This window comes from Musca domestica, unplaced genomic scaffold (assembly GCF_030504385.1).
Source record: "Musca domestica strain aabys unplaced genomic scaffold, Musca_domestica.polishedcontigs.V.1.1 60, whole genome shotgun sequence".
NCBI classification, from domain to species: Eukaryota; Metazoa; Arthropoda; class Insecta; order Diptera; family Muscidae; genus Musca; species Musca domestica.
In genome coordinates this window covers 237,574-309,662 of record NW_026712364.1, presented here as the reverse complement: position 1 = coordinate 309,662, position 72,089 = coordinate 237,574, and the positions used below count along the sequence as shown (strand labels likewise).

The 72,089-nt window shown below is 37.2% G+C and overlaps 5 protein-coding genes and 1 long non-coding RNA gene across 7 annotated transcripts; 4 read left to right on the top strand and 2 right to left on the bottom strand.

Annotated features, from left to right (window-relative positions):
- The first annotated feature begins 35,247 nt into the window (after window positions 1-35,247).
- LOC101900088 (protein LST8 homolog) lies at window positions 35,248-36,901 on the top strand. Of its 2 annotated transcripts, XM_011294442.3 has the most exons (3): window positions 35,248-35,346; window positions 35,434-35,558; window positions 35,643-36,901. In XM_011294442.3, the coding sequence occupies exons 2-3, from the start codon at window positions 35,442-35,444 to the stop codon at window positions 36,465-36,467; spliced, it is 942 nt and encodes a 313-aa protein (XP_011292744.1). In that variant the 5' UTR covers window positions 35,248-35,346; window positions 35,434-35,441; the 3' UTR covers window positions 36,468-36,901. The 2 variants fall into 2 exon arrangements, with proteins under 2 accessions (XP_011292744.1, XP_019892496.1); XM_020036937.2 differs by lacking the exon at window positions 35,248-35,346 and having other exon boundaries at window positions 35,353-35,558.
- Window positions 36,902-37,535: 634 nt separating this feature from the next.
- Window positions 37,536-41,842, bottom strand: LOC101899918 (ADP-ribosylation factor-binding protein GGA1). Its single transcript, XM_005184035.4, has 6 exons — window positions 41,626-41,842; window positions 41,388-41,551; window positions 40,352-41,012; window positions 39,703-40,291; window positions 38,101-38,605; window positions 37,536-38,041 (listed from the first exon to the last, which is right to left on the bottom strand). The coding sequence occupies exons 1-6, from the start codon at window positions 41,660-41,662 to the stop codon at window positions 37,832-37,834; spliced, it is 2,166 nt and encodes a 721-aa protein (XP_005184092.1). The 5' UTR covers window positions 41,663-41,842; the 3' UTR covers window positions 37,536-37,831.
- Window positions 41,843-44,370: 2,528 nt separating this feature from the next.
- On the top strand, window positions 44,371-47,651 carry LOC101899745 (E3 ubiquitin ligase Rnf157). The gene is made up of 3 exons (XM_005184034.4): window positions 44,371-45,394; window positions 45,452-46,790; window positions 46,858-47,651. Exons 1-3 carry the CDS (start codon window positions 44,591-44,593, stop codon window positions 47,028-47,030), a joined length of 2,316 nt encoding a protein of 771 aa, XP_005184091.1. The 5' UTR covers window positions 44,371-44,590; the 3' UTR covers window positions 47,031-47,651.
- Window positions 47,652-48,042: 391 nt separating this feature from the next.
- On the top strand, window positions 48,043-48,560 carry LOC131805763 (uncharacterized). The gene is made up of 2 exons (XR_009343817.1): window positions 48,043-48,404; window positions 48,486-48,560. It is a non-coding gene; the product is annotated as an uncharacterized LOC131805763 (long non-coding RNA).
- On the bottom strand, window positions 48,437-63,723 carry LOC101899584 (DDB1- and CUL4-associated factor 6). Its single transcript, XM_059129342.1, has 4 exons — window positions 63,584-63,723; window positions 51,671-53,010; window positions 51,020-51,618; window positions 48,437-48,934 (listed from the first exon to the last, which is right to left on the bottom strand). The coding sequence occupies exons 2-4, from the start codon at window positions 52,959-52,961 to the stop codon at window positions 48,680-48,682; spliced, it is 2,145 nt and encodes a 714-aa protein (XP_058985325.1). The 5' UTR covers window positions 52,962-53,010; window positions 63,584-63,723; the 3' UTR covers window positions 48,437-48,679.
- Window positions 63,724-66,774: 3,051 nt separating this feature from the next.
- Window positions 66,775-68,820, top strand: LOC101900605 (NAD-dependent protein deacetylase Sirt6). The gene is made up of 4 exons (XM_005184039.4): window positions 66,775-67,244; window positions 67,607-68,008; window positions 68,078-68,201; window positions 68,267-68,820. Exons 1-4 carry the CDS (start codon window positions 67,051-67,053, stop codon window positions 68,609-68,611), a joined length of 1,065 nt encoding a protein of 354 aa, XP_005184096.1. The 5' UTR covers window positions 66,775-67,050; the 3' UTR covers window positions 68,612-68,820.
- Window positions 68,821-72,089: the final 3,269 nt, after the last annotated feature.

The following is a 72,089-nucleotide window of genomic DNA, read 5'->3' as shown; positions in this document are numbered from 1 at the left end:
TTAATTTTATTGAATGAAAGCAAAAAATGTCGGAAATTGCATCAAATGTTAGAATAAGTTTAGATTTGTTCGAATCAGTCAGCTTTGGCACGAATTATGGCATTCAAACGGCCAATGAAACCGTCACACGTTGCCCGAATGTTGCTCTGCGATATTTTGGCCCATTCCCGGCGAAGCGCTTGCTTGAGGTGAACGACACTTTGGTATTTTTTAGTGCCAACCTTGCTTTCCAAAATACTCCAGACACAATGGTCCAACGGATTGGTATCCGGAGATTGAATGCGAGAAATGATGAATGAATGAAATGAGGAACCTCATTTTGTAACCATTCTTGAGTGACGCGTGCTGAGTGCGATGGTACTGAGTCCTGATGGAATGTCCAAGGTCTGCGTCCAAAATGATTGTGTACCCAAGGCTTTAATACACCCTCCATAATATTTTCGCGATAATATTCTGATGGCAAGGTCGATTAATACGAGCGGAGAGCGACCATGGGCTGTTATGGCGACCCACACTTGTTCTGCGGCGTTTTCGTTCGAGGCTGATCATAGCTGCTTTACCCCGAGCTCATTTTTCAATATTTGCCCAATGAAATATTGCGATATGTTCAGCTCACGTGACATTTTTCGGCCACTGCGAGGAGGGTTTCGATCGAGTCACTTCTTTACTTTTCGAACCATTTTGTGCTGATGTTGCTGTTTTCTTCCGTCTACTTCATTGATGTCGGGCTATGCTACCAGTATCGCGGTAACGAGCGATGGTACGAGCCACAAAAGATTTATTCACATTTAAATACTGGAGTGCTCTAACAATAGCCACTGGTGGTTTTCCAGCCAAATATAAAGGAATCTCACTATCACGTTTGAATCCCATCACCACCCATCATTTTTTCTGGAAACAATTTCTAACGAAAAGAAACCCATTTGTTTTGATTTATTAATGGTTTTTTTTTTTTTAATTTCCTATTAGGCGTGTCCTTTCTTAATTTGCATTCCGTTAAATCATTTCTAACTACAATTACTTACCGCTTCGCTGACAGCAACCTGTTCATGATCTATCCATTGTCCTTTATTGTGACAGCTCATCTTTTGTTGCAATATCTCTCGACATCACTGCATTCATTGTTGCCATTCCATTGTCACTGTCATTCAACGCCGATGATTAATTATCCACCCGCTCTCTCTCGTTCTCTCAAATTTCACAGTAAAATAATTATTCAAGTAATTAATTTAATTATTTGCGGTTATGCAATTAAAAGCTTTAATTTTTTTCTCTTTAAATGGGAATTTGTCATAACGAATAATGGCTGCATTGTTGCTGCTGTGATTTGAAAAATGGCGTCAATAATTCATTGCTCATTTTGTGGCGCGCTCACCTCCACCACAAAGACGAGTTAAAGAGAAGAGAGCGTCTGTGACCAAATCACATTTAAGCTGTTAAATGATCATCGTGTCATTATTCAACTTTTTTAAATGGATCTAAATCTAAATGCGACTAGAAAAAAAACGACAACAGCAATTGCGGATTATGGGTGGTTTTTATTGGTCACGGTTTTAAATTAGCAATCCGAGTACAAAAAAAAAACCGACAACGACTTTTAAACAATAAAACCCCCCATCAAATGGAGGATATGTGGCTTACTGGCGCTATCTTGTGCAATGAGGGCGGTTAGTGTTGTTGTCATTATTTCAATAATAAAAAAAAAAGAATTTTGTTTTTTTTATTTATTCTTTCAGGTGGATCACACCCACTTCTGGGGTAGGAATGAGTTTTAAAAGGTTTTTTTTTAAAGAATAGTAATAATGAATGATTCTCTGTCATATTTACACCATTTCCAATGTCATTGGAAAATAATAGGAGGAAAAATATTTGACAGATAAATAATCCAGGTTAAATCCAAAGATATTGGATTACCTTACGGTTCGATGTAAATACAAACTAGCACATGAGGTATTATAGCACGTTTACATCAAATATTTTGATTTACTGACTCTTGAAATCGAGCGGATTTATGAAATCTATTACTATGTAAACGTACCTTTGATTTTTGTGATAAACTGTAATAAATAAGTCTATACCAGCAAATAGCTCTAAAGGTAAGAATACATAAAACGCTTTTTCTGATTTGGTTTTATTTTATTTTTATTTTTAGACATATTCGTGGAAAAATGTGGCAAAAATCAAAATCCGGAATATGGGGAGGTACAGCTATATGGGGCTATACAAAAGCGTGGACCTATACATACAATATTTCGCCAACGGAGCTAAAACTCATTATGACCAACAAATTCCAATTTTTAGACAAATCCGCGATAAAATGTGACAAAACTCATGAAAATACCGAATATAGGAAGATACCGTTATATGGAGGCTATACCAAAGCGTGGACCTATACATAAAATGTTTCGGCGCACGAACTAGGATCCATTATGACCTACAAATACCAATTTTCAGACAAATCCGTGAAACCAGTAAAGAAAGTCTTAAAGTCGAGCGGGGGCCGACTTTATGATACCCTACACCACTTTGCTAATTTAGCAGAGCTCCGCAAAACAATTAAAAGTTTTTTTATGGGAGAATTCAATCATACACGCCATGATTATAATTATAATTTAAAGTTCAAAGGACTAAATATGCCTAAGCATTTGTATCTTTTAAATTCGGACTTGTATTGCCTATTTGGTGCACAATTAATTTGAAATCGGATAAAGATATATATGGGAGCTATATCCAAATCTGAACCGATCTCGATAAAATTTGGCAAAGATATTTCTGAGCTGTATTTGATATATTTCCCTGAATATCGTTGTTACGGAATGCATATTACGGTTGTGGGTAACAAATTTGACAAATCGGATGAAGTGTATATATAGAAGCTATAGCTATATTCGAACCAATCTCCACCAAATTTGACATATTAGCTTCTAGACTCAATTCGGTCGTAAGTGCCACATTCCATCCCATTTGGGCAAATATTAGACGTTTGTTGCACAATAAAAAGATAAATCGGACGAAGTTATATATTGGAGCTATATCCAAATCCGAACGGATCTCCATAAAATTTGGCAAAGATATTTCTGAGCTGTATTTGATATATTTCGCTGAATATCGTTGTTACGGAGTGCATATTACGGCTGTGGGTAACAAATATAACAAATCGGATGAACAGTATATATGGGAGCTATAGCTATATCTGAACAGATCTACACCAAATTTTACACACTATCTTCTAGACTCCATTCGGTCGTAAGTGCCAAATTTCATACCATTTGGACAAATAGTAGACGTTTGGTGCACAATCAAAGGTGAATCGGACAAAGTTATATGTGGGAGCTATATCCAAATCGGAACCGATCTCTATAAAATTTACCAAATGTATTTCTGAGCTGTATTTGATGTATTTCCCTGAATATCGTTGTTACGGAGTGCATATTACGGCTGTGGGTAACAAATATAACAAATCGGATGAAGTGTATATATGGAAGGTATAGCTATATCTGAACCGATCTTCACCAAATTTGACATACTAGCTTCTAGACTCGATTCGGTCGTAAGTGCCAAATTCCATCCCATTTGGGTAAATATTAGACGTTTAGTGCACAACGAATGTTTTCCCATCGGAAAAAAACCAAATTCGGCAGTTCACCACTTTCGACTAAGCGAAGCAAATCTTAAGCTCTTTTGAGTCTATTTTCTTCTTGTTGCGGTGTAAGTTCTTGCACTTTTTGGAATTTCAATGGCTTTACCCCGAGCTCATTTTTTAATATTTGCCGAATGGAATATTGCGATATGTTCAGCTCTGGGGCCATTTTTCGGCCACTGCGACGCGGTTTTCGATCAAGTCGTTTCTTTACTTTCGAACCATTTCTGCTGATGTTGCTGTTTTCTTCCGTCGACTTCCTTCCTTCCTTCCTTCCTTCCAGTATCACAGTAACGAGCGATGGTACGAAACACGAAAGATTTATTCACATTTAAATGCAAGAGTGCTCTAACGAGAGCCACATGTGGTTCTCCTGCCAAATATAAAGAAATCACACCATCACCCTTACATTCCATCACGAATAACTTTTTTTTTCGGGAATATTCTCACCAAAATGCTTTTGTACGCTTGTAAACAATATAATGAGCTGTCACTGGAATAATTTTAACAGTTGTAGGACGAGTGACTTAGAAATGACAGCAGTTTGAAGTTGTTTGCAGTTTTTCATCTCATCCTCTAGACACCATGGAGCAATAACAAGGTGTTCCTGCAAATATTAAAAACCAGATGAAATGTCAAAATTTGTTTACACTTTTTTGACTATTGTTTATCTTTTGTTTTGTGATTTCAATCATAATAATGGATTTTGACATTGTATTTGGTAGTCAGCTGCCTTGACAGGGGGATTTTATACTTGGACCATGATAGACACCATTTCAAATGTGTACTACATGAGTCATGGTAGAAGAATGCTGGTAGATGTGTCAACTTTTTTTTTAATATTGTTTCGAAATAAGTAATTTTTTATAAGTTTTTTTTATATGACACCAACCGCAAATCCTAATGATAAGCATTTTTCAAAATTTTTTACAAATTTTAATAATTTTTCGTTTAACATTTTGACAGTTCATTCTTCCAGCTGCTGTGGAGATGCGACTACCAGTATTCTTCTACCATGACATGAGTATAGAACATAAGTACTTTTTCGACAGGGTTTAATTTTTTTAAATATGTCTGTAAACTCACTAGAAATTACTAATGAATAACCGATTTGCTCAGTGTGAACATGGTGTTAATATTGATAACATCCCATGGTAGAAGAATATATGTAGACGCATCGATACAGCTGCTTGGACAATAAACTGTCAAACCAATTTTGGAATTGAAAATGTTGAATGAAAAATTATTTAAATTTACAAACATTGCTGAAAAACACGAATTATAATAACCTCCGAATGGCGTCGTATAAGAAAACATATAAAAATCTACTTATATTTAAAAAACATTTAAAATTTTTTGACATATCAATGCTCCCAAGCGTTGATGCATCTACCTGTATTCTTCTGCCATGATATCATCCATTGCTTTTATCCATGTCGTCCATATAATCTCTCTGGCTGACCTACCCATTTTCTCCACAAGTTCATCGTGTTGTTTTACAAAGTGGAAGTGAAAATTGTTCTGAAAATTGGAAATGATGAATGACAAACCTAATGGTATTCTGCTTTTGTCATGTCAACACAATACCGAAATGATGATTGTCATTTGGCAGTCAATCGATTTGTAGTGATGATAAATCTTTCGATAATTGTTTATAGTTTTTCTTTTTCAAATTTAAATTCGAAAATAAAAAAAAGAAATAAGCGTGAACATGTCATTGCATTGTTCGGTGTAACAACAACAGTTAATTAAATAACCATTAATGGAATGATGTGTTTTCAATTCAAATTACAATTCTTGATTGATCTTTTAATGAGAAAAATAGTAATTGTTATGATAAGTACGGGTGAGGAGTTTTAGCATGGCAGAAGAATACAGCTAGATGCATCAAAGCTTGTGAGCATTGATATGTCAAAAAAAAATTAAATGTTTTTCAAATAAAGGTGGATTTTTATATGCTTTCTTATACTACGTCATTCGGAGGCTATAATAATTCGCGTTTTTCAACAATTTTTACAAATTTAAATAAGTTTTCATTCAACATTTTCATTTCCAAAATTGGTTTGACAGTTCATTGTCCCAGCAGCTGTGTCGACGCGTCTACCTTTCTTCTTCTACCATGAGTTTTAATTTAGGCACTAAACATTTATTTATAAATGGTGATGCCAATGTAAGTCGTTGATGTAGGTTAGTGACCACGTAACGCAAAAGAAACACAACTCTGGGTTCGCTGTAGATTGCATAGGTACAACAATAAAAGGGTCAAAGATAAATAAAATATGAAAATTGATTGAAAAGAGGAAAATTCAGCGTTATTTTAACTCATAAAAAAGTCCGAAAAGATGAAATTTTTTTTTCGCAAAGTGTTGTTGTTAATTAAATTCCTTAAAGGCTGTGTTGAATTATCGTTGGCAAAATAACCTAAAAAAGCAAAAGTTAATTAAACAAAAAAAGGCAAAGACCATTGTGGAATTGAATTGTTTTATTTGAAGACTCGAAAAGTCTATTTTTTATTTATGCAGTTGACGTTCTCACAAATATGTACGTCTACTTGTATAGAAACCAGATTGAGAGACGGTGTGCCTATATTAATTTTGGTAAAGATTGCCCATAATTTCGGAGTGTTGACTCAGAGTGGTTTTTTGCCGTTACCAGCCAAAATCTGACCTCTAACATTTCTGCATATCCGTCCACTGAGATGCGAAACATACAAGGTGGCACAAATGTAAGCTTCCGATGTTTTTTGGATTATTATTAATATTTTTTTTTTTTGGTGTTTTAGTTTTTACATCAAGTCGAGAAAATTATGTCATGTAAATGGCCACCGCCGCAGTTTATTGTCATTTGAGCACTTCTTACGGCATTTTCCATCACTTTGGCCAAAACTTCCGGCGATAGGTCCTCACATTCTTGACGGATATTGTCTTTAAGAGCTGAAAGAGTCTGAAGCTTATTGACATAAACCGGCTACTTCAAAAAGCCCCATAAAAAGAAATCTGGAACGGTCAAACCAAGCGATTAGGGGCCCGTCCTGCTGATCCACATTTTTTCCAATCCCAATTCATCAAGTTGCGGCAAAAAAAAGTCGTTGATCATTGCTTTGTAGCGTTCCACATTCACAGTAACCGTTTAGCTCGCGACGTCTTTGAAGAAAAAAAGCCCAATGACTCGTCCAGCGAAAAATTTATAGCATTTTCGGATAGGATGATTATTTTTGCTTTTGAATTGATTACTTTTGAAAAAATTTAAAGGAAAAATTAAAGCTGAGTATAAAGAAAAGCATATAATTTTTATCATTACATAACATCATAGATGGTCTGTCAGAAATTCTGACGTATATGACATACTTTTCCGACGTATAATACATACGTCGAAAAAGTCGTAAACCTACACAAAGAATATTAGTTTTTGACAGAAACGTGGTGGTTGAATACAAAGGCATATAAAAAGATGGGACATTTCATTGTTCCATTGATTCAATAGATGGCATTGGTAGTAGAAAAAATATGATAAAATTTTGAAATATGACAAATTATGACACCATATCGTAACATAACATTGTGTTATAATGTAACATAGCGGACACTTTAATAGGATTTTCGGTAATTTTTATATACGTATTTGAGTCTATATCTATGATATCTGTTGTTTTTCTCCACAGCTTAACGTCATTTTTTTGCGATATCGGAATAACATATATTGTAAATTGCATGCAATGCATTTTTACCATGTCGTCCTCCATCTATTGCCTGATCCAGACAAAAAAGGGGCAATATGTATTTTGTTCAATCTTTACAGTTTTATGTCTTTGGAAGAAAACGACAGCCTTAGGTTTTAATCTCTCTGAAGTAACTTTGCCAGATTTGGAAGACTTACGCAAGGAAACTGTCTACTCTAAGATCAGCGAGGTTTCGATAATACGTTCTAAACGTTTTCAACTTGGGATGTATTATGTGGAATATTACAGTATTTTAGATGTTTATGACGTTTTTTACTTTTCAACGTTTTATACACGTATATGACATTTGCAACTTTTCGACAGTAGAAAACCTAAAAAACTGTCAAACAGACCATCTCTGCATAACATACAGGGCGAGATCAAAAAAAACTGCAACCAACTTCAGACTGCTGTCATTTCTAAGCCACTCCTCCGACAGCTGTTAAAATTATTCCAGTGACAGCTCATTATATTGCTTACAAGCGTACAAAAGCATTTTGGTAAGAATTTTCCAGAAAAAAAGTTATTCGTCATGGAATTCAAGCGTGATAGTGCGATTTCCTTATATTTGGCTGGAAAACCACAAGTGGCTATCGTTAGAGCACTCCAACATTTAAATGTGAATAAATTTATGGTGGCTCGTACCATCGCTCGTTACCGTAATACTGGTAGCGTGGCTCGACATCAAGGAAGTGGAAGGAAATGGTTCGAAAAGTAAAGAAGCGACTTGATCGAAACTCGCGTCGCAGTGGGCGAAAACTGGCACGTGAGCTGAACATATCGCAATATTCCATTCGGCAAATATTGAAAAATGAGCTCGGGATAAAGCAGCTATGAGCAACCTCAAACGAAAAAGTATAAACAAAGCACACACATTCTCTATCGATTTACATTTTCATCGATTTGGCAGGGCGAGAGAGTTTCTTACCACTACTAATGAAGATATTGTGAGCAAGGTTGGGGTAAAGCCATTGAAATTCCAAAAAGTGCAAAAACTTACACCGCAACAGAAAGAAAACAGACTCAAAAGATCTAAAAAGTTGCTTCACTTGGCCGAAATTGGTGAACTGCCGAATTTGTTTTTCTCTCTCTCCGATGAGAAAACATTCATTGTCCAGCAGTTCGTAAACAAACCAAATGATCGCGTTTACTTGCCAAAGAGATCAGCTGAAAATGTGCACCTTCGGTTGGCCAACAGAACTCAAGCGTCGGTCATGGTGATGGTGTGGGCCGCCATAACAGCCGATGATCGCTCTCCACTCGTATTAATCGACTCTGGCATTAGAATAAATGCCGAATATTATAGCGAAAATATTTTGGAGGGTGTATTAAGCCTTGGACACGAAAACATTTTGGCCGCAGACCTTGGACATTCCAACAAGACCTCAGCACCATCGCACTCAGCACGCGCCACCCAAGAATGGTTACAAAATGATGTTCCTCACTTCATTTTCAGCACACAATGGCCAACAAAATCTACGGATACCAATCCTTTGGACTATTGTGTCTGGAGTATTTTGAAAATCATGATTGGCACTAAAAAATACCAAAGTGTCGATCACCTCAAGCAAGCGCCTCGCCGGGAATGAGCCAAAACCCCGCAGAACAACATTCGGGCAGCGTGGGACGGTTTGAAGGCCATAATTCGTGCCAAAGGTGACCAATTCGAACAAATGTAAGCTTAATGTAAAATCTATTTCCGACATTTTTATACCCTCCACCATGGAGTATGGAGGGTATATTAAGGTTGTCATTCCGTTTGTAACACCTCGAAATATACATTTTAGTATATATATTTTTGATCAGCATAAAATTCTATGTCGATTTAACAATGTCCGCCCGTCTGTCCGTCTGTGGAAATGTGTATTATGTTTGCAGGACTTTTGGTATTGAAAATGGACCACGTCTTCGTATATCCCCCATATAACGGTACCTCCGAGATGCGGTATTTTGATGATTTTACCGGCATTATTCACCGGAATTATTTCAAAATTGGTATTTTAAGTTCGTAAGGGATACTACAGCCTAAAACAGAAAATGGGACATGTAAGTCCACGTCTTCGTATAGCCCAAATATAACGGTTCCCCCCGATATTCGGTATTTTGATGTTTTTAGCGACATTATTTACCGGAATTGTTTCAATTTTGGTATTTGAAGTTCGTAATGGATACTACATCCTAAGACCAAAAATGAGCCATGTAGGTTCACGTCTTTGTATAGCCCCATATAACGGTTACCCCCGATATTCGGCATTTTATTGATTTTAGCGGCATTATTCACCGGAATTGTTTCAAATTTGGCATTCGAAGTTCGTAATGGATACTATAGCCTATGACAGAAAATTGTCTGTGCTGGTCCACGTCTTCGTATATCCCCAATATAACGGAACCTCCCTATATTCGGTATTTTGATGATTTTAGCGTCATTATTCGCCGGAAATGCTTCAAATTACCTATTTAGAGTTCGTAATAGATACTACAGCCTGAGACAGAAAATTGTCTATGCAGGTCCATATTTTCGTATAGCCCCCATATAACGGTACCCCCCAATATTCGGTATTTTTATGTTTTTCGCGACATTATTTACCGGAATTGTTTCAAATGTGGTATTTGAAGTTCGCAATTGATACTACAGCCTATGCCAGAAAATAGTCTGTGCAGGTCCAGGTCTTTGTATAGGCTCCTTATATCAATACCTCCCTATATACGGCATTTTGACGATTTTAGGTACAATACCCACGGAAATTGTTTGAGATGTCGTGTTTGAAGTTCGTAATGATAAGTTCTCCGATATAACGGTACCTCCCTGCATACGATATTTTGATGATTTTAGCTACATTATTGGCCGTTTAATGCAAGTTTCGAATTTGAATATTGTAATGGCTTATGACAAACAATGCCAATGTAGATCCACGTCTTCGTATAGGCCCCAATATAAAGGCTACATTCGGTATTTTTAAGATTTTAACAGCATTTTTAAAGGATTTTATTCCCGAATTCGTTCCAAATGGTTGAGGGTATTCAAAGTTCGGCCCGGCCGAACTTACTGCTTTTAACTTGTTATTTTGCATTTTTTTCCTATAAGAGTAGAACGTTTAACGTACCCGATTCATCAATCTTTACCTATTGAATTGCAACACATAACCTCAACTTTCAAGCCAAACCCAAGGTCGTCTGCCCAAACGCATTGCCACCTTTTGAATACCCGTCCAACCTTTTACAATGTCATTGTTGAACTTTTTTTCTTCTGCCATATGCAAAAGACTATTTGGTATTTATTATTCTGAAAAGCATTTCCAAACCAGTCTATCTAGGTCCAAAGTTATAGTCCGAAGAACAACTTGGCCGAAGTCACGCATTCGAACAAATATTTGAGGAATTAAATTTCAATTCAAATGAAAGTGTCATGCACGTGACATACGTGCCGTACATTATAGCTCAGTTTTCGAGAGGGTGTGGTTGAAATGGGGAAAATCTTGTGGAATTGTAAAATGTGTTCGGCTGTGGCGTGGTCTATGTTTTGTTGGTTATGATGAAAAGCTTTGCTTGATTGCTTTCAATCGTTGCGATATGCGCAGCCGAGTTAATGTTACAAATTGGCCAGCAACATTTTTGCGAAGTGACTTAAAGGGATACTTAAAAGGACATAAAGATAATGTTCATTTGATACTGAGGTGGATTTGGATTTTTATTCAAAAGAATTGTAAATATATATCTTCATAGGCCTGGATAACCCTTGACCTAATTTCACTGCCTTCGGGAACAGTTCTTTAATTGACTTTTTTTTAAAAAGACAAAAAAAAAAACATAAACTTTTTACTCCTGCCAGTTGAAGTTGTCGATGATAGGAAAAGGAATCGGAAAGAATACTGCCAATAATTTAATGATTTATAAAAAGTGCTGCCAATGTTGGTTGATGATGTAAATTAGTGACCACGTAACGTAGTCAATGGCCACAGCATGGGTTTAACGTGTGGCGGTATTGGTAAACAATAAAAGAGACAAAAACAAGTAAAAAAGCTGTAAGTTTGGCCGGGCCGAACTTTGAATACCCTCCACCATTTGGAACGAATTTGGCAATTCTCAAAAACAATAAAATCCGTAAAAAATCTGCTAAAAATCTTAAAAATACGGAATGTAGCTTTTATATTAGGGTCTATACGACGACATGGACCTGCATAGGTAACTTTTGTCATAAGCCATTACAATATTCAAATGCGAAATTTAAAAAAATCGGTGAATAATGTCGCTAAAATCATAAAAATGCCGAATATCGGGAGGTACCGTAAATGGGGGCTATACGAAGACGTGGACCTGCACAGACAATTTTCTGTTTTAGGCTGTAATATCCATTGCAAACTTCAAATACTAAATTTAAAATAGTTCCGGTAAATAACGCCGCTAAAATCATGAAAATACCGAAAATCAGGATGTACCGTTATATGGGAGCTATACGAAGACGTGGACCTGCACAGACAATTTTCTGTCATAGGCTGTAATATCCATTACGAAGTTCAAATACCAAATTTGAAACATTTCCAGTTAATAATGTCGCTAAAATCATCAAAATGGTGAATATCGGGAGGTATCGTTATATGAGGTGAAATAGGTGGAGCGTGTCCTGTGAACTTGTGCCACATGCTGGGCAGATGTTCTGCAAATCGCTGTCAATCTGGGCCTAATAGGTATTGAGGTGGCTGCACCATCCGGATCTTAACTGAGCCAAGACTACTCGTGTTTGTCGGGGCAGCTCTCGCTCTTCAGCTGCAATGGGGGGATGGTCTCCTAGTACAGCATTCATTCTATATTCTCCCATGACTTCTGAGGACACGTCAGATGGAATACAATTCAGTCCCGCTTGATAGGTCTGTTGATCGAGAGGCTCTCTCTCTTATATCTCTGTACCTCTCTCTCTCTAAATCATGAAAGTCTTTCCTTACGTGCCTGAGCGGAGGTTACCTATCCACCAGATGGTGATTCGAATGGCTCTGTATGTAAGGGCGGAAATACATAAAGCGCATATTTGGCTGCCTAAAGTCATCAGTTGGCTTCTTCGTAAATGAACAAAGGAGTTTTAGGTTGACTTAGATCGATTTTGGTCCTAGGCTCCTTTGTTCATTTCCGAAGAAGCCAGCCAGATAAGCGCTTTATGTATTCCCAGCTTAACACCCCAGCAGGTTTTGCATTGACAGCATTTTATTAAGCTGTCGTATTGATGTAATGAGAAGGCACCCTGTTGCAGGACTGAATATTTTTCTACTGCGTAGCACTAAGGCTAAAGCTCCTTTATTCCACTACGAGGAAGCCAGCCTGTGTTCTTACCTTAACACATAAAACGCTTATGTGACTGGCTTAAGTCATCGGCTGGCTTCTTCAGAAAAGGACAAAGGAGCGTAGGGCCAAAATCGAACTAAGTCAACCTAAATCTCCTTTATTCTTCTACGAAGAAGCCAACTGATGACTTTAGCCAGTCAAATATGCGCTTTATGTATTTCCACCCTAAGTTTTACTCAATGACCAACCGTTTCGTATTGATGATCTTTCGTATCGATTCCTAAGCTCAACTTATTTCAGCACCCTTTTGTTATCAACGATTGAAACGATATTAATAATAATTGGATACAACAACAACAAAAACAACAACGACAACAACTATAATGTCAATGACGTTGTCATAGAAATGTGGCGTAACAAAAGACAAAAAGGTGGGTGCTAAAATGATCGAAAGGTATGGCAATGTCTCTCAAGCTGTCTGTCGGAAAGAAAACTGCGACAAACAAGCTTACGCACACACACACCCACCCACCCAGCCATCATAAACGGCCATAAAAATAGGCAAATAAATAATCGCAATGCAAATATTTTAACAGCAACTGTTTTGTTGTTGCCTTCGCAAGCTGTTTGGGTGCATTTTACATATTTGCACTTTCAGCTGTGACTGTGGCTGTGTTGAAGGGGGATTTGCCTTTCCGAACATTCGCAGAAAGAAAAGTCGTGCGCATTTATTTGCAAATAGACATTTCCTTGTCTGGCAGAGGTACAGTGGGAGGAATGTTAGAGGTACTAGGGGGAAGGGAAAATCCAAAATCTTACAATGCAAATGTCCTTCCAATCAAAGGAGATCGTGTAAACGAGCTATGGAGGCCAAATGGCCTTGCTGGATACCATTTGGATAGTAAATAAGTGTGGTGTGCGCATCTGAAGGTCTTAAAAGCTGGGAATACATAAAGCGCTTATATGGCTGGCTTAAGTCATCGGCTGGCTTCTTTGTTGAGGAACAAAGGAGTTTTAGGTTGACTTAGTTCGATTTTGGCCCTTGGCTCCTTTGTTAATTTCCGAGGAAGCCAGCCAAATAAGCGCTTTATGTATTCCCACCCTTAATGCTTGAAAGCAATTGAATGATTTTGCCTAATTCGTTATGGTGAGGTTCCACACTAGCTCAGGAGGGAGCGGTTATCCAGGTGGTTCTCAACGCTGCCACCATTAATCATAGGGAATGCACACTTAAGGAATTCGAACTGAAATAAACACAAATAAAAACAAGTTAAAAATCAATAAGTTCGGCCAAGCCGAACTTTGAATAACCTCGACCAATTGGAACGAATTTGGAAATTTTCCAAAAATAAAATCCGTTTAAAATTCTGTTAAAATCTTTAAAAAATCTTTGGGGTCTATACGACGTGGGCCTATGTAGGCATTGTTTGTCATAAGCCATTACAATATTCAAATTTGAAACTTGAAAAAAAAACGGTGAATAATGTCGCTAAAATCATCAAAATACCGTATATAAGGAGGTACCGTTATATCGGAGCTGTGCGAAGACCTGGACCAGCATAGACAAATTTCTGTCACAGGCTGTAGCATCCATTATGAACTTCAAACACGACATCTCAAACAATTTCAGTGAGTACTGTACCTAAAATCGTCAAAATGCCGAATATAGGGAGGTACTGATATATGGGTCCCATACGAAGACCTGGACCTGCATGGACAATTTTCTGTCACTGACTGTAGATCCCATTGCGAACTCTAAATACGTAATTTGAAATTACTCCGGTGAATAAAGACGCTAAAATCATCAAAATACCGATTATTGGGAGGTACTGATATATGGGGACTATACGAAGACATGGACCTACATGGCTCATTTCTGTCTTAGGCTGTAGTATCCAATAAGAACTTCAAATACCAAATTTGAAACAATTCCGGTAAATAATGTCGCTTAAATCATCAAAATACCGAATATCGGGAGGTGCCGTTATATGGGGGCTATACGAAGACGTGGACCTGCATAGATAATTTTCTATCACAGACTGTAGATCCTATTACAAACTCTAAATACGTAACTTGAAACCACTCCGGTGAATAAAGACGCTAAAATCATCAAAATACCGAATATTAAAAGGTACTGATATATAGGGCCTATACGAAGAACTGGACTTGCATAGACAATTTTCTGTCTTAAGCTGTTGTAACCATTACGAACTTCAAATGCCAAATTTGAAGGAATTCCGGTGAAAAATGTCGCTAAAATCATCAAAATACCGAATATTGGGAGGTACTGATATATGGAGCCTATACGAAGTCCTTGACCTGCATAGACGATTTTCTGCAAAAAAATTCGGAAATGGCATCAAATTTTACAATAAGTTTAGATTTGTTCGAATTATGGCCTTCAAACGGCCAATGAAACCGTCACACGTTGCCCGAATGTTGATCTGCGGTATTTTGGCCAATTCCCGGCGAAGCGCTTGCTTGAGATGATCGACACTTTTAGTGGCAACCTTGTTTTCAAAAATACTCCATACACAATAGTCCAACGGATTGGTATCCGTAGATTTTGGTGGCCATTTTGCGCTGGAAATGAAGCAAGGAACCTGATTTTGTAACCATTCTTGGGTGGTGCGTGATGAGTGCGATTGTGCTGAGTCCTGTCGGAATGTACAAGGTCTGCAAGGCTTTAATACACCCTCGAGAATATTCTTGCGATAATATTCGGCATTTATTTTGATGCCACTGTCGATTAATACGAGCGGAGTCAGATCATCGGCTGTTATGACGGCCCACACCATCACCATGGCCGGCGCTTGAGTTCTGGTGGCCAACTGAAGGTGACCTCTGAACCTTAAACTGCTGGACAACGAATGTTTTCTCATCGGAGAAAACCAAATTCGGCAGTTCACCACTTTCGGCCAAGCGAAGGAAACTCTTTAGCTCTTTTAAAGGTGGAAATACATAAAGCGCATATTTGGTTGGCTTAAGTCATCGGCTGGCTTTTTCGGAAATGGACAAAGGAGCCTAGGGCCAAAATCGAACTAGGTCAACCTAAAACTCCTTTGTTCATTTACGAAGAAGCCAGCCGATGACTTAAGCCAGCCAAATATGCGCTTTATGTGTTTCCACCCTTACTTCCACAGACACAGAAGGAATGACAAATGTTGCTCTGCGGTAGTTTGGCCCATTCCCGGCGAAGCGCTTGTTTGGGGTGATCGAGACTTTGGTATTTTTTAGTGGCAACCTTGCTTTCAAAAATACTCCAGAGACACCATAGTCCAACGGATTGGTATCCGTAGATTTTGGTGGCCATTGTGTGCTGGAAATGAAACGAGGAACCTCATTTTGTAACCATTCTTGGATGGCGCGTGCTTAGTGCGATTGTGCTGAGTCCTGTTGGAATGTCCAAGGTCTGCAAGGCTTTAATACAATCTCGAGAATATTCTTGCGATAATATTCGGCATTTATTTTGATGCCACAGTCGATTAATACGAGCGGAGTCAGATCATCGGCTGTTATGACGGCCCACACCATCACCATGGCCGGCGCTTGAGTTCTGGTGGCCAACTGAAGGTGACCTCTGAACTGCTGGACAATGAATGTTTTCTCATCGGAGAAAACCAAATTCGGCAGTTCACCACTTTTGGCCAAGCGAAGGAACTTTTTAGCTCTTTTAAAGGTGGAAATACATAAAGCGCTTATCTGGCTGGCTTAAGTCATCGGCTGGCTTTTTCGGAAATGAACAAAGGAGTCTAAGGCCAAAATCGAACTAAGTCAACCTAAAACTCTTTTGTTCATCTACGAAGATGACTTAAGCCAACCAAATATGCGCTTTATGTATTTCCACCCTAAGTCTATTTTCTATCTGTTGCGGTGCAAGTTCTTGCACTTTTTTTTTAAATTTCAATGGCTTTACCCCGAGCTCATTTTTCAATATTTGCCAAATGGAATATTGCGATATGTTCAGCTCAAGAGCAATTTTTCAGCCACTGCGACGCGGGTTTCGATCAAGTCCCTCCTTTACTTTTCGAACCAATTCTGCTGATGTTGCTTTTTTCTGACGTCCACTCCTACACTGACGAGCTACTCTACCAGTACCACGGTAACGAGCGATGGTACGAGCCACAAAAGATTTATTCACATTTAAATGCTGGAGAGCTCTAACGATTTGGGGTTTTCCAGACAAATATAAAGAAATCACACTATCACGCCTGAATTCCACCACGAATAACTTTTTTCTGGAAAATTCTCACCAAAATGCTTTGGCACTCTTGTAAATAATATAATGAGCTGTCACTGGAATAATTTTAATAGCTGTCGGAGTGGCTTATAAAAATGTCTGCCTAAAAAAGCTTTCTAAAGCTGGAAATACATAAAGAGCATATTTCGTTGGCTTAAGTCACCGGCTGGCTTCTTAGTAGATGAAGAAAGGAGTTTTAGGTTGACTTAGTTCGATTTTGGGCCTAGGCTCCTTTGTTTATTTCCGAAGAAGCCAGCCGATGACTTACGCCAGCCAAATATGCTCTTTATGTATTTCCAGCCTAAGACGAATTATTTCCTTCTCTGCACAAGATTTGAGCATGGGATCTGGAATAACTTCCAGATTGGTAGTATTGGTATTATCACCGGTTCTTCCAATATTTACTGTCAGTTTCCCAGAATCAATCAGCGGTTTCCAGTACTTTTGGCAGTTTCCAAGACCTTTCTGTGCCTGGGACTTATGTGCCGCAACTGGCGAATAATGCCATGTTTACGTTAGAACTTTTTGTAGGGTTAACCTACTTTATGGATATGACAATTTTAATCCCAATCCAGTGGGTTAACCCATTTTATATGTAAACGTACTGTAAGACGCTATTGTAGATGATACCCGTTGTTTGTTCGCCGTTTTCATACAATTCCCGCCACTGTGCGATATGACATGAATTCCAAACAAAAAGAAAATCAGCACCACCCTTTTTATGAGAATTGCACTAAATTACCGTGGTCAGGCCAAGGCGCGACTTGAGGTGGGTGATAGTTTTTTTTTGAATGAAAGTAGACGTACGACAGCACCGGCTCGTGCACCCATAAGCCAGCCAGCAAGTCAGCCAATACAGTCTCAGGCGAAATGAAATTCTACCGCTTGTATTCGCACGCCAAACAAACGAAATGACACCGAAAAGCAATTAATCATCGTCATCATCGCCAATCATTCGTCGTGATGTTAACGTCGACTTTTGCGTCGAGCGTCACACCAAGTTAATGCTCGTGATTGACAATTTAATCAGAAAATGGATTTTGTTGTTGTTGTTGTTGCATTCGGACATAAATCAAGACAATTTCAAATCGAAAGAAAATGCTGCTGCCTGCAACCAGAGACAATGTCCAGCCAATTGACTGACAGACAGGCGGAGGGAGGGACAAACGAATCTTACAATAATCTGCGTTTTTGTTGTTGTACGAGGAAAGCTGCAAAGACAACATCAGCCAGTAAACTGCACTACCAAACAACAACACCACCAACATCCATCTCTAGGTGAAAACAAAACAAGGTACAAAGTTGATCGCAACAGCTACTGGGCATTAGCGGCACGACCAAATGAGACCATTTTGTATTTTGAAATTGATGATGTCAGTGCAAGGAAATGGCACCGCGAGCATGACTTTCGATGTTGGTGTGTGTTGCGGTGCGGTGTCGTGATCTATCTGGCAGGACAAGTACTCTGGGTTAGATACGAATGCTTACCTCGCTTGTGACATTTGAAATGGAGAGCGAAATGAAGTAATTTATGATAATATGAAGCACCCTTTAAAGAAATCTCCTCTCTATTGTAAAAAAAATCGAGAGAACTTATGCCTCATGGTAGAAGAATATAGGTAGACGCATCGACTCAGCTACTGGGACAATGAACTGTCAAACCAATTTTGGAATTGAAAATTTTGAATTAAAAATTATTTAAATTTGCAAAAATTGTTGAAAAAAGTGGATTATAATAACCTCCGAATGACGTCGTATAGGAAAACATATAAAAATCTACTTATATTTGAAAAAACATTTACAATTTTTTGACATATCAATGCTCCCAAGCGTTGATGCATCTACCTGTATTCTTCTGCCATGTTATGCCTATAGAAGAATTTTTTTGTCTACTGTCATTGGAATACTTTTAATGGAAAACCTTTAAACCCTTTGGCAGTATTAAAGAAGTAACGGTGTATAATATGAAAAATTGATTTGACAAGGGTTACTTAAATGGACGTAAAAAAGAATTCCATTCGATTCTAAATGAATGGTTTCCCTGAAAGGAGATTTGGACGAACTCCAATTCATGGGAGGGCATGTAAATACTATTCATAAAGGAGTACTTGAATGGAAACCAACCTCAAGTTTATTAGGCATCTCATCGCAAAGAACAAATAAGCGTGAAGCATAAATTATTGGCCGAAATTGATCTAGGTCAACCTAATGCCGTACGTCCATATTTAAGGAGCAACTAAAAATATAATTTTGCCAGGGAAAGGGCATCAAATAAAACAAGTAAAAAAACATTAAATTCGGGCGGGCCAAACTTTTAATACCCTCCACCTTAGGGTAAAGGAAACACTAGAGCCCATTATGACACACATATACCAATTTTTAGACATATGCATGGGAAAAATTGCCAAAAATCATCAAAATACCGAATATCGGGAAATACGGCTATATGGGGCTATACAAAAGCGTGACCTGTACATACAGTGTTTCGCTAAATGGGCTAGAACCCATTAAGACCAACAAATACCAGTTCCTAGACAAATCCGCGAAGAAATGTAACAAAACCATTAAAATGCCGAATATCGGGAGGGGCTATACCAAATCGTGTACCTGTACATGCAATGTTTCGTCAAAGGAGCTAGGATCCATTATAACCAACAAATACCAATTTTCAGAAAAATCCGTGAAAAAATGTGGCAAAAATTATCAAAATACCGAATATCGGGAGATACCATTATATGGGGACTATACCAAAACGTGGACCTATACATACAATGTTTCGCCACACGAACTAGGACCCATTATGACTCACAAATACCAATTTTTAGACAAATCAGTGAAAAAATGTGGCAAAACCCATCAAAATACCGAATATCGGGAGGTACCGTTATATGGGGCCTATACCAAAACGTGGACCGATACATGCAATGTTTTGCCACACGTACAGGGACCCGTTATGACCTACCAATACCAATTTTCAGACAAATCCGTGAAAAAATGTGGCATAAATCATCAAAATACCGAATATCGGGAGGTACCGTTATATGGGGACTATACCAGAACGTGGACCGATATATCTCATTTTCAATACCAACCATCCTAGACACAATACCAATTGCTCTGCTAAATTTTAATGTGGGCTGTATCGTGATTTCAACAGACAGACGGACATCGTTAAATCGACTTAGACTTTTATGCTGATTATGAATATATATACTTTATGGGGTCTACGACGAATATTTAAGGATGTTACAAACGGAATGACAAAGTTAATATACTCTCCTTTCCAAGGTGGAGGGTATAAAAACATAATGATATTAAAGTATTTGTCGGTTTTGCCGACAGATGTATACCCTCAGCCAGATATATTTATATCATCCGCACAATAGATATTGTATTAGCAAAAATGTTTGTATTTGTGAAATTTGAAGGGAGTTGGATGCTTATTTCGCTTTCTTTGATCGTTTTGTTTTCCAAAATCTTGAACACTATGTGGGGCAGGTAGCAAAAGAAATGGTCCGATCTCTGCCATATTTATAACGGATCTTGTGTTGATGGAGACATTAAGATGTACCAAGTCTTGAATGGAATCGGATATTAATTTCGCTTTTTATGAGCTTCATGGATATTCAAAATTTCAACCCTTTGTGGGGGAGGAGCCAGAATGAGTGGACCGATATATCCCATCTTCACAACAGATCTTTTTTTAGTGGAAATAATGGGATGTGTGAAATATAAAGAGAATCTGGTGCTTATTTCGGATTTTATAAACGTTTTGGTAATTCAAAATTTTGACCCTTTGTGGGGAAGGTACCAGAGGGAATGGTCCGACCTCTACCGTTTTAATAACAGATCCTGTCTTGATAGAAATATTCAGATGTGCCAAACCTCAATAGAATCGGATGTTAATTTCGCGTTTTATGAGCTTAGTGAATATTCAAAATTTCGACCTTTTGTGGGGGAGGTACCTAAAGAAGTTAACCAATATATTCCATCTTAACACCAGATCTTGGGGTTATAAAAACATTGGGATGTGTGAAATTTTGAGACAATCGGATTCTTACATCTCATTTTATGAGAGTTATAATTATTCAACATTTTGACCCATTGTGGGGGAGGTACTTGATGGAATGGACCGATTTTGTCCATTTTCGCGCCTGACCTTGTACTGACGCAAATATTAGGATTTGCAAAGTAGGAGCAAAATCGGATTATCTGTTCTCCTTCTGTGCAGAAAATTTATTTTTTTTAATTTCGACCATTTATGGGGGAGGTGCCAGAAGGAGTGGACCAATATTGCCCATCTCCGAATTCGATCTAAGTTTGACATAAATATTATGATGTACCATGTCTAGACCGGATACTCCCTTCGAGAGTTATCGTGAGCACCAGAGAGACAGACGGACGCACATCGCTAGATCGGCTTCAAATGTCCTAAACCGGTATTTCGACTAGGCACGTTTTGACCGTATCAAATGATATATACCCTCACTAGCCATGTGACTGAGGGTATAACTAGCTATATGGTATAACGTATAACGAGGGTATTACGAGCTTATACAAAAACCATACACCACGTACATTTACGCAAATTCTGGTAAAGGTTATCCTGGGTATTCTCCTACCCACCTAATTTTGTGTTATTTATTCATCTTTTTGAATAGAGAAGGACTGGAGTTAATTTAGTAAGATGGCAGGGATTAGGTCAAGTTAAAGAAGTTTCAAACCAGAGACACAGGATGTGTCATAGCGGGAGTTTTTCTCGTTGGAATAGAGTTTCTCCAGACAATCTAGTTTCCATAAACTGTTGCCTTTCATTTGGAATTTTTTGTTTAGTCTCATTTAATTACAACGCCACTCGACAACAAAACTTAAAGTGAGAGTACATAAAAGGCTTTTTTGACTGACTCATCGGCTGGCTTCTTCGTAGAGAAACAAAGGAGTTTTAGGTTGATTTAGTTCGATTTTGGCTCTACACTTCTTTGTCCTTTTCCGAAGAAGCCTACTGATAACTTAAGCCAGTCAAAAAAGCGTTTTATGTATTCTCCCCTTTATCGATTTCCCTTTTTCTTTAAATGAGCATCGGTTTATACATTCTAACCATATTAATGATACATTGCATCATTTGGCAAATATAGAATAATTTTTTTTATCGTGCCCTCCTGTCAGCCGAAGCTTTTTTCGGCACAAAAACAAAATTTGCTCCCTGAAAAATCAAAAATCCTTTCCATGGCTTATGCAGCGTAAAGGTGAGAACACATAAAACGCATTTTGACTGGCTTGAGTCATCGGCTGGCTTCTTCGTAGGGGAACAATGGAATTTTAGGTTGACTTAGTTTGATTTTGGACCTAGGCTTCTTTGTTCATTTCCGAAGAAGCCAGCCGATGATTTAAGGCAGCCATAATAAACATTTTATGTATTCTCACCTTAACTGGTTACGTAATACACGCAGAATGGTAATTTTTCAAATTCTGATTCCAAATACCATCAGCAGTTTTAAACACGGTCATTAGTTTCCGCCGTTAATAAATTTTGGGTCTGTAGAAGACTTCAAAAAAGAAAGAAGTGAACCTCCAAGTCGTTTAATGTCCCCATTTATTTTCTATTGTTCTGACCTGTTCCCTGTTCGGTTAACAAATAAAACTTATTCGTATTAGAATTTACATGTTTTTTTTTTTTTTTTTTTTTTTTTTTTTTTTTGCCTCACAACAAATGTAATGCTAATTGATCCACTTTTAAAACTTTATTGATTGAGATTGACCAACCACCAGGCCAGGCTACGCCACAGCCAGTCAGACAATCGTGAGGCCTTTAATGCAGGCAGCCATGCATACAGAGTCTTACAAGTTGATTGAAAGCAAAAGTTCAATTGATGGTGGCTTTGTTCGCTTAAATGAGGTTGAGGGATAAATCCATTGAAATGATTTATTCGAATTGGAATTTAGCAACAGAAAAACAAAAACAACAACAAAATAGAGAAGGAATGTCAGTTCTTAAAAAAAAAACTAAGAACAAAAATTTTGTGTTTTGGAGAAAGGATTCGAGGCGATTATACGAATATCCTTTCTTAGAGAAACGTTTAGCTTTAGGTTCTAAAGGTGAGAATACAGAAAAATATTTTTTTGCTGGCTTAAGTCAACGGCTGGCTTCTTCGTAGAGGAAAAAATAATCTTTAGGTTGACTAAGTTCGATTTTGGCCCTAGGCTCCTCTGTTCATTTCCGAAGAAGCCAGCCGATGACTTAGGGTGGAAATACAATGAACTGTCAGCCCAATTTTGGAATTGAAAATGTTGAATGAAAAATTATAAAAATTTGCAAAAATTGTTGAAAAACGCGAATTATAATAACCTCCGAATGACGTCGTATAAGAAAACATTTAAAAATATACTTATATTTAAAAGAACTACAAATTTTTTGACATATCAATGTTCCCAAGCTTTGATGCATCTACCTGTATTCTTCTGCCATAGGCTGTCTTCTTCGTAGATGAACAAATGAATTTTAGGTTGACTTAGTTCGATTTTGGCCCTAGGCTCTTTTGTTCATTTCTGGCTGGCTTAAGTCATCGGCTGTCTTCTTCGTAGATGAAGTTTAGGTTGAATTAGTTCGATTTTGACCCTATGCTCCTTTGTTAATTTCCGAAGAAGCCATCCGATTACTTAAGCCAGCCAGATAAGCGCTTTATGTATTCCCACCTTAACTCAGTCAAAAAAAAGTATCCTTACCTTTATTTTTGTTACTAATTATCAAACGCCATTTGTGTCCTCCTTTTTTTTGACTCATTTCAATGGAATTTAATTTTTTCTTCGCTTCCCATTTCATGATTTTAATTAATTTCGTTTCTGTTTTTTTTTTCTAAATAATTTTAATTAATTTCCATTGTATTTTTATTATTGCATTTTTACAAAGATTTATTGCAAAATTGGTCGATTTTATTTGTTGATAAATGTCCATAAATCTTTCTCCCGAGGCAAATGCATTGAGACAATGATTAATTGAATGAATATTTTAGTGGGACTCCTTGCCTACATTTGTGTGTGGGTTCTGTTTTCCGAAAAGGTATAAAATCCCCCATTACAATGTTACTTATTGAAGAGTACAGTTGAATCCTGATTTATGCTACTTGAAAATGAAAATTACTTTAACCAGGGAAAATATAAACTTGGTGTTCCAGAGCCGGAAAATTAATAACATTTAATACTATTTTCCGATATCATGGAGGAAAAATCCGTCGTCGTAGTAAACTTTTTACATTCTTGCAGGATATGTATAACCGCCATCAGACGATAAAGCTGGAAATACATAAAGTGCTTATCTGGCTGGCTTAAGTCATCGGCTGACTTCTTCGGAAATGAACAAAGGAGCCTAGGGCCAAAATCGAACTAAGTCAACCTGAAACTTCTTTGTTTATCTACGAAGAAGCCAGCCGATGACTTAAGCCAGTCAAATATGCTCTTTATGTATTTCCAGCCTAAGGGTTTTACATATGTAGTGTGAAATTTTCGATATGTAGTCGTTGCACACATCGTGTGATACATGAGCGACATTTCAGTTTTGAAACACATGTGTAAAGTACATATGTCCTTTTTCGATCAAGGCGAGCCCTATTTTCGTCAAAAAATATAATTTAACCAAAAGTGTCGTTTGTTTGTTGTGTGAAAATATATGAAATAACATTTTCCACAAAAAAGCATTATAATTTTTTAGAAAGTACAATATAACCAAAGGAAATAAAAAACATATGTAAGTGTGTGATAGCAAGAATTATGAGTCATATGTAAAATGCATATTATGACATACACTTGGATAATAAAAGTGACAGCACAAATGTCAACCCTTATCGTCTGATGGTAGCTTTACGGAGCACAGTGTAGTCATAGAAAGAATTTTTAGTCATATGTAAAATAGCAATTTTGACATATACATGGATAATAAAAGTGACAGCACATATGTAAAATGCATAAGGGAAGACTACATAAAAGGCTCTTCTGACTGGCTTAAGTTATCGGCTGGGTTCTTCGTTGAGGAACAATGGAGTTTTAGGTTAATTTAGTTCGATTTTGGCCCTACGATCGTTTGATCTTTTTCGAAGAAGCCAGCCGATGACTTGAGTCAGGCAAAAATGCTTTTTATGTATTCTCCCCTTTATCGTCTGACTTTATACATATTTACGTACATATTTCACCTAAAATATCCATAACACATTTTGGAACCATGGTAGAAGAATATAGGTAGACGCATCGACACAGTTGCTGGTACAATGAACTGTCAAACTAATTATGGAATTGAAAATGTTGAATGAAAAATTATTTAAACTTTTAAAAATTGATTGAAACCTCGCATTATAATAACCTCCGAATAACGTCGTATAAGAAAACATATAAAAATCTACTTATATTCGAAAAAACATTAACATTTTTTAACATATCAATGTTCCCAAGCGTTGATGCATCTACCTGTATTTTTCTACCATGTTTGGAACCGACCATTAAATTGTCTGTTTCCCCATAAGCGTTTTGCAATTATCTTGAACCCATTATTCATCTAAAAGAGATGCTGAAAATTTGTAATTTGATATCTTGATCTTTTCAGTTTTTTTTTTTTTTTTTTCATTTTTTTGCTTAGAATTCAACTAAACAATTAATCGCCTGATCGAGCAATTATTTATCCAAAGGGAGTGTTGGTTGTCATACAGAGAGTGAGAGAGATGACAACTTCGGATAACAGAAAGTGATGAAATTTCTAAGATAATATTTTGATAGATTGTGACAATTGGAATTCGATGAAATATGTCATTTTTATAACAATGTATTATAAATTTGCAATAGTAATGACAAACCCACTTGATGAATTACAACGAGGTAGTAGTTAGTATAGCAAATATAAATGATGAAACAAAATCGATCTAAGTCAACCTAAAACTCATTTGTTCTTTTACGAAGAGGCCAGCCGATGACTTAAGGCTGGAAATACATAAAGAGCATATTTGGCTGGCTTAAGTCATCGGCTGGCTTCTTCGTAGATGAACAAAGGAGTTTTAGGTTGACTTAGTTCGATTTTGGCCTTAGGCTCCTTTGTTCATTTCCGAAGAAGCCAGCCGATGACTTAAGCCAGCCAAATATGCTCTTTATGTATTTCCAGCTTAAGTCAGTCAAAAAAGCCTTTTAAGGAGAGAGTGCATAAAATACTTTTTTGACTGGCTCAAGTCTTCGGCTGGTTTTTTCGTAGAGAAACAATGCAAAGACATAGAAGTATAAATATAGGACAAGTCAGAGTCAAAATATTGTCACCAGGAGTATTTGCCTCTGTTGTTACGATATCATAACAACATAATTACCAATGTCATTTTAACAGGAAATGCAATTTTCAATTAATTAAAAACGGCAGTTGAATACAATTTTGTACCCAGATTTTTGGTTTATAGAAAATGTTTGTCGTAAAACTGCTCTGTAATTTTGTTTTTTATGCTAACATGTCTCTGTTGAGAGCAGCGCCTCTAAATTTTTTTCACATTAACTATTATTCCATAATGCATTTTGTCCAGTCTTTAACAATGGAGTTTAAGGTTGACTTAGTTCGATTTTGGCCCATACTTTATTCTTGTTCACCCTACGCTCCTTTATTATTTTTCGAAGAAGCCAGCCGATGACTTAAGGCTTTTTATATTTTCTCATGTATTCTCACCTTTATGTAACCTCACCTTAATACGATCTTCAATGAGAGGCCTGTTGGAGAAAGAATTGACACGTTTTTGGCACCACCTGCAGTGGAATTGTGGTTTGTACCTCTTAGAGCGTTTACCATGGGAATAAATAATAATAAGAAGAAGAATGTTGCCAACCATTCTTAATAAAAAACAGCTGATTCTTAAAGCTACCTAGAAATCAATAAGCTGCATAATAATGCTTTGAAACAAATTTCAACCATTCCATAATCAAACCTCTTTTTTCGAATGGCTTATGGTCTGGCTTTATCAAAAAAGAACAAAGGGTCGAAAATCGAACTAAGTCAACCTAAAACTCCTTTGTTCCTCTACGAAGAAGCCAGCCGATGACTTAAGCCAGTCAAAAAAGCGTTGCCATCAGACGATGAGGGATTTACATATGTAGTGTCAAATTTTCCATATTTTGAAGCTGGTAGAAGAATACAGGTAATCGCATCGACACAGCTGCTGGGACAATGAACTGTCAAACCGATTTTGAAATTGAAAATCGTGAATGAAAAATTATTGAAATTTGTAAAAATTGTTGATTTTGACACAACACTTAAAAAATTTTGACATGTCAATGTTCCCAAGCGTTGATGCATCTACCTATATTCTTCTACCATGGCTGCACACATAGTGCGATATATGGACGACATTTCAATTGTGAAATACATGAGTAAAGTACATATGTCCTTTTTCAATCACAGCGAGACCTATTTTCATCAGAATATATAACTTAATCAAAAGTGTTGTTTGTTTGTTAAGTGAAAATATATAAAATTAAATTTGCGATGAAAAATCATCCATAAAATATTATAATTGTTTAGAAAATACAATGTAAACACAATGTAAACAAAGGAAATAAACAAAGCGTATGCAAGTGTGTGTTAGCTAGAATTATGAGTCATATGTAAAATGACAATTTTGACATACACATGGGAAAACATATGATAGAAGAATACAAATAGTCGCATCGACACAGCTGCTGGAACAATGAACGGCCAAACCAAATTTGGAATTAAGGTTTTTGAATGAAAAAATTTTCAAATTTGTAAAAATTGTTTAAAAAATGCATATCATAACAACCTCCGTTTGGCGTCGTATAGGAAAACAAATACTATTTACTTTTGAAAAAAAAAAACTTTTAAATATTTTTGACATATTAATGTTCCAAAAAGTTGATGCATCTACTTGTATTCTTCTACCATGGAAATACAGGGTGAGATGAAAAAACTGCAACCAATTTCAGGCTGCTGTCATTTCTAAGCCATTCGTCCGACAGCTGTCAAAATTATTCCGGTGACAGCTCATTATTTTGTTTACAAACCTACAAAAGCATTTTGTTGAGAATTTTCCAGAAAAAAAGTTATTCGTGATGGAATTCAAGCGTGATAAGTGATTTCTTTATATTTGACTGGAAAACCACAAGTGGCTACCGTTAGAGCATTTAAATTTGAATAAATCTTTTGTGTCTCGTACCATCGCTCGTTACCGTGAAACTGATAGCGTAGCCCGACGTCAAGGAAGTGGACAGAAGAAAACAGCAACATCAGCAGAAATGGTACGAAAAATAAGAAAGCGACTTGATCAAACCCCGCGTCGCAGTGGCCAAAAAATGGCTCGTAAGCTGAACATATCGCAATATTCCATTCGGCAAATATTGAAAAATGAGCTCGGTGTAAAGCCATTGAAATTCCAAAAAGTGCAAGAACTTATATCGCAACAGAAAGAAAATAGACTCAATATAGCTAAAGAGTTGCTTAACTTGGCCAAAAGTGGTGAACTGCCGAATTTGATTTTCTCCGATGAGAAAACATTCTTTGTTCATCAGTTTGTAAACAAACAAAATTATCGTGGTTACTTGCCAAAGAGGTCAGCTGAAAATGTGCACCGTCGGTTGGCCACCACAACTCAAGCGCCGGCCATGGTAATGGTGTGGGCCGCCATAACAGCCGATGGTCGCTCTCCGCTCGTATTAATCGACCGTGGCATCAGAATAAATGCCGAATATTATCGCGAAAACATTCTGAAGGCCTATTAAAGCCTTTGTCACGCAAACATTTTGGCCGCAGACCTTAGACATTCCAACAGGACTCAGCACCACCGCACTCAGGACGCACCACTCATGAATGGTTACAAAATGAGGTTCCTCGCTTCATTTCCACTTCACAATGGCCACCAAAATCTGCGGATACCAATTCATTGTCTGAAGTATTTTGGAAAGCAAGTTTAGCACTAAAAAAATACCTAAGTTTCGATCACCTCAAACAAGCGCTTCGCCGGAAATGGGCCAAAATACCGCAGAGCAACATTCGGGCATCATGTGGCGGTTTCATTGGCCGTTTGAAGGCCATAATTCGTGCCAAAGGTGACCAGTTCGAACAAATATAAACTTATTCTAGAATTTGATGCTATTCCCGACATGTTTTGCTTTCATTTAAAAAAAATATTTAAAAAATGTAAAAATGATGGCTCTTGACTTTGTTCCAGGTTTTTTTTTATCTCCTATATAAATGGATAATAAAAGTGATAGCACATTTGTAAAGCCCTCGTCTGCTAATAAAAGTGAAAGCTGCCCAAAAAATCGTAGTTTTTAAAGTTGACCCTTCTGACATTCAATCTAGAATATCGAGTCATAAAAATGATAAATAATTCCACTCAAATAATGATTTTCACCAAGATATCGATCCAAATACATCGAATAGAAGATGATAATGAAGGTCTCGCATTCTCTGTCATCATTAGCATCGGTTCGAAAACAATTGTTATCAATTCACTGCAAGAGGTTTCGAATTGGTTGCAATTTCTCAAATTGAAGTGGGAGAGGGACGTAGGAACATGGTAAAAATAATAAAAGTGATTGCTTGGCCGATGGTTGTGGTTTGCGAACTGCGAATTGTGATGATGAGAAATGTGGCATTTCTGTGGTCATTTATCTATTATTCGAAATCAGACTGTTTGGAAAACAACGATTAATGGCTATTGACGTTATTCGGCTTTATTAGGACCATTCATAATGCAAGCAATTCATGTAATAACGAATGGCACCCCTTTCACGCTCCCATCCTCGGCAACTGTCAATTCCAAACAAAAACACAGAAAATATTGCCCTACAGTTGTGAATTCCAAACACATAAGACATGTGGTCCGCCGAACACACACGCACACACCCATACCCATGTCTCTTTACGGAATTCATCATCGATGTATATAGTATAGTCTAGGAGGCTGGCCCACTGGGTTAGACATACATACAAACATATGTGTATGATGGCATTTACTTAGTACTATGTGTTGCAAAGCACGTCGCCCAGTCCGCCATGCATTCATTCCGATGGTCACATGAATGGCAAATGGAATCTTTCCGAGTGAGACTTTTTGTCGCCACCAAGAATCGGGGAACTAAAAATGGTTTGGCGGGGGAAAGGTACCATACTGTATTGCAGTTTTTTTGGAATAGTTCGGATGATGCACTCTCTAATTCACTTGGGAAATTCTATAGGTGATGATATGGTTTTTATTTTTAATTGCTTCGGTCATTGCAGTAGTCCGCCTCTTTTTTCCGATCGACCACTGCTTCGGACATTGACAATTATTGCATGTGTACTTTAGAGTACTGCAATGTTGATGTAGGATCTCGCCATCCATTAATTATTCAGATCATGTGCCCATCTAAACATTGTCATATGGAGAGTGAGGAGCATCCAGTTGAAACTGGATGGATGGATGGATTGTACGTGAATTAGAAAACGTATATGTTTGATTTCAAAATACGTATTTGAAATACTTTTAAGCTTTAGAAAAAAGGGCCTGGCGGCAACCACACCTCTTACAATCAGACAGATCAGTGTAATCTATAAAAAGTTCTAATGACGCAGTAAATTTATAACCGGAACCAAAGTCGAGCCATAATTTACTTAAGCAGGTAACAGACGATAAAGGTGAGAATACATAAAACGCTTTTTTGACTGGCTTAAGTCATTGGCTGGCTTCTTCGGAAATTAACAAAGAAGTGTAGATCCAAAACAAACTTAGGGCGGAAATACATAAAGCGCATACTTGGTTGGCTTAAGTCACCGGCTGGCTTCTTCGTAGATGAACAAAGGAGTTTTAGGTTGACTTAGTTCGATTTTGGCCCTAGGCTCCTTTGTTCATTTCCGAAGAAGCCAGCCAAATAAGCGCTTTATGTATTCCCACCTTTAGTCAACCTACTACTCCTTTGTTCCTTTACGAAGAAGCCAACCGATAAATTAATCCAGTCAAAAAAGCGCTTTATGTATTCTCACCTTAAGGTTTTTACATATGTAGCATCAAATTTTCTATCGCACACATCGTGTGTTACTTGGACGACATTTCAGTTGTGAAACACGTCAAGCCAGCTGACTTCCAAATGTAATGTCAAAATGCATTATTGTGATTGAAATCACTTAGCAAAAAATAACCAAAAATTTCAAACAAGTTTTGACATTCGTCTGGTTTTTTAAATTTGCAGGAACACCTTGTTATTGCGCCATAATATATATCATGGTAAAGAATACAGGGCGATGCATCGACACAGCTAACGGAACAATAAACTGTCAAACCGATTTTGTAATTGAAAATTTAGAATGAAATATTATACAAATTTGTAACAATTATTGAAAAACGCATATCATAATAACCTCCGATTGACGTCGTATAAGAAAACTTGTAAAAAACATTCTAAATTTTCTTGATATATCAATGTTCCCAAGCCTTTGTGCATCCACCTCTATTCTTGTATCATGGTACATACTTATATAGTATATATGTAACTTTTTCGATCACAGCGAGCCCTAATTTCATCGGAAACATATAAATTCATCAAAAGTATTGTTTGTTAGTTGTGTAAAAATTATAAAAATAAATTTGCGATAAAATCCATAAAGCATTAGAATTTTATAGAAAAAATAATATAATCACACTGTTACCAAAGGAAAAAAACATATTCAAGTGTACATGGTAGAAGAATATAGGTAGACGCATCGACACAAATGCTGGGACAATGAACAGTCGAACCAATTTTGGAATTGAAAATGTTGAATGAACAATTATTCAAATTTGTAAATATTGTTAAAAATTATTATAATAACCTCCGTCGTATAAGAAAACATATAAAAATCTACTTACATTTGAAAAAACATTTAAATTTTTTTGACATATCAATGTCCTAAGCGTTGATGCATCTACCTCTATTCTTCTACCATGGTACATATGTACTTTTTCGATCACAGCGAGCCCTATTTTCATCGGAAACATATATACTTTGTTCCAGAACCTGCAAGAATCTACTATTTTTGTAATTTTTTTTTTCAATATCATAAAAGGAAAATCGGTTATCTTTACTACGATAACCAATTCGATAAGCAATTCTGGAACATACTAATAATTTAATCAAATTATTAGACGGATTTAAGATATGGCAACCCTGTGAAAATACCTCTGGTGTTATGATATCGTAACAACATAGTTAGCAATGTTAAGCGATTAAAACCGCTTAGGCAATAAAGGGCTAAGTACATAAAAAGCTTGAAGTCATGGCTAGGCAGATTAATGTCAAATTATAATGGAAAACGACGGCTGGATTTTAGTGCGGCTCTGTAATCCCTTTGTGAAATGTCACAAAATATGCCTAGCCATGACTTCAACCTTCTTATGTACTTAGCCCTTAAGTCTATGGAGTAAAATTTTGAAACCCAATTTTTGGATTTTTCAAATATTTGTTTGTCTTATTTTTCTATAAATGGGGTTTTTATATTAACATGGTCCTGTCATGATCTGTTATCTAGATAGTATAGACACAAACCATTTGCTAAAAATCCATTTGGTCTAGTCTTTACCATTTCAGGTCTTTGCTATGTTTTTTTTACGAAGAAGCCAGCCGATGATTTATTCTTTTTTGTAAGAAAACTGTGCAAAGTAAAGAGACGGTTTCATGCAAAAACTTGCAAGCTATCAGCTGATTTAACAAAACTGAGCAATTTGTCCGCTGAAAAAAGAAAAATGAGCTGAAAAACAAAGCAATTAAGGTGAGAATACATAAAAAGCTTTTGGCTGACTAAGGCTGCAAATACATAAAGAGCATATTTGGCTGGCTTAAGTCAACGGCTTGCTTCTTCGTAGATGAACAAAGTAGTTTTAGGTTGACATAGTTCGATTTTGGTCATTTGCGAAGAAGCCAGCCGATGACTTAAGCCAGCCAGATAAGCGTTTTATGTATTTCCACCCTTAGGTCATCGGCCGGCTTCTTTGTAGAGGAACAAAGGCGTTTTGGGTTGGCTTAGTTCGATTTTGCTGTCCTTTGTTCTTTTCCGAAGAAGCAAGCCGATGACTTAAGCCAGTGAAAAGGGTTTTTTGTTCTTTCAACCTTATATGATCGTAAAAGAATAAAAACTGGAAGGGTGAACCAGTATAAGTTATGGATATAAACCGAAGTAACTCAACTTAAAACTCCTTTGTTCTTTTGAGGCATTATCAGACTAAATGTGTTTTACACATGAGCTGTCAGTTTTATTATCGATGTGAATTTCCATGTGTATATCAAAATTGTCAGTTTACATATGACACATAATCATGGTAGAAAAATACAGGTAGATGCATCAACGCTTGAGAACATTGATATGTCAAAATTTTTTAAATATTTCTGCAAAAATAAGTACATTTGTCTATGTTATACCACACAACGCAAATCGGAGGTTGTTATAATATGCATTTTTTAATAATTTTTACAAATTTGAGTAATTTTTCATTCAAAAATTTCGATTCCAAAATTGGTTTGACAGTTCATTGTCCCAGCAGCTGTGTCGAATCGTCTACCTATATTCTTCTACCATGACACATAATTCTTGCTATCATACACATGTATATGATTTTTTTTATTTCCTTTGGTTACACTCATGGCAGAATTAAGAAATTTAAAATTTATTTTGCGACAACATCTCATTGTCAAAATGTACATTTATAAATTCATTGTATATAAAGAAATCAGAGATGGGAATCTGTTTTATATTCAGAAAAATTTGGCAAGGTAATTACAGAAAATGCAGAGATAAATATGCTTATTTGAAATGACTTTACCTTCACAATTTTACAATAGTTACATTGTGATTATTTTTGTATTTTCTAAAAAATAATAATATGTTAGGGATGACTTTTTGCAGCAAAAAACAACTGTCTCGATTAAATTATATATTTTCGTTAAAAATAGGGCTCGCTGTGATCGAAAAAGTACATTATATTTTACTTATGTATTTCACAACTGAAATGTCGTACATATGGAAAAATCGACGCTACATATGTAAAGCCCTTATCGTCTGATGGAGCTTTTAGGAGGATATAAATTCCGTTCAGCTGATGTTTTTTTATGTATACACTCACGACCAATACAGAATTCAAAAAATAGCTACAAATGATTATAAAAATTCCTAAAGGTGTGAGTACATTAGCAGCTTGGCATCATGGCTTAAAATATCAAATTATAAGGAAAAGCGGCAGGATTCAAGTGCGGCTCTGGCATCTCTTTACGATATGTCACAAAATATGCCGTACGAGAGACACGCCTTAATAGAGACACAATTCATGTTGAAAAATAAGTCTTTATTCACATTGGTGGCCTTCTGCAGTGAAAAAATATGCGTCCTCCTAGTTGCACTTTTAGTAAAAAAACAGTGTTGTATTCCAAAATATTTCGATTTAACATTACATTCAAAACATATCCTAGTTTTGAGTTGATATTAAATATTATTGATTCTGTAAAGTCTAATGCACATGTTGATTTTTGGAAATGTTTTCTTATTCGATGCTTGTCGGCATCCGCATTTATTCCAAATACTGAATTATAAAACTTTTTTGACAGTTCATTGTACCCATTGTACAATGAAGAGAAGGTAGGCCAACTTTGAAAATTTTGCAAGTATAGAGGTCTACCTGTTTGGCTTGTAATGTCAGAATTAGTATCAAAACAATAAAAAATCAAACAACTTGTTGCATTTATTTTGAATAAATAATTGAAAAACGCGATAACTGAATGAAAGGTCAACACTTCTTTTCAAAATCATGTACTATATATCTCTAAAGGATTATACGTTGAAATAAACATTTTGAAAACACCCGAATTTGAATGTTTTCTAAACAATTTTTTTGTTATTGAAAAGAAAACACATACATAAACAAATAAAGATGACATATTAAGCCAAGAAAATAAAAAAATTAAAATCATATGGTATCATAGCCCTACCTTGATATCATTGTACCATGGATCCATGTTTTGAATTGATATTAAATATTATTTATTCTGATGAAGTCTAATGCACATGTTGATTTTTGAAATGTTTTCTTATTCGATGCTTGTCGGCATCGGCATTTATTCCAAATTCTGAATTATAAAACTTTTTTGACAGTTCATTGTACCATCATCAGTATTTATGCCGCTACCTGTATCATTGTATCTTGTGTGACCATATTTTGCACACGGGTATTGTGATAGGTATAAACGATTCTTGACACTCGTTCCTTTGCCTGCGGTGAAAAAACTGATTTGAACAAACAGCTGTAACGGTATATTGCCTCTTCCACTTTCTATACATTTCGTGTGTTGTATCTTCCTTCATTCGCAACTCACTGTGTGTTGGGTGTATTCGTGAAAATCACAATGCGACGCCGACTGCTTTACAATTGATAAGGTGACGCCGTCGAAAGAAACTATTCCGCTTCGTTGTCTGCATCGTAGGAGGAAAGAAAAAGTGGAATTAGAGTAAGTACGCCGTCCGTCTGTCGTTCGCGTAGGAATTTAATTAAAACACTTGAATATCATTGAAAATATCATCATTACCTGTTTCAGCACAAGCCATGGAAACAACAGGTGACCAATTAATATTGGCCACCGGTGGCTATGATCACACAATAAAGCTTTGGCAAGCTCATACCGGCAATTGCATACAGTCCCTGAAGTTTGTGGAGACGTCGGTAAGTCGCTCACGGCCCTTGGTAGGGGAGCACCCACACTCACCTGAACTTCCGTACTAATTCTGTTTATCCTTTCACGTTTAGCAAGTCAACGCCCTGGATCGTACACCGGATAAAAACCGTTTGGCTGCATGTGGCTATCAGTGCATACGTCTGTATGATCTGAAAACAAATATGACAGTCATCAATTTCGAGAGTGTTCAGAAAAATGTTACTCGACTGGGCTTTCAGGAGGATGGTAAATGGATGTTCACCGCCGGCGAGGATCATCGGGTGCGCATATGGGATATGTTATCCGATTCGCCACATTGTTCTCGTGTCTTTGATTGTCAGGCACCGGTAAATGCCGCCTGTCTGCATCCCAACCAGGTGGAAATTGCCATGGGGGCACAAAACGGTGGTGTCTATCTGTGGGATGTCAAGTCGGAAGTTCACGAACAGCTTATACCCGAAGTAGATGCCTCCATACAAGATGTTGCCATATCTCCCGATGGTCTGTATATGGCCGCGGTCAATAATAAAGGCAATTGTTATATTTGGTCCTTAAGTTCCTCGCCAAATCAAAAACTCAGTACACTACAACCGAAATTGAAAATTGCTGCCCACAAACGTTATGTGCTGAGATGTAAATTTTCACCCGATTCTCGTCTGCTTGTAACTACCTCTGGCGATGGCACTGCGCGCGTCTGGAAAACCGACGATTTCACAATGTGGCGTGAATTGTCCATAGAAAATTCCTGGGTATGGGATGCTGCTTTTAGTGCCGATTCGAAATATCTGTTTACCGCCTCCAGTGATGCCATTGCCCGTCTATGGAAGTTGGAAACGAAAAATCCTGAACGCAAATACACCGGTCATACCAAAGCCATAACGGCACTCTCGTTTAAAGATGAAATTGTAACGGAATAACATCCAGCATTGACGCGGAAAGAGTTTAAATCTTCGCCCGGTGAAAATTGTATAACAATAACAAGTCCTTGGTTTTGTGCGGGATTTTGTCGTAAAATGTCAATATAGTATTATATTGAATGGAGGATGATTTCAATGACCACACATAACCAACCAATCAACCAACTACAGACACACACCCACACACACATTCATAATATATATAGTTTTCCTGATTTATTTTTTGTGTCGTTTATTAAGATTTTTCTAAGGATACTACCTACTATACATGATTGATATACATATAATACGTATTTATTTAAGGTGCAACGCGGTTTTTTATAAGTGATACATAAGAAACAAAAATGTATGCAATTGAAAACAAGAGAAACAAAAACAACCAACATTAACAAAAAAAAAGAAAATACAATTTATGTCTTAACGTAAATGGAAAATTTAAGATTATTATTATTACTGGTGTCGTTCTTGACATCTGAAGACTGGTTCAAAATGGGGAAAGCCAAACACTCAAACGGAGGGAACCCTGTCAGTTTTCCTCGATCGATAGGCAAAGTTTTTAGAAAATATAAACAAATTCCTGGCAAGTATCCCCCGCATTCCATTGACACTGATTTCAACATTTCTAAATTTCTTTTCGGAGAATTCAAAATTTTTATTTCCAATCCTAGCATCTCTTGGAAATTAATTTCTCTCCTTAGTAAGACAACATGTAATTAGCTGCAATGTTTATTTATTTTTTTATATTTTTGTTTTTTTTTTTTTTTCTTTCTATCTAATAATTTAAATAATTAGAAAATAATTTTGGGCCTGTCTCTGTTTGAGGATACGAAATTAAACTCAAATAAAAAACATCAGATCCATGAGAATTGTTAATAATAAAAAAAAAACACTCAACGAATGGCCGTTTTTGTTCTGCGTTCAATTTCGAATCGTTATGAGAACGAGGCCATTAATTTTGCCACAATTAAATAAAATGCTATATACATATCAATATTTAAAAAATAATAACAATTTTATGAATTTAAAAATACTTTCTGAAAGCAGCAAACATGCCACTAAAATAATAAGTTTAAAGCAATGCCGATTAAAAACAATGAAGAGAACAGAAACAAATTAAAAATTGCATTTAAGCACAGCTGGAATGGTCAAAAATGCATCCGCGAATTTCACAAAAAATAAGAAAAGTAAATTTACAATGTGATACAAAGGAGTAGGAACTTGTTTTCCCTTCCACAACAGTAGAATCCCAAATAGTTTTGACAAGTCAAGGGACCAGCCAATTGTCATTCCGAAGCTTTGGGGGATGTTAATTTTTTTCTGAATATTACGGCCATTGCGAATATTTGATATTATTTTGAAAATGACTAAACATATGGAATGCCTTTGGCAGTAATTGACTCTTTAACAGGATCGGGATCATCGCCGAGCCTATAGCCCACTATACATGTTATATCCACTGGCTTCTCAGTGGGATTCATAAGTAAAATAACTTGATTAATTGGTTCCGAGGGTCGAAAAGGTTTGCGGGGTGCCAATCGTACATCAGTGGGCGGCAACAAACGGACTTTGCAAGGCTAAAAAGTAAAAAAAAGGAAATTAATATTTTAGTATTACAACAATTTATTCAGTTTACCTTTTTAACACTAGCTTCAAATTGAAAATCTTCAACGGGTAGACGTGATTTATTCATTACCGACATGACAATAACCGATACATGGGGTGAGGGCCGATCAGCGGTAAAGTTCAATGAAACTTCTATATCTTCATCATCCAAGAGAATACGTTGCCCTTCCGCAAGTGGTGTTAAGTCATCCAAATCTATTTGTATTTCTGCCAAGGGTTTGCTAACCACCGGAACAACTGGTGCCTTCTCTTGAGTAATATTTTCAGCTGCCTTAGTAGTTGGTTCTTGATCACATTCTCTTGTTATTATCTCATTTAAAGGCAAAGGCTGTTCATTATCAACTTTCAAAGGCTTTTTTATTTCTTCTGCAGTCTTAGTGTTGTCAGCCTTCAATTCGATTTCATCGCTTGGCTGGCGGCAATCCAGAATTGGACTGTTGCCATTCAAATGTGGCTTCAATGATGTTTGCATTTTGTCTTTTGCCAAATCGTTAAGTGTGATTTTCTCAGGTTCTCTGGAAAAGAAGAATTCTGTGTGAATTTTTAAATGTCATTATTACACTATTATTTAAATACGAAAGTTATTTTCCAATGACACGATTAGGTATTCGTAAAACAAAGCCAAATTCGCAAGTTAAGACAGTTAAAAGTATTAAAAATTGTGACCCTTTGTGTGGGAGATACCAATAGGGGTTGGCAGATACATATATATCATCTTCATAACAGATGTTGTGTTAGCAAACATATTTGAGTGTGTGAAATTTGAAGAGAGTTGGATGCTTATTTCCCTTCGAAAACTATGTGGGGATGTAACAGAAGAAATGCCCTGATCTGTACCATCTTTAAAAGATCATGTGTTGATGTAAATATTTAGATTTTCCAATTTTGAATGGAATCGGATTTTAACTTCGTATTTTATGAGCTTCATGGATATTCAAAATTTTGACCCTTTGTGTGGGAGATACCAGAAGTAGACCAATATATTCCATCTTCACACCAGACATTGGGTTAATAAAAAAATATTGTGATGTGTGTAATTTCGAACAAAACCAGATGCTTATTTCGGATTTTATGATCGGTTTGGTTATTCAAAACTTCGACCCTTTATGGGGAGGTACCAGAAGGAGTGATCCGATCCATACCATATTTATATTGGAATTATGGTTTCTCTTTCTGCTCAGTAAATTATTTTCTTTTAAAATCTTGACATTTTGTGTGGGAGGTACCAGAAGGTGTGGAGCGATATTGCCCATCTGCGAACTCGATCTAAGTTTAATAATAATATTACTATGTACCAAGTTTGGATCAAATCGGATACTCCTTTCGAGAGTTATTGCGCGCACCAACCAGACAGACATACGGACGAACATCGCTGGATCGACTCCAAATGTCCTTAAACGAATTTGGTCCAAAGAGACCTAGGGTCTAAAACCGTTTTTTCGATGAGGCACGTTTTGGCCGTATCAAATTATAAATTCCCTCTCTACCCATATAGCTAAGGGTATAATGATTCCAAAACTCATTGTTTGACTAGTTAGATGTTCGAATTACATTTCCTAATGGCAGCTGATCTTCAACTAAAAATTTCACCTTAAAAAAAAAACCAACTTACTTTTTAAATGTCGATTGTCTCAGTTCGGTTTGAAGACTTTTCTTAAATAATTCTTCGCTCAATTTGTCAATTTCCCTTAGCTCCTTAAAACCATGTTGCTTTTGTTGCATCTCATCATCATCATTATTGGTATCTCCTTCGGACTTCTCATTATTGCTCTTGGTATTGAAAACACTTATGGGCTCTAGTAAATCCAAATTGTTTAGTAAATCCGTGGGATAATTTGTTGGATCATTTTTCTGATTTTCAATGCTGCCAAATATTTCCGTTAGCTCATCAAACGTTGAGTTGGCATTATTTTGCTTCGGTTTTGTTGTACTATCAGTTTTGGGACTAGCAGAAGATGATATTGTTGGTTTTAGGGAATCACCCAAAAGTTCTGATAAAATATCAGCATTTGATGTTGTCGACGACTTGGCAATATTGGATGGTGATGATGCAGATGCATTTATTAAGGGGGTGGCATTTGAGCCTTGTATAACATGATTTGTTGGTTTCTTGGTTTGGATTTTAATTTCAGAGCCATTTATTACTTCATTATAGCGTTGTAGCAAGGAAACCAGATTATCTTTGATTACCAACACATCCGCTAGAATGAGAATCTATAATCAGTTTAAGTTATGGTGATTTAAACATTTCGAAAACATACCCAAAAAGTCCGGTTCTGAATCGCCCAAAAAATCGGGCCATCTCGCCATCTGAACATTGTGGGCCTCACATGTGCCATACAAACTTTGTATTATCTCTTTATCTTCCGCCGAAGATTCCAAGCAATAGACACCCAACATTTGTTCCAACAATTCCATTGTATCTTCAATTTTTTTAAGTTCAGATTTTAAATGACATATAAACTCAATACGCCTTGCCTCCTGATTGAAACGATGTTGTATTACTAAATTGGCTTTGCGGTAGTTCTCTTCTCCGCCTTCTTTCAGTAATTTGGCCAGCAATAAGTCGTCTTTACCCAAAATACTTGCACGTGGATCACCACGATTTTGAACAGTGCCATCATTTGTTGAAGACGTTTTTAAACTGCCACTCACTGATGCTGCCGGCCCATGGGCAAAGTTAACTTGTTTCTTCAAATTGTCATAGGCTTCCTGAATTTTGGGTTTATCAGCATGTTCTACCGTCCATAGCATTAAACATTCCATTATACGTTTTTTCGTCTGAACCGGTACAGGCGGATCGGGCAGAGATCCAGTTGTTGCCTTATCTAAAACCAAACCAATCAATTTGTTGAGAAAGGCAAATTTGGCTGTTTTCCTTTGGAAATCTTCTCCGCCCTTTGACATGCATTCTTCCAGTAACTAAAGGGGGTTGGATGGAAGAGATCACAATTAGGCAAAGAAAAATTTGTTTTGAGTATTGGTATTGATTGACCTTTATACCTAATTATAAACACAGATTTATTTCAAACCTATTTTAAAGTTTAGAGGAGGGCAAAGTAATTGGAAACCATATCAGCAAAACTGAACATGTAAACTAAAACTCCTAATGAAATGAAAGTTAATTATAAAAAACAGATCTTTTAAGGCGTTACTACAATGACTTCCTTCCCATTCACCTCCTGCTTGATGCCCACCCCTCCTTCCTTGTACAATCCAAATCCAAACAAAAACATTTGATAGCATACTTTCGAGATAAACCATTGATGACTACTACGAAATACTATCTTGTCTTACCCCAATTGCTTTGTCGGCTTCTGTGGTATTCGAAGACTTAATTTTGTCCACAATTAATTGCTGCGCCTTCTCCACCAGTCCATCTTTATTACTATTCACCAGCAGACAAAATATTTGCACAGCCATATTGTCAACTTCCACATCGGAAGGATTTGTTGACCTTTCTGCAAAACGGACAAAGAAAATTGGCCTCATTAAAAACGTATGTAAATGTTAAAATTTCCATAAATTTTCTTACTCAACATTTCCTCCAGTAGGCTCTCGTCGGTTGTCATATTTTCGTAGCGGTAAAATTCTGGTGTACTTCCCAAAACTACGAAGAAAGAATTTGCAAAAAATCTCGGTTTCAAGCTAAATTATGTTTGATACAGACAACAAAGCTGATCGTTTTGTTCGGCGGCGGCGGCGTTTAGCTACATACAATTCAAGGCACTATCAGACGGAATGCGTTTTATATATTTGCTGTCACTTTAGATATGTTCCAGAGTTAAGTGGACATTTTATTCAATTCAATCCAACGTGATGTTTTTAATAAAACCAAATGACGTATATTGTAATATTTTTAAGTCCTTAGCAACTTTCCTATTGAAACTCGTGAAATAAAACTACAAACAAGCAACTTTGTTATTTCATTTTCATCAGTGAATCAATTTTGACATTTTTGTTTTTCTGTTTTTATAGCCTCCACCCTAATATGGAAGGTATATTAATTTTGTCATTTCCTATGTAACTCGTCGAAATATACATTTTAGATCCCACAAGCTATATATATTCTTGATCAGCATAAATTGCTATTTCGATTTATCTATATCCGACCGTTTATGAAAATTACTCTAGCTTCCGAACAAAATGAAGTATGTTTATAAAATTTTAACGAGAGGCATTTCAGCTCTGCTTTTGACTTTTGGTATTGAAAATGGTCTGTTATGGGCCTAATAGAACTGTAACTAGAGATTTATTTTTTCAAGTATTTTAGTCACAATTTCAAACCGAATTTGGTGTAAATTGGCAGTTTGTGTTCCCGGTACAGGGAGAGCTAAAAAACTGCAAATGCCATATTTTTTTGAAAATGTTATTGAATGAAAGCAAAAAATTTCGGAAATAGCATCGAATTTTATAATAAGTTTAGATTTGTTCGAATTGTTCACCTTTGGCAGTAATTATGGCCTTCAAACGGCCAATGAAAACGTCGCACGCTGCCCAAATGTTGCTCTGCGGTATTTTGGCCCATTCCCGGCGAAGCGCTTGCTTGAGTTTATCGACACTTTGGTATTTTTTAGTGCCAACCTTGCTTTCCAAAATACTACAGACACAATAGTCCAACGGATTGGTATCCGGAGATTCTGGTGGTCATTGTGCGCTGGAAATGAAGCGCGGAACCTCATGTGCTGAGTGCGATGGTGCTGATGGTCCTGTTGGAATGGCTAAGGTCTGCGGTCAAAATGTTTGCGTGCCTAAGGCTTTAATACACCCTCCAGAATATTTTCGAGATAATATTCGGCTGTTATGGCAGCCCATACCATCACCAATCGGCGCTTGAGTTCTGGTGGCCAACCCAGGGTGCACATTTTCAGCTGACCTCTTTGGCAAGTAAACACGATCATTTTGTTTGTTTACAAACTGCTGGACAACGAATGTTTTTTAATCGGAGGAGAGAAAACCAAGTTCGGCAGTTTACCACTTTCGGCCGAGCGAAGTAAATTTTGAGTCTATTTTCTTCCTGTTGAGGTGTAAGCTTTTGCACTTTTTGGAATTTTAATGGCTTTAACCCGAGCTCATTTTTCAATATTTGTCGAATGGAATATTGCGATATGTTCAGCTCACGAGCCATTATTTGGCCACCGCGACGAGGGTTTCGATCAAGTCGCTTCTTTACTTTTCGAATCTAAATCCGATATTCGGTAAATTGGGGATTTGGGTCATAGTTTTCACCGAAATTGTTTCAAATTAGGACTTTCTAATGAGTACTACTTCCTATGACAAAAAATATTCTGTTCAGATCCACGTCTTCCCTCCCAATATTCGGTATTTTGATGATGGCACAATTACTATAGGTAGAACAACGCTACCCCCTAGATATAAGTTTTTTCTTTTGATGTCCTTATTCTGTCAAAAGATATACACATTTTGTGTTCGTGTGTATCTTTTGTTATGAATAAAAAATACAATACTTTCAAATTTGGATGCAAAATAAATGCATATTTTCGACTTTAATGGGCAACTCATTGCACAATTTTGGAATAAATCTATATTGTTCTACTATTTTTAGATTCAACCTTGCTGAATAACACAAAAATTCCATTCTTGTTTCGCAATTTTTCCCCAATTTAAGAATTATGTGGAAAAAAAAACAGAAAAAATAACTGTTGGATATTTAAAAGTCTATTTGACACTATAAGACTCCAGCACAGAGTTGAATTTTTCTTTCTTTCTTATTGAGCCATATCAAAAAAATGCAAAACTAGTAGATTCTTGCAGGTCCTGGAAAAGCCCAAAACAAAAACAAATTTGCATATTATTGTTGCTCCACCTGTATTAATTTACCATGAGCGCTGCCAAACAAACTCTTGACTTTTATATTCTCTTCCTCTAGCGAAAGTCGACCTACGTATCCCTGAAATAGAGAGGATTATTGAAAATTTTCTGATTTTCTTGAAAAGAAACAAACATCTCCCTTTGCAATGGCTAAAAAGTACAACAACACTTGCTCTACCTGTATTAATTTATCATGAGCGCTGCCAAATAAACTCTTGACTGTTATATTCTCTCCCTCTAGCGAAATTCGACCTACGTATCCCTGGAATAGAGAGGATTATTGAAAATTTTCTGATTTTCTTGAAAAGAAACAAACATCTCCCTTTGCAATGGCTAAAAAGTACAACAACACTTGCTCTACCTGTATTAATTTATCATGAGCGCTGCCAAACAAACTCTTGACTGTTATATTCTCTCCCTCTAGCGAAAGTCGACCTACGTATCCCTGGAATAGAGAGGATTATTGAAAATTTTCTGATTTTCTTGAAAAAAAAAACAAACGTCTCCCTTCGCGATGGCTAAATAATAGTTTAATCGAAAGAATATATTGCAAAAAGGTAGTGTAATTAATTACCCTAATGACTAACTATTCAGTCGAAGTGGAAAACTAGGAAAGTAGCAGAAAAAGTTATTTTTTACCATCGATTATTGCAAGCAAAAACATCGATATGGGTGCATTTACAAGTCGCCAACAAAATGAAGTGGAGGCCGAACAAAATGCCAACACTCACGCCTATAAATATCCTCCGAGGTCGGGTAATAATTTCTTTGGCAGTCACTTCATAATGGGCGGTGAACGTTTCGATACACCCCAACCGGAGTCGTATTTATTTGGTGAAAATGCCGATTTGAATTTCTTGGGAAATCGTCCCACGGCCTTTCCCTATCCACCGCCCCAGGCAAATGAGCCAACGAAGACTTTGAAAAGTTTGGTAAATATACGCAAGGAATCGGTGCGTTTTGTAAAAGTCAACAAAGAGAAACAAGCCGAGGGCGATCAGGCTGATGGCAATTGTTTGAGTGGAGCCCAATTGGATACACCACCATGTCTCTATAATATTGAGTTTACTTTCGATTCGGATGCCAGATGCGCCATTACAATCTATTATTTTTGCAGTGAAGAAGTTAGTCCAAGTGGTGTGACCTTGACACCACGTGATGGCTTGACTTCGGAAACATATCACTATGAGAAGGGTATCAATCAATTCTTTTCCCAGCCCAGTCATGTTTTCAATCCCCAATTGATACCGGAAGATGATTTGATATATAATCCGGGCAAAGAGCAATATCCCGTGGCTATTCATTGTGTGGTGGAGGAGGGGAACGAGGATTGTCGCCAATCTCACACAACTATTTGTGTCATTGATCATCATCCTGATAGCAATAGCTATGTTCTGAGGGCACTAAAGCAAAAAATATTTGTGGATGGCTTGTGTTATCTGTTGCAGGAGATTTATGGCATTGAAAACAAGGTAGGTGTGACTCATGTATGCAGTATGGGAACCATAAATAATGTGCTTCTTTTTCAGGCCATCAATAAAAGTTCTATTGATGAGGATTTGGATGACCATGGCAGTGAATGTGTTATTTGCATGAGTGAAACTCGAGACACGCTTATTTTGCCCTGTCGCCACTTGTGTTTGTGTTATGCCTGTGCAGATTCTTTGCGCTATCAGGCCAATTGTTGTCCCATTTGTCGTGCTCCATTCCGGGCCCTTTTGCAAATACGGGCCGTTCAAAAAGGTGTCAATAATCATGTCTTGCATCAGAATACCCCCACCTCGGCAGCTGGTGAGCCTTTGCCCTGTGAGCATCAAGTACCACCCGGATTTATACCAGTCTCTTTGATAGAGGCCTTGAATGGTCCACCCCAATACGTGGGTACCCGTCGTGGAGTGGGCGATGGCAATGATATGTTAGATGGCAGCAGTGTGGGTGCTGTGGTAAATGGTACTGCCAATGAACATCACAAGGCCACATCACCGTACAAGCCATCTTCGCAGCGGCGTTCGAAGGGTAAAAAGAATGCCTCAACTTCTACAAATTCCACAGAAATGTCTACAATGACAAATAATGCCAGTGGTAATGCAACAGCAAACAAGGATAATCCCGAGGATCCCAATGGCGGAGCAATGTCTGATAAATCGTTGGATAAACGTTCTTCACAAGATAAACTGCAAATTGTCAATGAACGTCATAGCCTGAAAGTTCCCAAGTCATCGCATAAAAGACATTCCAAAACAACACCAAATCCAGAAATGACTTCGACAGCAACTTCAATGCATGATGAAGCGGATGACGATAGTGAAAATGAAAAACTATCACCGTTGCTTTCGCCTGGCAGCAAATGTAAACCCATACCACCACAATTGGCAAAAACTTTGGCCAATACCTCAGACAATGAGGATGGTGACGAGGAGGAGCATACAGAAGATAATTCCATGATTGCATCAGAACCCACTGTGGAATTCAAGGGAAGAAAAACTAACTCATTTAAAAAACACAAAAAGGCCAATAATGAAAAGGTGATTGGAGGGGAGGGTTCAACTCCGGGTGTTATACCACCACTACCAGCTGCTGTAACAGTGGTTTCAGCAGCAGCGGCATCAGTTGGGGTAACCGAAGATTCTGATTATTACACTCCTGAAGATCCTCAAAATTGCATTTTAAGTCCCCTGTGCCCTGAAAAATCCAAAACTCTGTCTGGTGCTGGAGAAAAGCTAAAGAATTCTTTGGCCAAAAAGAATTTACATAAGAAATCCACCTCTGTGGGTAATATTGTGGGCTCAGGGGCAACCGGTGTTGCATCCAATGCCAGCTCCATGGGAGCCGTGGATCTAAAAGGCAATAATGTTAGTTCTTTACCAGGTAAGTACGACGAGTTTTTTAAAGAAGCCATATTATTGTGATGTTAATATGTGTGTTTTATTTCCAGATATGCTGGACAGCCCTGTAAGTGCCACTTCGGCATCCACACGTAGTTCCAGTGATAGCTATTCATCAAGCTCATCGACCAAACAACTCTTGAGTTCGAATACCAATACAGCAGCGGTGGCAAATATTATTGTCGATGACAAGACATCATTGCAGAATGCCGTTAATGTTTAAGATGAATTATAATTATATGTATACTCCATAAGTACACTATATCCAAGATGTTTATACAGATAAGTATTTGTGTATTTATTTTTATTCGATTTTTGTTAATAATAGAGGAGCGGAGTTTTTTTGATTTTCGTTAACATGCAATATTATTTATAGTATAACAAACAGAAATGTTGGTAGGCGATCCAAAAAGAAAATAAAACTCGAATAACTTTTCCCAAGGGTTTCTGCTCCTGGGCAGTAATTCCATTTCAAACGACCCAGCTTTGCTTTTTTTTGTCAAGAAAAATAATTGCTCAACGTAGGAGTTTTTAGCATATTTATTTTCCAAATTGTAATTAGCTCTGGATAATGCTCCGCTTCGTATGTTTTATTTTTTAAATAATATTTGTTATAATTTATGAAATTATACCCAAAGTGGTTGAAAAATTAGATATATATATGTTTTATGTAATTGGTATGGGAAGTATAATTTTGTATTTTAAAAATTTTCTAGAAAATAAACTAGCATTTCAATAAGAATTTAAGCAGAATTAAATCTAAACATAAACTCTGCTTATCCTTTTTCTAAATTTAGATAAAAATAATAATGATAATAATAAAATATACTCCAAGATAAATATATATTTTGGTATTTGATTTTACATCTTCTTTAGAAGAAACCTTCAGAATGGCCAGAAAATGTGACTATTACTATATGCAGGGTGAGATGAAAAAACTGAAACCAAAGAAAAACGTTATTGAAATCGATAAGAATCGGTTCAAATGTAGATATAGCTCCCATATATCTTCAACCGATTTCGGGTTTATTGTGCGCCAAATGGCTAATATCAGTCCAAATGATCGGAATTTTGGCCCTTCCGACGGAATTCAACCCAAAAGCAAGTACATGAACTTTTGGTGACAATCGGTTCAGACACAGCTGTAGCTCCCATATACATGTTTCAACCGATTTGTGGTTTTAGATCCCTCACATGTATAATATGACAACAATGACATGACACAATGACACAACAATGACATTTGATAACGGACATCAGATACAGCTTGAAAATACCTCTGCCAAATTTTATCGAGATCGGTTCAGATTTGAATACAGCTCCCATATATATCTTTATCCGGTTTGAAGATTTTTATATACCTTCGATATACATTTCCATCCGATTTTACGGTCATTTTCCGTTTTTTTTTTTTACGGGAGCTCTACTAAATACGCATAGTGTTGTTGGGTATCATATAGTCGGGCCGCCCGACTTTTGACCTTGCCTTACTGGTTTTTTCCTCACTCGCAATGATCACAGTGGACCAAAAGATTTCCTAGCTAGAAAGGTAGTTACAATCTCAATTGCAACTACACATCCTCCAAACTAACCTACCGTAAGTTTTCCCCATTCATTAAAACTAAAAACTTATATTTTAAAATAATAGTCTCCTTTTATTTTTCCTGTTTCTTTTCAGAATTTTCATCTAGCATAAATTTACATTATTTTATTCTAATAATTTTTAATTAAAATCCATAAATAATTTCATTTATTTATTGTTGTTTTTTTTTTCCTTAAAGCACCATTAGCCATAGTACTCCTCTTATACATTTAACGCTTTTTGGGATTGAATTTCCTCAAATATTGAGAATCAATCCATGTGAAATTAAATTAATTATTTTCTTCATCCTCGGGATTTGAGTTATTGCCATTGTTTCCTGTGCTGTTATCACCCGTTGTTGTTGTTGTGCTCGTCCTCGTCGTTTCATTGTCATTGCCATTGGCTGTCGAAGTATCATTGGAATTTTGATTCCGCTCACGATTTCTCAGCGAATGTATACAGGCCAGCATACGTATCATAAAAGCAGCCGGTACAGTAATTGTATCTTTGGTCTGTTCCAACATGATGGCATTACGTTTCATTAGCTGGAAGAAGGGCGGAAAAACAATTTAACATTAGTTATGGAAGTTATGTGGAAAGTATTGTGAACAAATATAGCTTTCATACGCAGGGATACGACTATATATCCCAACCATGAAATTTTCTGGGGCCAATTTCTACCACTCGATATGGAAAACAAATAAAATAGTATCAGTCGGTTCTACCGACAGATGTATGCCCCCAGCCTTGAGTTATGATTATTGAAACTGTTGACCCTTTATGGAGGAGGTTTCGAAGCAGTTGCCCAATATTTAACCTTGGGTTAATAAAAATATTGTGATTTGTGTAATTTGAAGAGAACCGGATGCTTTTTTCGGTTTTTCTGGTCGATTTGGTTATTCAAAATTTCGACCCTTTGTAGGGGAGGTACCAGAAGAAATGGTGCGATCTCTACCATATTTATAACAGATCTTATGTTGATGGAAATATTGAGATGTGCCGAGTCTGAATGGAATCGGATGTTAATTTCGTATTTATGAGCTTCGTAGATATTCAAAATGTTGACCATCTTCACACCAGACCTTCGGATAATAAAAATATTGTGATATGTGTAATTTAAAGAGAACCGTAATCTTATTTCGGGTTTTATGATCGTTTTGGTTATTCAAAATTTTGACCCTTTGTGATGGAGGTACCAGAAGCAATGGTCCGATCTATACCATCTTTATAACAGACTTTGTGTTGATAGAACTATTGTGATTTGCCGAGTCTGAATGGAATCGGATGTTAATTTCGTATTTATGAGCTTCGTAGATATTCAAAAGATTGACCCTTTGTGGGGGAGGTACCAGAAGGAGTGGACCGATACATACCATCTTCACACCAGACCTTGGGTTAATAAAAATATTGTAATGTGTGTAATTTGAAGAGAATCGGAAGCTTTTTCGGATTTTAAGATCGTTTTCGTTACTCAAAATGTTGACCCTATGTGGGGGAGGTACCAGAAGGAATGGTGCGATCTCTATCATCTTTATAACAGACATTGTGTTGATAGACATATTGAGATGTGTCAATTTTGAATGGAATCGGACGTTAATTTCGCGTTTTATGAGCTTCATGAATATTCAAAATTTTGACCCTTTGTGGGGGAGGTACCAGAAGGAGTGGACTGAGTGTTAATAAAAATATTGTGATGGATGGAATTTGAAGACAATCGGACTCTTACATCACATTTTATAAGAGTTATAATTATTCAAAATTTTGACCCTCTATGGGGGAGGTACTCAATGGAGTCGGCCGTTATTGTCCATTTTCGCACCTGCCTTAGCATCGACAAAAATATTGGGATTTGCAAAAATTGCACAAAATCGGAAATCTTTCTGCGCAGTAAATTATTTTCTTTGAAAATGTTGACATTTTATGGGAGAGGTACTAGAAGGGGTGGACCTATATTGCCCATCTCCAAACTCGATCTAAGTTTGACAATAAAATTACGATGTACCAAGTTTGGATCAAATCGGATACTCCCTTCGAGAGTTATCGTGCGCACAAGCCAGACAGGCAGACGGGGGGACGGACACCGCTAGATCGACTCCAAATGTCCTGAAACGGATTTGGTCCAAAGAGACCTAGGGTGTAAAACCGTTATTTCGTTATCAAATGATATATACCCTCTCTAGCCATATGACTGAGGTTATAAAAATAGTACAAACTTTGAATATTGAAGTTAATCACCAGTGTCGAAATTCATATCGAAAAATTGGTCTGTACCAGAACTGCAAGAATGTAAAAGTTTTTACGACGATAACCGATTTTCCCTTCATGATATCGAAAAAATTTCAAAACTAGTAGATTCCTGTAGGTTCTGGAACAGAGCAAATATTTTTTCCATTCAAAAATTTTAAGCCAATCAGATTCTTTGGACCAACTTTGGATGGAGTCACGTTAAGCCTATCTTCGAAAAGCAAGTATCTCGGTACTGTTCTCGGCCAAAAATAAAATTGGAAGAGGGACTCCATCGCACTCTACTCTTGCAAGAACTCTATAGAAAAGAGCTGGGGGGCTAAACCGCATTTTATCTAATGGATATATAATTGACTATCCGATTCTCATCTATGGACCCCACTTACATCTTCAGCCTCTTCCTCGTTGAAATTTTTCTCCTTGAGTATGGGTGCCCAGATTTTCACATCATAATCGATGCCCGATGATGCCAAATATGGCAGCTCCGGATGTGGTTGCAAACAATTCACCACATGTTGATCGGCCTGCATTAACATCACCAATTTCCCCGTACGGCGGTCCCATGTGAAAATGTGACCACAATCTGAACCCGACATCACATAGTTGTTGCCCCAGAATGTGGCTTCCTTGATCATGGTACGGGCATTGCGATGACCCGTATATTTCATGCGTAAATAATCGAATATTGCCTCTTTAGTTTCCATTTCCAAATCGGCTAGTTCTTGATTTAATGAAGCCGAATCATCTTGGAAATCGGTATCAGTTGCGGAGTTGGTGTTGGTCGTGCTGCTGTTGGTGGTGGTGTCTTGATTTGTCGAAGATGTTGGATCGGACATTTCAATATCATCGACACTGTGACTGTGAGTGCTGGCTGCTGTCGCTGAATTCGGCAGCGAGTCTTGGGTATCCACAGATGATGAGTGATTTGCAGCCAAGGTACTGGCGGCCGCCCGGCGCCATGCCGAGGATGTTGAGGGACGGGATTCTGTGAAAAAAAAATTAAAAAACAATTCAAAAGCAAAAAAATTGACACTTACCTTCAACATTATCTCTGCTATCCATTACCAAACTTTCATTGCCCTCCTGGGAAGTCTCTCTCAGTGTCTCCTGCATTTGACTTGTCAAGCCCATGCGGGTCCTGGGATCATTTAGCATGCGTGATATAACCTCTGTCATGCGACTCATTATATTGGCCTGTAGCTGAGGCCTTACCTGGCCCACCTCCCCCCTACCACTGACTTCACGTTCCGGCCTTGCATCGGGCCCCGTGTCCGACCAATCACCCCTCAATCTTAGCCTCCGTGTAACCTGCTCCGCCGTCATTGTTGGTGGCGGTGTACTCTCACGATTCAGAAAACGTCCCTTCTTGGACAGGTCATTGATGTCGACACCCTCATTTTTCAAATCAAACAAATATAAATATTCCGATGAGTAACTAACTAAGAGCTCAGACTCGTCAGGACTGTAACGTACACAGGTGATACGAAACTGGCGATTTGTGGGCAGTGGTATGGGATAAGCTTTAACGGGACGCGTATGGCGTTCTGTCGTTGGTATGGAACTATCACTAAAATCGATCACAGATAAATAACGACGATCATAGATGCGCACAACGGCATCGGAACTGCCAACAGCCACATAATTACAACTGATCGGCGCCAAGTCCATGGCATTCACAGCCGATGGACTGAATATGAAAATGTTGTCCTTGCAACAGGTCTTGTGACAGCTGGAGATTTTGCGTAGATCAAATAGCCGTACGGTGCCATCCTCGCCACAGCTCATAAATGTGCGGGGCTCTGTAGGAACTGTCATTACCTCATAGGTGGTACCACTCTTGTGGCAGCTGAACCAACCAACATTGCTGTCATTATCCGAGATGCGTTCATACACCGACGGCATGGGTTCGTCGGAACCCTGACGTCTCCTGATGTATGGCGCCAAGAGTTCGGTGTGCAAGACAATGCCATCTCCGGAACACGAAACAATGGCCTGATCATTGCTCTGTGGCATAAATCGTGCACTGAATATATTCGCACGATGTGCCGTCTTATATTTGAGTAGGACCTGTTGATTGTTGGGATTTGTGACGGCCACAAATTGATCATCCGAACCGCTTATTAAATATTCACCCGTATTATTCCAATGTACCGTATTGACACAGCCCGAATGTATGGGCAAACGACACATAAGACCCAAACGTTGCACATAGTCCAGTGAGTCTTTGGTACTGGCAATTAGATTTTTCCGTATCACATGTGGATTATAGCGGTCGCGTTGTAATATCGTGCGAAACACACTATCCCTGGAGAGTGTGTCGCGTGACATTTCTCCCGCCCGTTCAAAGGGTGAGGCTTTGGGTGTTTTCACAAATGAGCTGCAACGAAAAAAATTATGAAATTAATAAATTTTAAGAAGCGTTTTTTTTTCAATAAGTTCGTGAAGCGTAAAGTTCTTAGAATTTGGAAATATCAATTCTGAATAATCTTTCCAGCAATATTGGTGTTCCTATGATCGAAAAAGTTTCAGAAAATTAGTTCCCAGAGGAATACATCGTTTCCAAAATGAAAATTTCTTACGGAATATATTCTTCACATATTGCAACGAAACTTTATCTCCGAATCCAAATTAGCTGAGCTGCAAAAGTTATTGTTTATAATATTAACCTTTGTAGACATTTGGGGGGCCATAAATCAACAACAAAAATATGTAAACATTGTTATCAACATTTCGGTGAAAGTGAAATCCGCCTATTCTCAAAAATGTCCAAAACCAAAGCAAAGAAACTTCATGCTGATTCGCAAAAAAAACCCAAATATAAACTAAACAGAGTTTCCTTTGATTAGATATCAAATGATAAGGAAACAGACTTGAGGGAGAACTGACATGACAAGAATGTGTCCTAGAAGTGAAGGAACACGCGCATTTTATTGTAATTTTCCTTGGCCGTATTGAGGCAGGTTCATGAGTGCTCTTAATTATTTTATGAAATATTTTTTTTAGTTTTTTTTTATTCGCTAAATACAAATGTTTGAAGAAGCGGTTTACTGATAACGCCCAAGATAAACAAAAGGCATCTTCATCTTGGACATGGAATACTATTTTTACTAAATCTCTTGGATATACTACATAAATGTGTCTTTATCTCAAAGGTATATGTGGCTAGATAAGGAATCAACCAAATGAAATAAAATTGAAAAATATTTTTGAAATTCCACAATTATTGCTCTGATCAGGACCACCGAAAAAATATATAAGAAATCAGAATTGAGACCCTTGATTTAAAAATATTTTTAAAAAATCCTCCAGGAAACATTGAGAAAAATGTCTTGAAAAAAAAAACACAACAAAGATTAAGATTCCTTTAAATCCTTGTATTTTAGGTAATGCTGATAACAATATGATGTTTATGTTTGTCAAACACATCACCAAAGGGGACTTTTTGGTCCTATTTTGAAAATATAGTAAAAAATTGACTTTTGGTAATTTTTTAAAAATATGGTTAACAAGTAAGCAAAGGCTATAGTCGTGCGGGGCCGACCATGTGATACCCTACAACACTACAATATGTTAGAAGCCCCCTTATGACCAAATCCATTTTGGAAGATTTCGCTTTTGAAATTATGTGACGGAGCACTGCCCAGATATTACCCTTAGCATTTTAACCAGGGACATTTGCCCAATATTTACGCACTCCGTCGTATTTTGCGATCATCTCCAAAAGCAAGAGGCCCCTCTGTATCTCCAAATTTAGACTCTTCTATACGATCTTCTTGTCTACGATATTTGGCTATATTCGTCAACGAAATCAACAAAAATGGCAGAAGTTCGCATGTTGTGTATTTCGGCTATCGCCTGTAAGTAATGTTGGTATTTTTCACACAAAAGTAGTGGTCCATTCTACCCGCTGTCCTAAACTCTAACTTCATGCGAGGTTTCTTGTCCTTTGGTTTCTATTTATGACCTTTATAACGGCTGCAAAATCAGGAAGATTTTTAGATGTTGGTCCATTTCAACCCCTAAATATGCTGCGAACATCTTTGAAAACAATAGGCCTAGCTTCTGAGCCTAACCCTTTTCGTGAGGATCAGACGATAATTGCAATCTGTATATAATATCCCAAACCTGTGTTGTAAGGTGGAAAAATATTACAAAATGTGCACCTTAATATTATAAGTCAAATTAAAAAAATCGCATGCGATAAAAAATACGAAAAAAATAAAAAAAAAGACACAAAATACTACAAAATCTATATTAACATCATTTTGGACTTATTTTTATGCGATTTTTTTTAAATTTTATACTTTTATGTCAAGAGGGCATTCTGAATTGACAAAATTTGTCAAAATCGGTCCAGCCATTCTTGAGATATAAGCATTCTATCTAACATCCCCTTCCTATGTATATATACATTGTATATATTTCGCTATATATATCCGATATATTTATTATCGGCATCTACGTAACGGTCAGAATTGACCTGTTCGTCTATTTATGATTTCGCCGGGACTAAAAGTATTCGCGGTTTAATGGAAATTTGACTTTTATTTAACACAAATGTTATAGTCTTTTCACCCACTAAATATTACCCGATGACCATCAAAATTGGAAGGCCCAGCCCGAAGCGACCTGTAGAGCAACTGCAAAATCAGGATTTTTTCAGTTTTTGGTCCATTTCGACCCCTAAATATTGTGCGATCATCTTCAAAAGAAATAGGGTTATATTCTGACCTTAACCCCACCTCCATTCTAAATTACGTGAAGATCGGGCCATAATTGCGACCTGTAGAGTGATTACAAATTAACATGGACAGACGGACGGACATACATAGCTAGATCGACTCAGCTCGGCGAGATAGGAAGATCCATATATACTTTCCTATGTGGGAAACCAATATTTCGAGGTGTTACATAATTTTTGGCCCAATCAAACTTATAATACCCCCAACACAAAGTGTTGTAGGGTATAAAAATACCTTTAAACGGGATGATAACAAGTCAAAATATTCTACAAAAATATTTGTCATGCAATTCTACTATAGGTCATAGAAGCCGTTAAGAGTCTACATCTTACCTGAACCCAAGAAAATCATATATACGAGTATAAAAAACAAGCTAAAAAATATCAGTCGGTTTTGCCGACAGATGTTCGATTATTTAAATTTATTTTCACTTCTGTTATGATCATTCAGGTTTTGACTTCCTCCACTTTATATGAGATATGTGATATAGTCGACCGAAGTATTCCAGTTTCATACATCATCTAATACAAATAAATATATTGGTATGTGCAAAATTACAAGAAAATCGAACATTTATATCCAATTTTATGCGAAATCATAAATTTCATATTCATCTCAGATTTCTGCCTGAGAGAAATATGTTGATATAGTAAGTTGTAAGGAATTGCGGACTTGTTTCGCAAGTTATGACAGATGAAAGTATTAAAAATTGTGACCCCTTGTGGGTAAGCTACCAGAAGGGTTTCGCAGATATATATCATCTTCACAACAGATCTTGTGTTAGCAACAATGTTTGTCTGTTTGAAATTTGAAGAATAAAAGGATGCTTATTTCGCTTTTTTTTTTAACCGTTTTGTTTTTTAAAAATCTTGAACCTTAAATGGGGGAGGCACCAGAAAAAATGGTCCCACCTCTAACAGATCTTGTGTTGATAGAAATATAGAGATGTGCCAAGTCCGAATGGCATCGGGTGTTAATTTGAGCTTCATGGGTATTCAAAATGTTGACTCTTTGTGGGGCAGGTACCAGAAAAAATTGTCCCATCTCTACCATCTTTATAACAGATCTTGTGTTGATAGAAATATTGAGATGTGCTCAGTCTGAATGGCATCGAGTAATAATTTCGTGTTTTATGAGTTTCATGGATATTCAAAATTTTGACCCTTTGTGGAGGAGGTACCAGAGGAGTGGACCGATATATTCCATCTTCACACCAGACCTTACGTTATTAAAAATATTTTGATGTGTGCAATTTGAAGAGAACCGGATGCTTATTTCGGATCTTATGATCGTTTTTGTTATTCAAAACTTTACTCTTTGTTGGGGAGGTACCTGAAGGAATGGACCCATCACTACCATTTTTATAACAGATCTTGTGTACATGCAAATGTTGAGATGTACTAAGTCTGAATGGTAAGGGATGTTAATTTGCGTTTAATTAGCTTCATGGACATTCAAAATTTTGACCCTTTGTGGGGGAGGTACCAGAAGGAGTGGACCAATATATTTCATCTTCATACCAGACCTTGGGTTAATAAAAATATTGGAATGTCTGTAATATGAAGAGAACCGGTTGCTTATTTCCGATTTTATAATCTTTTTGTTTATTCAAAACGTTGACCCTTTGTGGGGGAGGTTTCAGATGGAATGACCACATCTCTACCATGGTACAATGAAGAGAAGGTAGGTCAACTTTGAAAAAATTTCAAGTATAGAGGTCTACCTGTTTGGCTTGTAATGTCAGAATTGCTATCAAAACAATAAAAAAGCAAACAACTTGTTGCATTGATTTTGAATAAATAATTTAAAACCGCGAAAACTGAATGAATGGTCAAAATTTCTTTTCAATATCATGTTCTATATATCTCTTATGGTTTATTTCGCGACAAAAACTGTTGTTGTTGTTGTTGTTGTTGTAGCAGTAGTACATGTGTGTGTTTGTGTTCTGCTAATCTGGTTCCAGCTCCAGGTTTAGAAATTCGGCTACTTTAACGGGCTGTAGCCAGAGATCCTCTGGAGTGAGTTGGGTAGGTTTGGCTGAGCAATTAAAAAGGTGTAGCGTATTGTGCGGGCCTGTATCACACGCCGGGCAGGCGTCACGCACATCTTCATCAATTCGTGCCCAATACGAATTGAGGCGACTACACCATCCTGAACGTAATTGCGCCAAAACTACCCTGGTTTGTCTAGGCAGCTGACGTTCTTCGGCTGCAATGGATGGGGGGTGGACTCCGAGGACGGCATTCACTTTGTAACTGCTAATAGCATCCGCGACTGCATCGGTGTGAATGCCACTCAGACCTGCCTGATAGGCTTCTTGATCTAGAGGCTCTCTCTTGTAGCGCTGGACCTCCCTCTCTAGATCATGTATGTCCTTCCTGACACGCCTGGGTGGGGGAGAGTTATCCACCATGTGATGGTTGGGATGGCTCTCACGGTAACACCCAAGCAGGTACTGCAACGAAAGCATATGATTATGCTGACGTAAGGGAAGGACTTTCGCCTCCTCATGTAGATGGTCCACTGGTGTCATGAGGAGGCACCCTGTCGCAGTTCTCAGGGCAGCGTTCTGGCAGGTCTGGATATTCTTCCACTGCGTAGCACTAGTATTCGCAGACCACACTGGAGCCGCATAGTTGACCACAGACCGACCTATCGCGTTATAAGAGGTCAACAAGGTTTCTTTGTCCGCACCCCAAGAGCTGCCGGCTAGCGCCTTGAGGACCTTGTTCCTACTTTTCATCTTGTCGCAGATAGCTGTGGCTTGCGCGGACGACTTGAACATGCTGTCGAACGTTACCCCAAGAATCTTGGGGTAGTTCGTGGTCGGTATTAAATTCCCCTCGACCTGAACATTCAGCTGTGTTCTCATCTCCGCAGACCATGTGGTAAAGAGTGTGGCCGTTGATTTCGTGGCGGATATTTTCATATTCCTCGCGTGGAAGTATGCGGCAAGCTCCGCGAGATAGGGGTTCAACCTTTCGCATATGTCATCGACCACTGGACCCGACGCCATGATCGTACAATCATCCGCATACGTTACGATCTCAATGCCGTCTGGAGGGCGAGGAATTCCGGAAAGGTAGAGGTTAAACAGTTCCGGAGATATCACCCCACCTTGGGGAACTCCCTGTTTCACTCTACGGGCTTTGGACTTCTTGTTCCGGAATTCCACGTACGACTGGCGTCCACACATATAGTTGATTATCCAACGTTTCAAACTTGGCCGGAGGGTAGTTCTCTGTACGTCCTCAAACAGTGTGGCATGATTGACCGTATCAAATGCCTTTGATAGGTCAAGGGCTACCAACACTGTTCTGTCACACGGCCTGTTCTGGTTTAGTCCTCTACTAATATGTGTGGAAATGGCGTGTAATGCTGTTGTGGTACTATGTTGTGGACGGAATCCATGCTGGTGGTTGGCAACTGCATAGCTTCCTCTAATGCTGGGGAGGAGTAAAGCCTCAAGAGTCTTTGCTACTGGCGACAAAAGCGAAATCGGCCTGTACGATTCGCCTTTACTGGCATCCTTGCCTGGCTTCAGTAGCGGGACCACCCGGCCCATTTTCCAGGTTTCGGGCACTATGTAGGTGGCTAGCGACAAATTGAGAACTTTTGTTAAGTACTCGACTCCCGGCGTATCCAGCTGCTTCAACATTACCATTGAGATTCCGTCCGGGCCCAACGCTTTGGATGACTTAGCGTTACGGATGACATTTGCAACATCACCCATCGTAAACTGTGGTGGTTCCTCCTCGGCGGGAAGAGATCTGATACGACGTAGTACTCTTCGCTTCGCCCTATCACTCTCGGGGTGCTCGACAAATTGTCGGTTAAAATATTCCGCGCACCTCTTCGGATCAGTCACCGTTACGTCGTTAAAAGTGACTGAGGTCCTATCATCCTTTTTTCCAGGGTTCGAGAGCGACTTAACCGTTACCCACAGCTTACTCATATCGGTTCCAATGTTGCAGCACTTCAGATGGTCTAGCCACTTTTTCCTCTTATGCTCCTGCACCAACCGGTTGACTTCCACTGTCAAATCACTGATTCTAGGATCAGTAGGGTTGGTACGACGGAGATCATCACGCTCGTTTGCTAATCCCGCTGCCTCTGCTGGGAAGTTTGGTCTTATCTCGGGTATTCGACCAGCAGGTATATAGCGAGCGGCTGCAGCTCTGATGATGTTTCGGAAAATCCTTTCTGCTACCCGAACATCAGAAGGGTTGGGCAGTTCTCTGAAGCGGCGGTTGGTGAATTCTCTGAACTCTGGCCAGTGAGCTTTCCCATGGTTAAGGAAAGTGCGGCGTTCAGAGGTTATGAAATCGGGCGACCTGCTTATGGAGACGATTATCGGGAGATGGTCTGAGCCAAGAGAAATGACGGGTTGCCAAGTCACGTCATTTATCAGACCGGGTGACACTATGGTTAAATCTGGCGAACTGTGACACTCTCCTCTTATTCGGGTGGGGGCATCCTCGTTAACCGTGCAGAATGTGGAGCAGTCAATCTGCTCTGCCAGCGCTGATCCCCTCTGGTCATTACCTAGGACGGAATGCCACAACTCATGGTGGGCATTAAAATCCCCTAGTACCAGGCGGTTATTGCCTACCAATAATGGGCTAATATCAGGCAAATAACGTGGTTCACAGCTATTAATCGGCGGGATATACACATTAAGCACCTCTACCTCGGCAGTTCCACACTTGACTGCTACCCCCATACATTCCATGTATGGGTCACTAGAGACTAGCTCAAGCGAGATAGGTCTGTACTGAACAGAATGGTGTAACAGGAACGCTAATCCCCCACCTCCACTTCTGGTGCGATCCTTCCTTAGTACGTTGTAACCATAACAACGTTGTAGGCTGCAATTTTCATTCAGCTTGGTTTCCTGCACCGCTGCGATCTTAATATTCCTCCGACTCATAAATTCCACTATCTCATCTATTTTGCCTCGAAGTCCGTTGCAATTGAATTGCAAGAATGATGCACAATCCGGAGTTGGAACAGCAACATGTGGCGTTAGGTGCTGCGGTGTTGGTTGCTGTTCTGGAGACTGCGGTGGAGTGCCATACTCCGACGACGTCTCTGACGAGGACGACGAAGAAGAGGACTCGCTGGGGACTACGTTACTGCAGCAAGTCGCAACATAATCCCTTTCGCTGTAGTCTCGCAAACGCCTTAATCCGGAACAGTTCTTGAAGTGCACCCACTCTCTGCATCCATTACATCGCACCGAGACAGATCTGTGGTGGATGACGTTCTGACAAACCGAGCAGAACCAAGGTCCGGGGTTTTCCTCAATCCCGGCACGGACCAATAAAATCCGGAGCAAGCATTCCGGGATATGCTGCTCCCAATGCAGAAAAATAAACAAACACAAACATGTACATACTGGGTTGGCAGCCGCTGGCCGAAACAGGAAACTTGTTGTTTCGGGTCAATCCGGTATCGTAGAACCCGCTGCCGTGGGATTGTCGATGATTTTGTCGATGCATTCGTTGCAATAAGCATTTCGAAAACGCCCGAATTTGAATATTTTCTGAACAATTTTTTATTATTGAAAAGAAGACACACACATAAGTAAATGAAGTTGACATATTAAGCCAGAAAAATAAAAAAATTTAAATCATATGGTAGTTCTGCCCTACCTTGAATTCATTGTACCATGATCTCTACCATCTTTATTACAGATCCTGTATTTATAGAAATATTGAAATGTGCCAAGCTTAAATGGAATCGGATGTTAATTTCGTGTTTTATTAGTTTCATGGATATCCAAAATTTTGACCCTTTGTGGAGGAGGTACCAAAAGAAATGGTCCAGCCATCTTCACACCAGGCCATGGGTTAATAAAAATATTGTGATGTGTGTAATTTAAAGACAATCAGACTTTAACATCACATTTTACAAGAGTTATAATTATTCAAAATGTTAACCCTTTGTGGGGGAGGTACTTGATGGAGTGGACCGATATTGTCCATTTTCGCCCTTGACCCAGCACTAATGCAAATATTCGGATTTGCAAAGTTGGAGAACCATCGGATTACCCCATGGTACAATGAAGAGAAGGTAGGTCAACTTTAAAAAAATTGCAGGTATATAGGTCTACCTGTTTGGCTTGTAATGTCAGAATTAGTATCAAAACAATAAAAAATCAAACAACTTGTTGCATTTATTTTGAATAAGTAATTTAAAACCGCGAAAACTGAATGAATGGTCAAAATTACTTTTCAATATCATGTTCTATATATCTCTTATGGTTTATTTCGCGACAAAAACTGTAGATTTTGTCGATGCATTCGTTGCAATAAGAATTTTGAAAACACCCTAATTTGAAAATTTTGGAACAATTTTTTATTATTGAAAAGAAGACTCACACATAAGCAAATGAAGTTGACATATTAAGCCAGAAAAATAAAAAAAATTAAATCATATGGTAGTTCTGCCCTACCTTGAATTCATTGTACCATGGATTACCCTTTCTTTTTCTGTGCAGTAAAACATTTTTTTTTTTTTTTTTTAAATTCCGACGTTTTTTTGGGGGAGGTACCAGAATTAGTGGACCGATATTGCCAATCTTCGAACTCGATATATGTTTAATAATAATATTACGGTGTCCCAGGTTTCAATCAAATCGGATACTTCCTTCGAGAGTTATCGTGCGCACCAGCCAACCAGACAGATTGACGGACATCGTTAGATCGACTCCAAATGTCCTGAAACGGATTTGGTCCAAAGAGACCTAAGGTCTACAACCGTTATTTTGATGAGGCACGTTTTGATCGTATCCAATGATATATACTCTCTCTCTCTCTCTTTGAGGGTATAATAAATTGGTCAAGAGTCTCTTGGGAAATGTTTCTGTAAATTCTAACGTTATTGCTCTGACGGTACGTGATAAAATGTCGAAGTTAATTCCACATTTATTGTTCTGATTGTACAAGGAATATATTTAAAAATGCACAATTTTCTTCATTTCTATATTTTTTTGTTCGACGGGGAACAAAAAATTTGATTATTGAAAATGTTTAAGATTTAAATAATCTGGATTGTGGAACCTCAAGGCATTTAATAGTTTTCCTCAATACAATTTTATGACCTTATGAGGCTAAAGTGTTCCCTATAGAATGAATAATTGAATAAACAAATAAATAATGCAATCAGTAAATAAAAGACCACCAGGGAGTAAAAGCTTATCACGGGTCCTGCAAAAATATAATATCACTTATATATTGCAGACCAATAAAAGATCCGTTTTTGAAGACCTTCTTATCGCGTTCCATGGTTAGAATAATTTCCTTCATTGTCCTCCTCATAATTTATGACAAATTAGAAATAGGTACTTTTTATTTCTTGATTACATTTGCTTAAATAACATGCCTACATTATTCTCTAGCTTTATACTAAGTTGTTTATGGTAGAGGCCCCCTAGCACAAACATTTGTTTTTCGTCATACCAATGAATGAGGGACGGAACGTGAATACCCACAATACTCTTCTTGGGTAGACAAGAAAAAAAAACACCCAAACACATGGATGGTTGAATGAAAGCAAAAAAAATATATTGGCTGGGCTCCCAAAACTAAAGAACCTACTAATGATGGTGGTGATGACCACACAGCGTAATGCAACAACGTCAGGAAAAAAGCAGGGGAACAACAACTTGCTCTTTTTAAAACCAATCAATACAAGAGATATTACAACAATATTAGATTTACAAATTTTGATGAACCACCTTCGTTAAGGACTCCTTAAAGACACCAATTAAAAGCTAAATAAAAAAAGAAATATGTGCAGCGATTGAAGAGGGGGGCCTGTAGTGTTACCACAACTAAGAACCCACACAAGCACCTTTCTATCAAAGTGCCAGCCAAATTACGCACACACATTCCGTGACGTATGCCTGCGAATTCTTTGTTTTCAAAACAGATAACTACAAATTACATTTGACCATAACTTGGGCTAATTTCCGTATCGGCTCAATGTTGATAGAAATACAAAAAAATATGAACTATAGTACACACATTGGGAAGGGACCTTGCTTGCCTGCTTATTATTGCCCATCAATAAAGTGCAATAAATATAATGCATACGTTTTTTTTATTTTCTTCTTATTGTTGTTTTTTTACTTTTATCTTTTATATATTACTTGCAATCTTTCGTGGGTTCTTTTATAATTGTTAATATGTTATGTTAATTTACCTAAAATTTCACTTGCACAAAACAAAAATAAGTTTTTATTCTTTTAAATGGATTTCTTTAAAAACTTTTTTCTATGCACTTTTATCTGCCGACATCAACACTTATCAACTTATTTAACTAATAAGAAAAATTCAAACTGATAATCTTTTGACAGTTGGGAGAGAACAAGAGAGAGAGAGATTAGAATTTCGTTTTTATTCTTTTGTTTAGAATAGGATGAAATGGAGAATGTGAAAACTTTATGATATGGCAACATGGTTAACATTTCGTTTTAACCCATTTGAAACGCCGTCCCATCTGGACCTACATAAGGTCGGCCAGGAAGCGAATTGGTAAAAAATATCTTTTAATTTTAATGTCAATTTTTTTTTCTAGGCGAAAAAACTTATTTCGCCTTGACATCTAATAATCACGGCAAATTTGTTAATTGCCAACAAAGAAAAACAAAACCAAAAGGAAAGCATCATGTATCAGAATGTCGACTTTTGTGTTGGAGGTACCAATGAGTACACCGAAACATGCATTGTATTTGTAAAAATATTGGAATATGTGCATTTTAGATTAAATAAGAAGATTATTATGCATTTTATGAGGGATAAATATATTCAAAATTTTGACCCTTTGTTTGGGAGGTACTTGAGAGTGGACTGATATCGTCCTAGCACTGATATGGTTATTGGGATGCAAAGAGTTTGAACAAAATTGGATGATCTGTTTTTGTTGTAGTAGGTAAATTATTTTCTTTGAAATTGTGGACCTTTGACCTTTGTTAAGGTAGGTACCAGTAGGATTGGACCAATATTGCTCATCTACGAACTCGATCTATGTTTTCTAAACCAAATCGGTAGTTCTCTTCGATATTTATCCTGTGCATCAAATGGATGGAGAGGTGTCTGTCCCTCTAGATCGATTCCAAATGTCCTGAAACGGAAGGGTTTCGAACCGTTGTTTCGATGCCCGTATCAAATTTTATTCCTATCAATTATTCATACAGGGTGAGATAAAAAAAACTGCAACAAAATCAAATGACATTTTTTTAAATTTTATTGAAATATCGGAAATAGCATCAAATTTTAGAATTGGCCTTCAAACGGTCAATGAAACCGTCACACGCTGTCCGAATGTTGCTCTGCGGGTGATCGGCACTTTGGTATTTTTTAGTGCCAACCTTGCTTTCCAAAATACTCCAAACACAATAGTCCAACGGATTGGTATCCGAAGATGTTGGTGGCCGTTGTGCGCTGGAAATGAAACGAGGAACCTCATTTTGAAACCATTCATGGGTGGCGTATGCTGAGTGCGATGGTGCTAAGTAATGTTGAAATGTCCAAGATCTGCGGTCAAAAGGTTTGCGTGCTTGAGGCTTTAATACACCCTCCAGAACATTTTCGCGATAATATTCGGATAATATTTTCTCATCGGGGAAAACCAAAAAAAAACCAAGCCAAGCGAAGCAACTCTTTTTTGAGTTTATTTTTTTTCTGGTGCGGTGTAAGTTCTGGATTTTTTTGGAATTTCAATGGCTTTACCCCGAGCTCATTTTTCAATATAAAGGTAGACGCGTCAACAAAGGTCAAGGGAAAATGAACGGTCAAACCAATTTTGGAATTGAAAATTTTGAATGAAAAAGTATTCAAATTTATAAAAATTGTTAAAAGAAAAACACACAATCGTAATAAAAGCAATTGCATTCTTGCAGTTCTGGAACAGACCAACATATTATAATAACCTCCGATTGTCGTCGTTTAAGAAAACTTATAAAAATATTACTTATATTTGAAAAAAAAAAATTAAAATTTTTGACATAGGTAGCAGTTGAGTTACTGAGATTTTGAAAATTCTCATTGGAAAAATTTTCCCAGTTGGAATTACACATTATCATCAGCTGATAGATGTGAATCATTGCCGATCTGAAACGTTTAAACCGTGGTAAAACTAAGAAGGTAGAGTCTTGCAGTCATGAGTCAGTCAAAATTATAAACATGATAACATCTTATTGTCGAAATGTATACTTACAGACTGTAAAAAAAGTTGATTTCACTCGAATCATTCGTGTTCAAACGTATTCTTTTTAATTTGGTTTTTTATAAATATGTTGAAAGATCTCGTCCATTCCCGAACAGCTTTGATATTTTAATGTTTCCATAACCATTATTTTTTTTTAATTTTTTAGGAGTTATGCTGGTTGTGGCAACCCCAATAAATTCAAATTTTATCAAAAAATTGTAAAATAAAATTTAAAAATGCCAAGCAAATATTTGAAGATGCGCCAACTAAAAGTTGATTTGTAAAAACAGTTCATATATAAATTCCCCATCCTATCCATACAATTTTGGCGTACTTCTGTAACAAACAGCACGTTTCTGTTCAAAACTAGGGGCCGCCTCCTATAATTTTTTTCTGACATTTTCGTTTGTATTTTTTGTTACAAAACCCACAAAAACCAAAAAAGAAGGGCGAAAATCTTTCTTGGGTTTGTCACTGACAGAAAAAAATAGGGTAAGTGTGCCTAAGTTCGGCATGTCCCAGTAGTCGGCACTTTTTAATTTTAAGCCCAAATAAATGAAACTATTATAACTAAATGTATTTTGTTTACTTCAAATATATTATCAGCTATCTTTGTGTACAATTTCGCTAAGAAAAGATGAATTATTCTAATAAAAATTAAATTTTTGTCTGTGAAGGTCCTCAACAATCCATATTCTTAAGAAAAGTACAATAAAGACGTCGAATCAGTTTAACTTAACAAAAATATTATATTTTATTGAATTAATTTATTATTGTTATTAATTATTCTTACAAAAAAATTGGTATGCCGACTGTTGGAACATGCCATACCGACAATTGACAAGTGGTGTCGACTACTGGCTAAAAAGCATTGTTTTAAGTTATTAAAACTTTAATTATTATTGCAAAAACTATACAAAATTTCGAATCTGAATAAATTAACTTTGTAATAATTGAAAAGTTCCACTCAGAATGGTGAGCGATTAAAAACGCGAAAATCCTAAAAGTGCCGACTACTGGTACACTTACCCTACTATTTTTTTTTAGTTCTGGAAAGTTCGTTATCAAATCCTCTCATTCCATTTTCTATGCTATCAATTCACCTAACATGCCAATGATGGATGGATTAAAAAGCTAGTTCCGCGCTCTTTTAGTGAATGTGTTCAATTTTCTCATGCCTCATTCGTAAACAACAGAGTACCCGGAGTCTTTGCTTTCTGTTTATTTTTTATCAAGTATTTGCTTTTTGGCCTTTATATTCGCTTCGTTGGGGACGAAGTACCACTTGGCATCAAAAGGAAAAAAGCATTGAGGACTACATAAGTCAACTTAAAATCGCCTCTTTTGAAACCGAAAAACACACTTTAGGGTGGCACAAGTAGGGTTTTTGGCAACGTTCCGTATACCCAACCTCCTTTGCTACCAAACAGACCTGCTCCAAAGAAAACAAAAACATAGTAATGAGCTGTAATTATGCCGATGGCCTGTCACCCTATGAAAACAAAGGAGTATTGGGCATTGCCGAAAAATTTGATAGTGCCGAGGAAATCGAGAAGAAAATCAATCAAATAATTGAAATGTTGGAAACTTCCAAGCATGTTGTTGTACATACCGGAGCGGGTATATCAACTACTGCGGGAATTCCGGATTTTCGGTAGGCATAACTAAGGGGAAAAACTCGGTATATTTAGAGAGGCTTGATGTATTTATCCCGGATTTTGTTTTCAAAATTTTTGCAAGTAGGAGTTACCCAAAGAAGGGGTGGACGTTTTTATTTATGGTCTGTTCCAGAACTGCAAGAATGTAAAAGTTTTTACTACGATAACCGATACTCCCTTTATGATATCGAAGAAAATTGCAAAACTAGTAGATTTTTGCAGGTTCTGGAACAGAGCATTAGTGTACAATGCCGGGGAATTGTTCTGGTATATATTTGTGTAAAATTATAGCTGATTTGGAAAACATAAGCTTGGTGTAATAGGGAACTCATAACCACTCGAAATTTTTCATTTTCAGTGGTCCCAAAGGTGTCTGGACTTTGGAGGAAAAAGGTGAGAAGCCTAATTTAAATATATCATTCAACGATGCTGTACCCACTGTTACACATATGGCATTACGTTGCCTGGTGGAAAAAGGCTATGTCCAATATATTGTCTCACAAAATATTGATGGGCTACATTTGAAATCGGGTTTAGCGCGACGTTATCTATCCGAATTACATGGTAATATGTTTATCGAACAATGTAACAAATGTCGTCGACAATTTGTTCGGACGACGGCTGCCGAAACTGTTGGCCAAAAACCATGTGGTGGAGCTTGTCGGCGTTCATGTCGTGGTGGCATACTTTTGGACAATATCTTAGACTGGGAACATGATTTGCCCGAAAGGGACTTAGATTTGGCATTTATGCATTCCACGTAAGTTCCACTGGAATTTGCTCCATTAACAATCATTTATTAATAATTATTTGTATATTTCTATATTAGTTTGGCCGATTTAAATATTACCCTGGGCACAACCCTTCAAATCATTCCAAGTGGCAATTTACCCTTAAAAAATAAAAAGCACAATGGAAAGCTGGTTATATGCAATTTGCAACCAACCAAACATGTAGGTGTTACACTTTTGAAGTCTTGCCGAACTTTTCTCATAATTTTTGTATCCTTGTTCTTCAGGACAAAAAAGCCGATCTTATTATACACACCTATGTTGATGATATCCTTAGTAAAATTTGCAAACGTTTGGGTTTAGAAATACCCAACTACAGTCACGATGAGGATCCCACCAAGTCACCAAATGACGATAATCAAGAATGGACTATTCCCGCGCAACAAGTTAAAGAAATTGAAAAGTTGTATAATGCCAAACAGAAAGCTGCATCAGCCCAACGTAAGGCAGGCAAAACACAATTTACATTCTTTACAAAGAAAGAACCCGTAATCTCCAAAAAGAAGCGCAAAGCTGAAGATGCAGCAGATAGTGACGATGGCATAGAAAGAAAAGTGAAAAATGAAAAGTAAACATAGCATAAACGTATCTCAATTATGATATAAAGTATTAGGTGTAGAGTAAAGTCTTCTTATCTAAGAGAAATTCATTTTGTATGCATTTTTCTAACTATACTATAGTTATATGTCTCTCTTTATATAATGTATGTGTATGTATATTTGATTTATTTTTAATTTTAAGTACATAATTGAACTGATGTTATATTTTTTAATGATAAAAACCCATACATTTTAACAAAATAAAATCTTATTCGAAGATTATTTTCTTGTCTTTTTCTTATTTTTTCTTCGGCAAGTTTCCCTTTCATCCACATGTTTTGAAATTTTCCGATTGAAGTTCCCTTGAATCCGTTGATTTTAGGTATGTGGTTGACGAAGATAATATTACAGACAAAAACACGAGGATTAATTTGGCCAGACAATTTTTACCGTAAAGCAAGTCGACAAAAGCGTCATTTGGTCCTTTTTCAAAAATATGTTTAAAAACTCCCTTTAAGCGGCATCGTAGAAAGTCAAAGTAGTCGACAAAATTATTTGTCATAAGAATCAAGAGTCTCAACCTTACCTAAACGCCAGGAAGTGATATATATAAACATTTTAGGTTTAAAGTCGTACTCTATGGGAGTTTTTTAAAAAATCTCCAACAAAGCATAATTTTAGAAGTGTGATGTCAAAGACAAAAATATTTTCCGTCGAATTTCACTATAAGTCACCAAAGAAAAGAAATTTCTATTTCCACTTCATGCCAAGAAAATATTTTCCGATTATTTTTGATTTTGATATATTTGATGCTGCCATTTCTAAGGCACTCGTCCGACAGCTGTTAAAATTATTCCAGTGACAACCAAAAACATTTTGGTGAGCATTTTTCAGAAAAAAAGTTATTCGTGATGCAATTCAAGCGTGATAGTGTGATTTCTTTATATTTGGATGGCGAACCACAAGTGGCTATCGTTAGAGGACTCCAGCATTTAAATGTGAATAAATCTTTTGTGTCTTGTACCAGCGCTCATTACCGTGATTACCGTGGACGGAAAAAAAGAGCAACATCAGCTGAAATGGTTCGAAAAGTAAAGAAGCGACTTGATCGAAACCCACGTTGCAGTTGCTAAAAATGGCTCGTGAGCTGAACATATCGCAATATTCCATTCGGCAAATATTGAAAAATGATAGCTGTTTCCATTGAAATTCCTAAAAGTGAAAGAAAATAGACTCAAAAAAACTATAGAGTTGCTTCGCTTGACCGAAAGTGGTGAACTGCCGAATTTGGTTTTTTCCTGATGAGAAAACATTCGTTGTCCAGCAGTTTGTAAACAAACAAAATGATCGTGTGTTACTTGCCAGAGAGGTCAGCTGAAAATGTGCACCCTCGGTTGGCCACCAGAAATCAAGTGCCGGTCATGATGATAGTGTGGGCCGCCATAACAGCCGATGGTCGCTCTTCACTCGTATTAATCGACCGTGGCATCAGAATAAATGCAGAATATTATCGCGAAAATATCCTGGAAAGTGTATTAGAGCCTTGGACACGCAGACCTTGGACATTCCTCAGCACAATCGCACTCAGCAGGCGCCACCCAAGAATGATTACAAAATGAGGTTCCTCGCTTCATTTCCAGCTCACAATGGCCACCAAAATCTCCGGATACCAATATTGTGTCTGGAGTATTTTGGAAAGCAAGGATGGAACTAAAAAATACCAAAGTGTCGATTACCTCAAGCAAGCGCTTCGCCTGGAATGGGCCAAAATTCCGCAGAGCAACATTCGGACAGCGTGTGATGTTTCGTTGGCCGTTTGAAGGCCATAATTTGTGCCAAAAATGACCAATTCGAACAAATCTAAACTTATTCTAAAATTTGATGCTATCTCCGACATTTTTTTGCTTTTGATTCAATAAAATTTAAAAAAATGCATGAATTATGGCGTTTACTTTGGTGCAGTTTTTTAATCGCACCCTGTATATTCTTGATAAATATAAAATTCTATTCCGATTTAGCGATGTCCGTCCGTCTGGGGAAATCACTCTAGCTTCCGAACGAGATGAAGTAGGTTGAGACAATTTTACTCAAAAGTATGTTATGTCGGCAGAACTTTTGGCATTGAAAATGGAATACTACAACCTATGACAGAAAATTGTTTGTGCAGGTCCACGTCTTCGTATAGCCCCCTATAACAGTACCTCCCGATATTCGATATTTTGATGATTTAGCGACATTATACACCGGAATTGTTTCAAATTTTGTATTTGAAGTTCGTAATGGATTCCAAATACTATGACAGAAAAATATATGTGCAGGTCCATGTCTTCGTATAGCCCTCATTCAACGGTACCTCTTGATATTCGGTGTTTTTAAGATTTTAGCGACATTATTCACCGGAATTGTTTCAAATTTGGTATTTAGATTTCGTAATGGATACTACAGCCTAAGACAGAAAATTGTCTGTTTGACGTAATCGTATAGCCCTCATACAACGGTACCTCCCGATATTCGGTATTTAGATGATTTTAGCGATATTATTCTCCGGAAATATTTCAAATTTGGTATTTGAAGTTCGTAATGGAAACTACAGTCTATGCCAGAAAATTGTCTGTGCATGTCCACGTCTTCGTAAAGACCCCAATATAACGGCTAATATTCGGTATTTTTGAGATTTTATAGGAATTTTTAACGGATTTTATTTTTTTGAAAATTTCCAAATTTGTTCCAAATGCTTTTTCATTCATTCCAACTGATTTTTTACTAGTTTATGTTGCGATTGACTCCCAGAGCTTTGCTTGATCGTAAGTTTGATGCTTTGCATCAATTTTCAAGTTCTGTTCCCTCCCTACCTTTCCCTAAAATAAAACAAGTTTTCTTTTTTTTTTCTATTACTTTTCTTTCGATCAAATTCTTAGAAGGAAATTGGTAAAACTTTATTGTTTTTTGTTGTTTATATTATTCTGTAATGGGTTTTGGAAGGGGTGGGGTTGGGTATTCTTAAACAAAAACTTATACTGAGAGAGAAAAAAATCTTAAAAATTACAAATGAAAACAAAAAAAAAAAAACAATATCATTAATAATAAAAAAGGTAAGGTAGAGAAAAAATGCATTATATTTACAGACAAGTACCAAGATGTAGGTTTTGCTCTGATCATATCTTCCGTATATATAAAGGTATGAAGGAGATGGGCGGGAGGGTATGTACAGAAACTAGATTCTTTAAGGAAAATGAAAATATAACCTAAAAACAAATGAGTTGGGGGGTTGAAACAAGTTATAAAAAAATGTCTTAAATATTTAAACAATTTTGTTTTGTATTTTCTTTCTTTTAAATATATATATTTTTGTATAACAAGCTGTTGCTTTTTTTGAAAAGGCAAATGAGATATTTTATTTGTTTTAAATTAAAATTTCGTTTCAGTTTTTGTTTTTTTGGTATTTAAAAAATTTTCTTTTCATTTTTTGTTCTACATACTACATAGATATTTATATATATATATAAATATT

Bases quoted from the DNA above. Each gene is read 5' to 3' on its own strand.
- LOC101899918 (XM_005184035.4), bottom strand. From the start codon at position 41,662: ATGACAACCGACGAGAGCCTACTGGAGGAAATGTTGA. The intron at 41,013-41,387 runs GTAAGACAAGAT...AACCCCCTTTAG, and splicing joins AAGCCGACAAAGCAATTGGG to TTACTGGAAGAATGCATGTC. The intron at 38,606-39,702 runs GTAAGTTGGTTT...CTTCTTTTCCAG, and splicing joins AGACAATCGACATTTAAAAA to AGAACCTGAGAAAATCACAC.
- LOC101900605 (XM_005184039.4), top strand. From the start codon at position 67,051: ATGAGCTGTAATTATGCCGATGGCCTGTCACCCTATGAAAACAAAGGA. The intron at 68,009-68,077 runs GTAAGTTCCACT...TTTCTATATTAG, and splicing joins TTGGCATTTATGCATTCCAC to TTTGGCCGATTTAAATATTA. The intron at 68,202-68,266 runs GTAGGTGTTACA...CTTGTTCTTCAG, and splicing joins ATTTGCAACCAACCAAACAT to GACAAAAAAGCCGATCTTAT.
- LOC101899584 (XM_059129342.1), bottom strand. From the start codon at position 52,961: ATGTCACGCGACACACTCTCCAGGGATAGTGTGTTTCGCACGATATTA. The intron at 51,619-51,670 runs GTAAGTGTCAAT...TTTTTTTCACAG, and splicing joins TAGCAGAGATAATGTTGAAG to AATCCCGTCCCTCAACATCC. The intron at 48,935-51,019 runs GTAAGTGGGGTC...CCCTTCTTCCAG, and splicing joins ACGAGGAAGAGGCTGAAGAT to CTAATGAAACGTAATGCCAT.
- LOC101899745 (XM_005184034.4), top strand. From the start codon at position 44,591: ATGGGTGCATTTACAAGTCGCCAACAAAATGAAGTGGAGGCCGAACAA. The intron at 45,395-45,451 runs GTAGGTGTGACT...CTTCTTTTTCAG, and splicing joins TTTATGGCATTGAAAACAAG to GCCATCAATAAAAGTTCTAT. The intron at 46,791-46,857 runs GTAAGTACGACG...TTTTATTTCCAG, and splicing joins TAATGTTAGTTCTTTACCAG to ATATGCTGGACAGCCCTGTA.
- LOC101900088 (XM_011294442.3), top strand. From the start codon at position 35,442: ATGGAAACAACAGGTGACCAATTAATATTGGCCACCGGTGGCTATGAT. The intron at 35,559-35,642 runs GTAAGTCGCTCA...TTTCACGTTTAG, and splicing joins TGAAGTTTGTGGAGACGTCG to CAAGTCAACGCCCTGGATCG.